At 28.6% G+C, this 66247-nt stretch overlaps 2 protein-coding genes across 2 annotated transcripts; one reads left to right on the top strand and one right to left on the bottom strand.

Moving 5' to 3' along the window:
- The first annotated feature begins 9523 nt into the window (after positions 1–9523).
- On the top strand, positions 9524–10239 carry LOC136974955 (uncharacterized). Its single transcript, XM_067269952.1, has one exon. The coding sequence runs from the start codon at positions 9524–9526 to the stop codon at positions 10184–10186; it is 663 nt and encodes a 220-aa protein (XP_067126053.1). The 3' UTR covers positions 10187–10239.
- A 12191-nt stretch (positions 10240–22430) lies between these two features.
- LOC136974926 (N-fatty-acyl-amino acid synthase/hydrolase PM20D1-like) lies at positions 22431–65930 on the bottom strand. The gene is made up of 11 exons (XM_067269924.1): positions 65522–65930; positions 55300–55532; positions 34963–35049; positions 33506–33639; positions 27253–27372; positions 25272–25347; positions 24655–24716; positions 24497–24575; positions 24239–24310; positions 23978–24143; positions 22431–23048 (listed from the first exon to the last, which is right to left on the bottom strand). The coding sequence occupies exons 1-11, from the start codon at positions 65787–65789 to the stop codon at positions 22819–22821; spliced, it is 1527 nt and encodes a 508-aa protein (XP_067126025.1). The 5' UTR covers positions 65790–65930; the 3' UTR covers positions 22431–22818.
- Positions 65931–66247: the final 317 nt, after the last annotated feature.

Genomic DNA, 66247 nt, shown 5'->3' with positions numbered 1-66247 from the left:
GAATTATTAAAATAGGTTAGGTTAGAATCAGAGACGACCGCCATCTTGGCACCAAGGGTTACATAAACCTCATTATTATTAACAAATTTGACAACAATTTACTGAATTTTTCGTAACGTAATTACAGTGGCTCGTGCGGGGCCCTGGCGAATTTGAATTAGGGGGCCCCCATGTATAGGAGAAAATATTTTTTACGAAAAATCGGTTCGGGTACCTCAGGCACCGCCTTTTTGCCCATAGGATAATGCGTTATGTGATTACGAATGACGTGTTATATTAAAAACTAACGTGTCTTTTGTTTCTTTATTATATTTTTGTATGACGAATTACGAAAAAGCTGATTTATTATTATTATTTTGTTTTTGACTACATACCTAGTTGGTTGCGGTCGAATTCGTTACTTCCGCGAGAACATCTCACGCATTAGTAAGATTCTCACGATATTTAACAAGTTTAATTAACCAATTACAATTTTCAGACCACATCGCCAACGTCTTGAAGGCAAAAATAAATACAAGAATAAATTACAAGTCGATTTAAAACAAATTTTTACAACCGAAAAAAAAAAAGTCGTTAAGAAAGAAACGAAAGAACGGGCTCGATTTTAATTAATTAACTATTATCGAGCTGATGTGTCCATAATTTGATACTGCAGAAACAGAAATATTTTTATTATAAATTCGTAGTGAGTTTTTGTAATTGTTTACAAGGCGAGTCAGTTTCGTATATAGGCCCATACTCCAAAATGGAATTTCAAGGATAATAGTCTGGGAAATGATTTTAAACCTTGTTTTATGCGATCGATTCGAGAAGAAGTTAAATAAATTATTTTCTAAGACGTTTTCGAAGTTCCAATAATTATAATTTTATATAAAATATGGCGTGTCTTTCGTAACAAATCGTTAGGAAGATAACTTTCACGAACTTGCTTTGATTTATTTTACATAAAAAATGAAATAAAAGTTGAACAGATAAAATAGAATAAGAAATACATTAACATCTAATTATACGAAGAAGTAAAGATGATAAAAATGCAACAAATGAGAAGTAAAAAGCTGGACTTCGTCGTCGTTTCTAGAAGATAAGATCTATTCTTGAAAACTTCCCCTCCTATACAGGCAATGTTAATTGCACCGTTGCGAATGGAGTTAGTCTACTAATTTATTTAGGTGTATAGTAAAATCTCTGTAAAGTTTATAAGTGTATAATTTGAGAGTTTAAAAAGCAAAAATTTAATTATACCGCTTACTAACTCCTGTATAATTACGTTTAGTGTAATTTATAAAATGGAGCTACTCGAAAAAAGTGTTAATGTGCTTAAATATTCAAATAAAATTGTTCGGTGTGAAGAACGTGCAAAATGTAGTCACGCTTTCATGCACTTTTCCAAAAGGGAGATCGTATAGGAAGTAAAAGGGTGGAGCTCATTTAACTCTTATATGGACCCTCTTTAGTGCATACGTGGGATGTTAACAAAACAAAATGAAACAAATAAGCGTGCAAAAAGCTTTATTGAATTTAGAGCAACTAAAATTGTGTGAATCCACAAAACTTTCCATTTTTATTGATGTCTAACACAGAATAAATAGTTATGTGTCCTGTTTCCATTACTACAAGTATTAAGTTAAATTTGTTTTGTTTTATAACAACTTAAAAAATGTTGGTTTCATCATGTATTTTACTTTTGAAAACTTACTAAAGCTGTATTTTAGATAGGTATACAAATGATTATTCGTGACCGGCAAATGCACGCCAGGTATTGATAGCAGAATGCCTTACATTCGTTACCCCAGTATCGTATAAAAAGGGTCTCGAAAGCTCGTTATATTCAGTATTGTCAGGTAGGCTATCTGTAGTTTGGAGGTCCTATAACACCAGACATATGTCTACGATGCATTCCAAGATAGTACAGACAAGTGGCTGAGTTTGGGGAGGTCGTATGATGTGCTTTTTCTTATTTTTAATTCTCTGCCCTGTGGGTACTGAAGGCATTTTTACAAGCTCCACAATAGAATCCCCGACGTATTCGGGAAAAATCGCCCGTTAAAAATGTCTGGGGGTTGGCTCGTCCGGATTCGACCTCGGGTTTCCCAGAGCAATAGGCTGATGTTTTGTCACCTCTGCCGTCCGGTTAGAGCGTCATTGTACTGAGGAAGCAGGGTAAACGTTCCGTTGAATTAACAGCCATCTTGAACAATTCGATTTCACTGTGAGGAGATGCTGGCAAGGAAGGAACAGGGAACATACGTACATGGAGAAGGATATGGTCGACCTATCATTAACATCTCGATACAAATTACATATAGTATATGTTATTTGAAAATGATTTTACTAATCGGATTGTAGGTTCCGAATTGTTTAATCGATACACACGACTTACGTCATCTATAAAAATAAAATGGAATAACTCTTAATGGTTAAACTGTTCTATTTAACATGAAAATGCATGGAAAATACTGTTGAGCTTATTGGGAAAACTATTTAGAACAAATTATTTTATAATAATTAATAGTTTAAAGTTTTTTTAAAAAATAAAATATCATAGCAGATGGCAGCATACGCAGTTTTAAATATTGCCGGGAAAGTTAAGCAACTCGTTGCTGGACTTTTTATTCTAGATCTGAAGCAAAAAAGACCATTATCTTTCCATTTTTAATTTGCAGATATCTTCCCTATTATCATAATGGAATATTAAACTAAAATTATCATTTTCTTTCCTCTATAGTTAAGAAATATTTGAATTTCATTCAGATATTTCTCCGAAAATGATTTCATTGTCTAATAAACAGGAATCGAGAGAAATGCCTGAAATTTTATTATTATTATTATCGTTTTGTTATCAATATCAAAAGCGAAGTTTACTTTGTTCCTTGATATTAACATCGGTATTAAAACGATTTAAATTCAACCGATCAACAAATGCAATTTACTATTATCTTTCGACTTTTATGACAACTGAATGTATTTAAAATTCTTTTTACAGCCATTATTTCCTAAGAATAGGTTCTGGTTCAGAGTTATCTTTCAAGGAACAATGTATTTCCTGCTTATCTATGTTTTTGTACTCGTTATATTAGAAAACATACGAAAATCTTGTTTAATCACAGTAGGAATGACACTGCGTGTTATTGAAATTATAGTACTTGTAATAATGAATAATACAGATGATATTGATAATATTCACTCACTGGTGTAAGAGGAATGTTAATTGTATATATCAAATCAAATCGCCGTATACTGTAATCTATTATATCCGGTTTAAAGCCGGGTGAGGCAGTGGCAAGAGTCTGTATCATCGGATTTTTCTTACAGGTGTGACGAAAGTTTCTAATAAAGCCGCGCCACTTTCATCGAGACATTAACCCTAATATCTTTCCCATAAGTTATATAACTCATACAAAAAGGTAGCAACAGGATCTACGTAAGACACCAATCAACTGTAAATTATCCTGATAGTAACTTGGGTTTACCAGTAAAACATGCGAGCCTGTGTCATCGATTTGATATTGCGGTTAAAGATTGAAGGGGGTGGGGATATAGAGGGATGTCACGTGTCATATTGGTGTGTGAAATGCTGTAAATATTGAAATTTGTAAAAATAAAAATAGCCTTTACCTCTCTGTATTTCAATATTATGAAATAATGTGATTATAATGCATATGGTATTAATGACTAAAAATGTATTATAAATTCCTGCCTAATGGAGCATGTGCCCCCTTCAACTTTTCCCTGAATATACCCTCTATTTATCTATTTTAGAATGTTTTCCACCACATTACACACTCAAGGCTAATCACGAGAATTTCTGCGGGGCTGCGGGGTAGAGCGGCTCCATTAGCCCTTTAGTCTTTTGGTTTTTGAATTAAAAAAAATGTCTACAAATGTTTCTTTATCAATAAAAAAGCACTTTTAAACGATTTTATTTTTGTTAGTAAAAATAAAGTTAATTTTATACGGATAGGAATCACCAAGGACCCGAGTTTTCTCCTGATCAAGGGTAAAACTCCAGCTCCTCCCTCTGGATGGCCTGAGGATAATTTATATTTTATATTAGTTACAGTTGAAAAGATGCTTGTATTTGGCCAAATTATGGCAGATTTGATCGGGCTACAGCCAAAACGTGTAACTCTCAGTTGGTCATTCTCTCTATATAACACAATACTGTTTCAATGTATATTTGTAAAATATATCTTCGGAAATTCAATAGCCAATTTTAAAAAACTCCAGCAACGAGTGCCGATCATATATCTAACACTTTTCAGGGGAAAATATTTGAATTTAAAATAACGTGGCAGACACACAGATGGATAACAATGGGAATTTATAGGTCTACATTTTCAAATTGCAGCCCAATTAACGACTACCCGAAGCTGTTCTAAAACCAAGAAAGTATCTGTAAACAGAAGATGTGGCATAAAGACGTATCATAATATCGACTCTAACTGAATGATTTGATTATAATTATTGATTTAGTTAAAACTTTTTTTATTTAAACTTATTAGTTACTTAATACAGCGATATTTTAAACATAAATCGGCATCTTTGGGGAAAATGACGCGAAATTTTTGTTAGTTTTCAATGTCTATGATCTTTTTTCTTGTAAAAATTGCCTTCATTATTCAACATATTATATATGCATCAACTTATGCAAATCTGGAACAAAGATTTGAATGTAATAAAGATTTTTTTTAAGAACAAACCAACAAGAATTGACTATAGTGTATATCTGCCTTATCCTTATTGTCTTTACATGTAGCACCATCTATTGGCAAAACGTTTCAAAAATGAACTGAACTAAATTCATACAAAAAATAATACGTGGGTAATCAATGGCTTCCATGTTTATTATATTTTTACAATATAATATGGATGGACAAATGCCATATAACGCCACTTGCTTATAATTATAAATTCCGGTAAATATAACGTAAAATACGTCGTGCACAAATACTGTATGAATAATAGAACTAATATATTAGAAATATATAGATTTAATTGTTCATGTATGAAAAATTATGTAGGTGAAACTGGGAAAATGTTGAAAGTTAGGTTTAATGAGCATACCGGTATTTATGAAATTAAAAATAATTTGCAATCATCAGTAGTAGCTAAACATTATATTAAATTTAATTGTAACATAAACAAGGGCTTATTAAAGATAATTAAAACTATTCCAGGAATAAAGAACATCTCTAGGCCGTTGAGATAATTATTAAATTAATGTTTTAGAGGCAAGAAGTTTTGCACGAAGCTTACGTTTTGCATGGTAAAAACGTAATCAAACAACCCAGCGCTACCCGACATTCGAAATAAAAACCATTTCTTCAGTTATTACCAAATTTTTACTTTTCCGGCTTTTATGTACTGTATAATAGACGGCTTGTTGTTAAATTCAGTGCTGCTGTCAGGTGTTTTAAGAACGCACACGGAGCGGCGCCATTTTGGAATTGCAATTCCAAAATGGCCGATCACGGCGTTGCTGTTACAATGTTTTACGAATTATTTACTTCAAAACATTCTAAAAATAATTCAGTTTTGCAATGCAAGTCTTTGTTTGGGAGATAAAATTGATGATTTAAATTTAATGCATGCAGCTTCTTTCTGTAACATAATGTAAATAAAACATTTTAAATATACAAGTTTTGTCAAAAAATTCTTGAAAGTTTGCAGGGAGGTTTGTGTATTAGGGGGTCGATACTATTAAATTTTGGTCTTTAATTTTTAAAAACAATTGTTTTTTTTTTGCAAACCTGTATGGTATCGATGTCGATTGTACTGTACAACTTGAATGTCCTGTATCTTTACCTCTTCACCAAATAAATCCAATCCCTTTAAATAGTGGCCGGGTGGCCGAGCGGTCAAGGTCAGCAGGCTGCCGCCCTGGGGACCCGGGATCGAATCCGGACGGGTCGAAAAATCCCCAGGAATTTTTGGGGGGGTGGTCCGTCCGGATATGTCGGTCCCCGTCCCTCCCCACCCGGCCGCCCCATTGTGGGCCTGGCCGAACCCACAATGGGCTTGCTATAAGAGGCCCTCTTAGTGCCCACAGGGCGGAAAGAGTTACAAAAAAAAATCCCTTTTAAATTAAACTATGTTGATATTTTAATTCTTTTACATATTATAATTTATTTAGATATTTAAAGTATTAATATATCATAAAAAGTTAAAATAACAAAAAAAAATACTATTTTTATTTTAGGTTGGCAACACTTAGAATTTTGAAAAAGTAAGAATGTAACTGACATTTTGGATATTGACGTAAAATAATCTTATCTCTCGCAGTCGATATCAAGATGGAAGTTGCCGACGATTTAAATGTTAATTTAACTAAATCGTTAAAGAGAAAAGGAGTTTTTTCATCAGATCGACAATCAAAAATGCCGAAGAGCAGTCACGGAAAGAATGCATTAATGATATTAAACGAATTAGAACGACGTACGAATAAGGCACTTTTACCCGAGAAATATTCACTCCGTCAATCGGTAGCAGACAGAATATGTATCGGTATTCATCAAAAGTTTCAAAAACTAATGCTTAACTGCGAAGATTACACAAGATGGAAAGTTCTAGCCGGAATTGTCATTACGTGTGATTCAGAAATGAATCTTTTCCTATTAAGAGTAATGGTGGAATTCAAGAAGTAGAGTTAATAAAACATAATTAAAAAAAAAACAGTTTATAACCATGGCCTGTTCCGATAAGATGGCTTCGTGGAACGTTTTAGGAATTCGAGGTTCGTTGCTGAATCATTTTATACAACCGATATACCTGGAAAGTGCTACTTTTGGAAGCGAGATTTATCCCGGACGTATATTCAGAGCTATGTAGGTTCGTTTTGAGAAGTCGCTCGATGTATTACCGGAACCTTACCGTTTAAACAAGCCTAAGATTTGCTGCGTGAAAAATCCCGAAAACGACGAGTTTGTAAAGCATCCCGAATTCGGTGTTGTCCCCCTTTTGTATTCGCGGCCCAATCAATCTGCCTCCAATTATCAATGGGCTGAAAGAATTTTAAAAGAAGCTCTCGAAAATGCGGGTTTAGGAAGTTACCTTTATATCAGCGTTGAAGTGTTCTCGAATGTCTTGGTACGGAAGTTAATATATGCCTAATTAACTCTAAATTTAAATTCATATCCAGCTTTATAATTACAGTAGTGAACCGAAAATCGGAATCAATTGGAGACTGGGGTTGTTCAGATCAGGAATTTGTTCCGATTACGGTTTATGTACGAAAAAATATATTAACCTGTCCGATGTTCAAATTTTTCTCCGTTGCGTGTCGCTTCGTGTTGAACTTTCATCGATTTTAAGCCTAACGAAAATTTTTATAATAATAATCGAGGCTATCGTATCGTTAAAAATTATTTGTGCATTTTGTACAAACAAAATAAATATATTGAAGAATATAAAAACATGAAAATTATACTTTAGAAGTAAATTTAGTATCAAAAACGTTCGATTCAGCACGACACAGTCCGACTGAAAATCGTGCCGATTACCGGCGTGCCGATTTACGAGTCTCTACTGTATATTGATATATATACAGGGTGGGCCAGCGAAAACGAAACGGCAGAGTGTTCGTGTTCGTCCAAGCAAAGCGCTCGGACAGGTCGATTTTACTCTCGAGGAGACATCTTTTGCAATAAAGTTTTTGCGATTCTGAATATTAACTAAACAAACATTTTTTTCGAAATAAATGTTTGTTTAGTTAATACAAAATAAATGAGTTTTTAAAATTTTTTGTTGTCTTTTGTATTCAGAATCGCAAAAACTTTATTGCAAAAGATGTCCCCTCGAGCAAAAGATCGACCTGTCCGAGCGCTTTGCTTGGACGAACACGAACACTCTGCCGTTTCGTTTTCGCTGGCCCACCCTGTATAATATATGAAAGGTGAAAGCATGTTTGTAATTATAATTCAGAAATATTGAATGCGATGTTCATTGTTTACTTTTATTATTATTATTCATTTCTTTTGTATGGAATTTGTATTTTGGAATTGAATTTACGAAATAAAGTCGTTCAAAGTATTTTACTTGTCACGTTACTTATAAATAGCTTCCGAATTAATACACCTATAAGAATTCTCGAAGCTACAGTAATAATTTACATTCTTTTACACTTTTCCATCCCGATTATCCGAGAAAATTCCTTATATTTTTCTTTGCTCTATACATCATTGCTAGTGTATTCGTACTGTATTTGAAGCCGCTGTAATAGCTCTTAACGCCCACAGAACGGACAGTTTTGTATATAATAGCTTAGAATTGTAAAAGACTAGCGTGAAAATGAATCCAGAATCGCCATTTCAGAACGTTAAATATAGAAATTTATTGAGAAGAAAAGTAAAGAGAAATCCATAAAAAAATCACTTTTTTGTCAAGATTAATTAATAATAGGTATTTTTTTTCATTACAAATATAAAATGTCGATAAAGTTTTAAAATAAATGCGATTTAGAGAGTAAACACCAATGTGAGAACAGATTGGTCCTTAATGTTGCAATCGGAAACTTTTTCCTCGTCTAGCAGTCGTTTTTGTCCAAAGAGCAATTTCTGATTTTCCGGAGGTATCTGTTCCAATTCGTGTATTTTCGCTTTAATACTTTTGATGTTGTCGTTAAACTCTACCTCGATCGGTACCAAGGCATTCAGGAGATTCTTGACGAATATTTTCATTCCTCCTCTCAATCTCAACAAGAGTTGAATGGTGCAATAATCGACGACGTTATAATCCGACAACAGCTTATTATTTCGTAGTTCTTTACAGTTATAAATCAATCGCTGTTCATCAGTAGGAATCCCTACGATTTCCATTATTTTAATTTTCAAGTCTTCGACCTTGTCGTTTTCGTCCATATTAAATACTTTGATTTTACCATTCAGTAACTTGACGAAGATTTGCATTTTTCTTCTTATTGACGTACGAATTTTAAAAGTTCGAAATGTTCCTCTTTTTTTTAAAATTAAAATACGATAAAACTTCGCGCTGTTAATAAAACGTAGTAAAATTTTCACAGCAAATTAATATATTGTTGTTGTTCTGGGAGTCTATCCACTTTCTGACGTGACAACTTAATTCTTTTTTCTTTTTATAGAATCATTGCAGAGAAATTTGCATATATTGTCAAGAGGTGATCAGCTATTGGATGCTTTTCGTGTGATAGCTAGGTGTACTAACTTAGAAAAAATTCGTGAAAGTATTTTCAGTATACCCATTATTCCGTTTGATATTTTTTTGGACCTTATTGTGAGCCTTCGTGCGAAGTGTGTGTTGTATTGTTTCATTTTGCATATTGGAAGATTCGATTTTGCCCAAAGGTGGCATTTGCTTTCTTCCTTTAAAAGTAAGTTCTTCTTGTTTTATTACGTCTCAAGGAGTAAAGAGGAAGACTTTTTCACCAACTGTTCCGGAGAGAACACCAAGTAGACGTAGAAGTAGTAGTTCCGGTCAGGACGAGGAGGTTTCTGAATTACTACAAAATCCGAGTTTTGATGTATCGGAAGGTGTTCGTTTATTACTGCGTATGCACGCTGCTGTTAATGGTAAGGTGGAGGATTTTATAAAGCGACTCGACCATCTTACGGAATGGCTTAAGAACGTGGACGAGGCTCTTGTTGATTTTGAGGTTAGATTAGTTAATATTGAGACCAGGATTGGTTCGGGTGGGTCGGAGACGATGAGCTCCTCCCTTATTGATAATATCAGTATGAAAGTGTCGAAAATGGAACGAGAGATGGATTATATGGACAATCGGCGGAGAATTAATAACTTAGTGATACACGGTTTGGAGGAGGGAGCCGGAGAATCGGCAATGGATACATTAGAGGCAGTGAAGTCTTTTGCTGTGAATAAGTTGAATTTGTCTCTGTTGCGATATGTCGATGCCAGACGAGTCGGTAAAAAATTTGGTGATAGGCCTAGAATAATAATTTGTCAGTTTAGTTCTCTTAGTGATAAATTATCCTATAAAAAAGCAGTTTTTGAGTCGCGTAACTTAAATGTATTTGTTAACGATGACTTTTCTCAACGATTAAGAGACATTAGGTATAAGTTGTGTGTGTTTGGAAGGCAGAAGAAATCAGAAGGTGCTCATAGAATTCGTTTAACCTATGATAAAATATTTATTGATGGAGTGAAATACGGATATGATGAGAATTTGGGTAAAATTATTATTGTTTCTTCATAGCAACCACTAATCCAGGCTACCTCTATAGTGGCGTGGAATTGCGCCGGTATCAAAAATAAGCCGAACTCATTTTGGAAGTATATATCGCAATTTGATATAATTTTTTTTATCTGAAACTTGGCATTCATCTAAAGGTAATAAAAGTAATTTTGAGGTTTTATCGGATTATAATTGTATCATTGGTGATGCTTTCCGAGATGGTAATAGGGGTAGATTCAAGGCTGGATGGCTGCTGTTTATAAAAGTATGTTTTTGTTATAAAGTAATTTATAGAGATGATTTTTTGGTTTTGATTAATATCATATTCCCTGCGGGTGAATTCTTGTTATGTTTTGTTTATATGCAAGAGCATAGTTGGCAGGAAATTTGAGATTTTAATTAATTTTCATCAATGAAGACTCTAACCTAATTATTTTGGGTGATCTTAATGCTCGGATGGGTGCGGAAAATGTTATCCCTGATATATCGGTGATGTTTTGGTATTGATTATGCTAAAAGAAGCAGAACATCTAAGGATGCTATCGTAAACAGCAGAGGTGAAAAGATGCTTCAGTTCTGTATAGATAAAAACCTAATAATAATAAATGGTAGAATGTCGGGTGATGAAGCCGGTGAATATACATTTGTGTCCAGTTTGGGATCATCGGTTATTGATTTTGGTCTAACAACTTCCTGTGGATGGGGTTGTGTTAAATCTTTTTTTGTTGATGATTGTTGTTTATCGGATCATTTTCCTATAGTACAGTAGAGCGTCGAAAAGTGGAACCAATTGGGGACTGGGGTCCTTCCAGTTAATGATTTGTTCCAGTTTCCGACTTTGTACGAAAAAATACATTAACCTGTCCGATGTTCAAATTTTTCTCCGTTGCATGTCGCTTCCTGTTGAATTTTCGTCGATTTTAAGCCTAACGAAAATTTTTATAATAATCATCGAGGCTATCGTATCGTTAAAAATTATTTCTGCATTTTGTACAAACAAAATAAATATATTAAAGAATATAAAAAACATGAAAAATTATACTTTAGAAGTAAATTTAGTATCAAAAACATTCGATTCAGCACGACACAGTCCGACTGAAAATCGTTCCACTTTCCGGCCATTCCACTTACCGACGTTCCACTTATCGACGCTCTACTGTATTATGTTTTGACAATCCTGTTCAACCTAAGGTGACTAATTAGGGCAGTTTTTACGAAAGAATCTTTTGGAATGATGAGACTATGAACAGATTTGTGCTTGATTTTGAGAAATATTTGTTAGATTGTGATTCTGTTTCTTTATCAAGATGTTAGTAAAGTAATTGTCGAAATAGCTAACTCCCATAATATGAACTTTAAACCAAAGGACTATATAAATATTAACAATTGGTTTGAGCTGGATTGTCGCCTAATGATCCGTAACAGAAATAGAGCTTGGCGAACGCCTAAGAAAAATGGTTTTGAATCGTATCGTAAATTATTTGTGTTATTTCGTGGTTTGGTTAAAAAAATTTTGTTTAGCTAAGAAAAAAGTTCTTGTATACGGTTCAGTATTCGGATATTTTCCGTAAAAATAACAAATGGTTTTGGAATTTGTGTAAAATTAGAAAGTATAATAGTAAAGTGTATATTTCTTTGGAGGAGTGGTTTACTTATTTTTATTCTTTATATGGTTCTTCACTTCCTTATAGTGTGGATTTGTCTGTCTTCAATGAGTGTTTAATTTGGTCTGATGAAATTTTGGATGTAGACATTATGGACTCTGAATTGAGCTATGTTTTAAGTAAAGTTAAAGTTGGTTCTGCGCCTGGGGTTGATGGTATACCTTCTGAATTTTGGAGGATGGATTCTGTTTTTCCGATACTGCTTAGAAGTTTTGATAGAATCTTGAGAACGGGGGTAGTCCCAAAAGATTGAGGCAGTGCTATTCTATGTCCGGTATATAAAAATTGCTCTAAATCCATCCCTAGTAATTATAGAGGAATTTCACTGCTGAACTGTGTGTCAAAGATTTTTTTGTAATATATTGTATCACAGGTTGGTTACTTGGTTAAATTTAAACAATATTTTATTTGAGAATCAGGCCGGTTTTCGTGAAAAATATTCTACGATAGATAATGTATTTATTCTGCATACCATTATTACTAAGACTTTAATGAGGAAAAGGCGAAAAGTTTATGCATTCTTTGTTGATTTGTCCTCAGCTTTTGATACTGTAGATAGGAATTTAATGTGGAAAAAAACTCTTGAAATATGGCATTAGTTTTAAATTTGTTTCTCTACTTACAGAATTATATAGTGAGTCTAATGTAAAGATTAAATGGGGTCGTCTCTGTTCTAGGTCTTTTTTCACTGCTACTGGGGTTAGACAGGGCTGTGTTTTAAGTCCTGCGTGTATATTTAAATGATTTAATTGAACAAATAACAGCGAACAGTGTAAAGACAAGTATTATATTACAATATATATGTTACAGTAAAAACCCGTTTTTAGTTAAAACTAGTTTTTACTGGATGTCATTGTTATAACTAGAATTTACTGCTAGTCAGAAATGAATTTGAGTTAAAACTAGTTTTAACTAGACAAAACGGATATTAACAAAATGGCTTAGTAAAAACTGTTTCGACCAAGTCATTCAGCTAACACGTTCCTATAGTGTATGAGTAATTTTGTATCGCTTTAACCCTTTTCCCCCGACATCTTGTTTTATGTTTATTTTGCGATCCTAAGGCAATATAGGTCAGTCAGGCGATATTATTTTAAAAGTTCACCAAAAATCAAATTATCATTATATCTATATGAAAAAAATCGCTTAAATTTATTAATATCTTTAGTTTTAAATACGATACGTTTCAATACATTTTATTAGAAAAATTTATAAGAAAAAAAATAATATATATCAGAACTGACACATAAACTTGGTAATTTGTAACATTTTGTGAATATTAACATTGTCTAGTTACATAGTTGTTTGCTGGCACTGAGCCAGAAAGACATATATCGAATTGTACAAAACAATATTCTAACACTTATGCATGTATGTTTATTCGTTGTGAAATTATCGCACATTACATCAAACATTTGTTTGAAATCAAAATTTTATACTGCTATCATCTAATATAATGAATTATTATATTTTATTCACTTCATATCGAGCGAGATTATATCTGTTGTTAATAAATTTTACAAAAATCGATATTTACCAAAGTAACGATAAATCGGTACCCTCGAAGTTTTGCTTAAAAAGCCAGGATACCGATCGATCGGTGTCTTCAGGGACAAAGGGTTAATTAATGTTAATAACACAGATGTGTGACCAATATTTTCAATAAATATTGTATTAAATAATACAAATGTTTTAATCTCAATCATCACTTTATTTTCCCCCAAACATATTTATGTAGCTAAAATTAGTTTTAACTATGTTAAAAGTTAAAACTAGTTTTATCTAAAATCAAAACATGTACAGCAGTAAATTCTAGTTTTAACTAGACAAAACGGGTTTTAACAATGACATCCAGAAAAAACGAGTTTCATCTAGTTAACCCGTTTTTAGTTAAAACGCGTTTTTTTACTGTAACACACACACATATATATATTATATTGTAATATATTTGTATTATACTTTGACTAATGTTCACATTATATATAAAGGGTGTCTCAGTTAAACGTTTCTGAACTTCTAAGAGGGTAGGGTGCAACCCAACAACTCGGAATCATATAGCAATGCAAGGTGACGTACACAGAAACGTCATAAAGAAGAAGACCGTAAGTGAATATTCGTTTTAATAATAAATGTACAAAAACAAAAGGGTCAAAGAAAGTTTTCGAAGTTTCTTCCACTGACTGCAATGCGGACTTCACGTCTACGGCGCTTGGAATTACGAACATTCTGGAATAATCCAGGCTCATCTCGAATTTCTCCGACAGCTACTGCGATTCTTGCAACCAGCTCCTCAGCATTGTCAACGGAGGTGTCATAAACCAGTGTTTTCATATGCCCCCAGAAATAAAAATCAAGACATGATAGGTCTGGTGACCGAGCAGGCCAACACACGGGACCACCATGTCCGATCCACTGTTGGCCAAATGTGACGCCATCTACCCCGTGAGTAAAGCATTTCCGACCCAAATTGCTATATGATTCAGAGTCGTCGGAATGCACCCTACCCCTGTTAGAAGTTTTGAAACTTGTAACTGAGACACGCTGTATATATAATGTGAACATTAATCAAAGTATAATACAAATTTATTGTACAATTATACAGAGAATACAATACTAATTAATTACAGCAATGTAGTGCGATGCATTTACAAGCATGCAATATATATAATAATTTTTCTCTTATTATTTCCTAACAAATAATTATTAGAAACCAGCATAAGATACTAAAAATGATGCTACACTATTAAATTTTAAAACATATCGAAAGATTTCACGTGACCTTTTTTTTAAAAAACAATCGAAAGTCGCAATTCTTAATAATAATAATCAGAATACAGATTATGGAGAAATATTTTACAGATCTAATATGATTATTTTATTTCCACAATCGATGCATTCATTTTTGAAATAATTTAGTGTATAAAATTAAACGTTACTATAGCATTTAACGTTGTAAATGTTTTATAGTTAGCTTCCCAGTCATTTGATTAATTATTTATAAAGAACACTTAAATACGATGTGTATTGTTTTCCTGTTTGACAATACACTTCGTTTCCTTTTTCAAAATTCCACTGACTTGAACGAATGAAGAAAATGTCGAATAGACGGCACTTATCACCTGTAAATAACGGTGCTTTATGAACAGATATGTGCTTATATATATACTGCAAATAATCCAAACATACCCTTATCAAGAAGTTCCGTTTAATATAGAAGAATCCGCCAATAGATATTCCGAGAGGAATCTTTCCAAATCTCTTCATAAAGTTGTTTATCTTTTAACAATAAATTCGTAAAATTAATGAATAATTTGAAAATGTTATTTATTCACAATAAACTATTCTAACAACCTGTTTGTTTCGACTAAAAAGGTTGTAGTAGGACGTCTAGTTTACATTTTTTTTGTACAAATTCACGTGAAACTGTAGTCTGTGTTAATTAATAAAAAGTATATTAGGTGAGAGCTATAATAAATTTTTAGTATGTACCTGTATTTAATTATTAACATGTTATATAAAAATAACTGAAATGAAAAATTAGTATTATCCGCAATTTTGAATTGAGATTCGAAATCTTATGATGTTCATTGAGTTACTACTTAAAATTATTGTGCTGACTAAAAGCAGTCAAACTCCTTTAAACGGTAGCGAATAAAGCTGTTTATGAAAAGTTCAATTACGCTTATTGAAGTAGTTAATATTCTGTTTGAAAATAACATGTTAAAAAAGACAGACATTAAATTAAACTAATTAAATTCCGTAAGAATTCACAGTTACGATTTATGATGGAGTTATTAAAGTTATTTACATACCTTAAATTTGAATGTCAATGGGAGATTTGCAGAAGAAACCTTTTCAATACTTATGAAATTATCGTACATCTGACAAAAGAATAATATAGATTATTCTATGAATTCATTGGAAGATTTGAAATTATTTGGTATAGCACTAAAGAGGGGCTTAACGATAAAATAAGCCCGAAATGCATATGTAATCTGTATCTTTAATAAAGGATATTCTGACCTGAAGGCTGTAAGATAGTTTACGGGAATTCTTGTAATTTTTTTCGGATTAAAGAGATAATTATATATATATATATATATTGTTATATATATATATATATATATATATTTGTAATTATGTATATGTTAGTTTATATATATTATCGACAAATGCTATGCATTTTTCAATTATAATACTTATTACGATCAAAACACAATACAGTTATGTACTCCTAAGATAATTGAATAAATATTCATATAAAAAGTATTCAAATTTATGCAAATATAAGTAAAAAATTTAAAATACTCAAATTAACAATTTGTTACAATGCTAACCTTAACACATTAATTTAGGGGAGTTTTAGGAATTGAATAAAGAATAATGATCACATACCGTAGATGTGAAGTGAGAGAGAGCCCAGCAAACGGAAATTAATCCAAACGCAAGAAGCAACGATATTACTGCATAGAAAAATTTAACCATTGCGTGTAATTTAACAAATATTGTTGCATACCAAATAAAAGAGGTTCCGTAGAGAAAACAAGTGTAAAAAAAAGGTAAAAAAATGTCCCATTCTTCGTTAATCTTTTTGAAATATTCCCAAAGTTCAACCTGATTTTTCAATATTTCTTGCAATGTCTCGTGTAGGAAATCTTTGTCACTACTTATTTCAGCTATTTCTTCTGACAACCTTTGGTATCTTTTGTGCAGTAAAAATATTATTATTGAACAGATAAAAACAAGAGATAGAATCTGACCCGCAGAATAAATGAACCAGAAAGCGTGAATAAAACACGCAAGAAATGCTTCTGTGTCTGTTCCATTTTGTTTATTTATTTCAACATAAAATGTAATTTCAGAAATTATAGTTATTGCGATAAATAAGAGAAATAACAAAGATAAGAAACTCAATGAATACACTTCTAGCTTTTGGCTTATTTTATGTTCTTCTCGACAACTGCTGACGACGCAATAAATATTAATTTTGCTTCTTTTGACAACACTGAACTGCCCAGCAATATATATTGCTAAAAATGCACTCACTGCAGATGCTTGCAAAGCATAATCTCCAAACATCTTGTTGATTCTGAAAATGTAGAGATCGTTGTTGTACAATCTTACCAGAGAAAAAAAAGCCAGGATCCATAATAATACTTCAAGAAATGAAGTATATAATTTGAATAATATTGATCGAATATAACCGTTTGCTTCATTTTCTTCTTTTAGGCATTGGCACGGACTCCAGAAATACAGTCCAAATATCTTCGCTGAATTAAATGTCGGTAATAATATGTATCCAATACAACGTTCTTTTTCTCGTAGTGACAACATTTCTTCTTTGAGTAAAACGAATTATTTTTCTCCACGAAATATTCTATTCAAGCAGAATATAACAACTGCAACACACTAAGATCTTTGTATGACGTTGCATTGCTATGGTGTAATATTGATTTTTGTTTGGAAATTTCAAAGAATTTATATTACATTTAAAACGAACTAATTGGCAACGCCTAACTTATTAGAACTTCCACGTACTTTAAATTCAATTTTTAATTTTATGACTTTATTACGCTTTTAAAAATGATTTAATATCATTTACGGAATTGAATCAAAATTCTTTCTACCAGAAACAATTTTAAGCGAGAGCTGTAATTATCTTTTGTTTACTTTCTTTACATGATTGAAGGAAATTATTTTAAATATTTGCAATAAATCGACATGAATTATTATATTATAGTAGGCTGCTATCGTAAAACATATATAATTTCAGCTCCATTTAATAAAACTTTTAAAGAATTTTAATTCAATCTCGATGTATGATTAATATGTTGTTAGTAAATAGCCACTGATATGCATTATTAAAATTGAAAACATTTGTTGTTTCGAACTGAAAATATAAATTGTCAAATTTATTTAAATCATTGCAAGAAATGTTTAACTCATCATTTCATATAGAAATTCAACTCAGAAAACAGAATTATTGATATCGTGACATATGTTGTATACTTTCATTGGTAAAACTAATTTTTTAACCAAGTCTACTTTGTCATTGTTGTTAATTAAATTACTTTTTCTTACTACAATAGAAGTATAGGAAGTAGAATAGTTGCGATGCCTTGTAAGATTTGAATATATCCGCACGTAATCGCCATAATAATTCATATAACTTGTATTTTCTTTTGTATCCTAGAATATTTCTTTTATATATATATAAAAAATTTTGTTGTTTGTTAAAACTTGCTTGTCGCTCACTCGGGAAAACGGACACCCTCTCGACGTTCCTGCGCGCACTCGCAACTCCACAGTTTGAACGACCCTCCTGTTCACCTTTATTTAAGAATCGCGAGTTAGCATAAAGTTAAATCGCATCCTAACTGGTGTCAATCCTGATGTCGGCCAGATCTCACAATCATGCGGACACTTCCTTGAAAGCCGTCCACAGACAATGAGTTCAGGCCTTACCGAGTAAGTTTTCAATAGAGATGGTCCCCCTTCGCCCCCGGCTTATCTCACATATTATTGCAGTTTTTAGAAATAGGTTTTTAAATTCCAGACTAGTGTTGCAACCAGTCTGGTATTCACCCGGATTGTCCGGATGATACAGGACTGGTTGCAACACTTCATAAACCTGACATTCGTGGTATTGACACAAGTAAAAACACATTAGAATTAGATCATACACCTGGTAACTCAAAAATGCTCTGCGCTATGTTCTGATGATAATTTTATTTTTACTAAAATATCTACCGGAATATCGTGAAAGGTTACCATACCCGAGTTAATTTCACATGAACTGAGAAAATTCTTTCTGAACAGTGCTGAATTATAGTGCTTTAATTACTATCCTTTAATATACAATATTAAATATAACATTTATAATGCCTATGATAAGACAAGATGGCTGAGCGGTAAAAACGTCAACTTATATCTTTTAGGTACTGGAAACAAATCCAGGCATTCGAAATACCTTAGGATAATTTCGGGTGATATCTAGAAGCTCTGTCAGGACATTTGCCTACAATTGGCAGCAATATTTTAGGCCTGGGGAGTCTATCCAGTTTCTGTCGTAACAACTTAATTCTGTTTTTTTATAGGTGGGTGTGATTTCTTTTATATAATGTTCTTTGTTGTTCGGATAGTTCTCCCCACAATTTTCTTTTATATATATATTTTTTTTGATATCGCTTTGTATAATATTTGTTTTTTTTATGTATATTTTAATTTTCTCTGTAATGACTTATGAATTGTATTTGTATATTAGTTTAGTTTGTAACGTATAAATGTTATGTATTGATTTTTGTATTCCCCGCATCATGGGTTCTTCCCAGTATGACTAAATAAATATTATTATTGTTAACAATACTAACGATCTTATTATTAAGTCTTGACCTCATAGCTTTCATTTCTATTATTAGCAAAAGTAATTTTATTCTCCTCTGCCAACGATTCGACTATTCAAATTAAATAAATGATGTATTAATTTTTCATATTAAAAAATGAAAATAAAAATAGCTCTATGTATGTTTTTCTTTGTTCACAATTACATTGGAGAGAATATGCTGCTACTTTCTCTTCCCCGGCTTTTATTTATACATAAAGGGAAGTAATAGAATCGTGTCAAATTTGACCCTCAGAGATTTTTTTCCAAATCTTCACGTTTTGAGACCCTCTGAATCCAAATGGAAGTAGTGTTATTTCGATTCAAAACTTTTGCCTCGAAAGCAGTTAATAGACGACTGGCACGACTCTGTTGTTAAAGGAAAAGTATGACGTACAGGGCCATTACCCTTAACGTGAATTACTATATATAAACAGAGTTTTCGAAAAATACTTTTCCATGACCGAACGCAGAAGTTGTCCATAGCCCGCGAACATATTTGGCACATCGCTTACGATGGAAATAGGCTATTTATGCGATATACGATATAGTTGTGGTCACCTACCTACGACTTATGCGCAATTTGAAAATTTTGGCATCACTGGCCTAACGTTTGGCTACCGAAAATACCTGTATTACATATATATACAGTATATTATTAATATATTATTAGATTTATTTCAAGTATGAACGAAATGAGATCTTTTTGTCGATTGCAAAAATTCATCAACCCTGGGCTCCGTTGGTGTCTGATGTCTTTTCCACTGTTTCCTTCCATTTCTCTCTATCCATTGCCAAATTTCTCAATTCCTGCACATTCTTCATTCGCTTTAAACCACTTCTTTACGTCATCAATTCATTTTCTATATGGTCTGCCTCTTTTGTTAGATCCTTCCATAATACCATAGACTAGTGTCTTAAATTTTCTGTTTTCATTCCCTGCTATAAATCACGTGTTAGGAATTCGCAAGTTCTATTTCTACTGAATTTCTTTAGTTTTTTTCGTATTCCATAAATACAGAAGTAAAATAATAAGAATTGTAATTATTTAAGAGTAGGCTAATGTTACTTTTTTTGAACAGTGTTAAATAATTTTTTATAAAACTAAAATGTTGTAAAATATACAATCTTTTCTCTACCGAATTTATATTAATATTTAAGGGCTAATGTAATAATTTCATTTGGTATATACAGTCGAACCTTCAATAACAAGCATTTCTAAACGGCGGCCATTATTCAGAGATTTGACTGTATTTAGAATTTCAGGTATATAATTGATTATTTAGTCAACCCACTTAATGTTTGTTATGGATATTGCTTGAAATATTTATTACAATTTGTTAAAATCATGCTTTTTATCATCTCGTGAAAAGTAAAAATATTAGTAATGTATGTCTGCTCTGTTTCATTGCTTTCCTTAAGATAATAACAATAATAAAAATATATGAAACTAATCTTTTTTTTCCTTATGTAAAATTTAAACCTTGTATGAAATTATCTATCTGAAACTGATTTACATGACTTATGGCTGCTTATTCAGACTTCATTTTATGTAGTTTTCAAATCTACCAAGTATATAATACAGGGTTAAAACTGAAAGTTAAAATAATCGTTTCATTGCTAAAATTATTACTTATTATGAAAATTAGTTGCTATTATTAAAAATCAAATATTTTAAATTAGTTTCATGATAAATAAATTAAAAACCATACTAAATACTTTGTTCTGCTCATATTAAATCATTGGAAATAGGAAACTATACCACCCAGTGGGCACTGCGTCTTTTTCTCGTACCTATTGTGGTTCAACTAGGCCAACAGTGGGGTGGTTGGGTGACGAGGTAAGATATGGGGTTCTACGTATCCAGGACTGACCGCAAGAAATTTCTGGGGAGTTGCTCGTCCCAATTCGGGTTCTTGGAGTTGTTAAGCTGATGCCTTAAACAATTCAGCCATAATTATAGCTTACTGTTTTAGAAAATGAAATACAAATTATTTTGTATTTCATTTTCTAATGATACACTTCTATGATAAAAGATACTCCTACTGCTTGTTTTATTAAGAAAATTCAATGATTCAATGAAAAGAAAAATCAATGAAGTGACTATATTCTTTAAATTTGGCTTTGTTTATCAATGTTGTATAAGAAACTCAAATAAATATTGCTAAAGACAAAAAATGATGTCATATTTTGTTCACTGTTACTTGGCTCTATATACATTCTTAAAGAATATTTAAATGAGATTTGTTATTTAAATAAAATTAATTTAATCCAAAACGTTTTTTTCAATAAGCTTTCATTATTTAAATCAAAATTGGGTGATATAATTATAAAACAATATGTAAATCCCACATTTATACAATTATCAGTTATACAGTTACTTATAATGTACTTATCCAAAAATAAAATTTATTTATAACTAAACATAAATAAGTATTTTTAATCACTAAATTTTAAAATTTATTACTACATGTAATATTGCAGAAAAATTCTTATCACAATAAGAAAATAAATTTGTTTAAATACAATTTATAAACGAATGATAGTCCAAGTGTGGATTATTGTATAATCCAATGCTGGAAACATTCCCTTTGTACACAATTTTGATGATTATTTTATATATATATGTATATAAATAATATATATATACACATATATATATTTACAATTTTTAGTGTCAATATGCTAATCTTCTATGAAAAATTCAGTATTTACAATTATATTATTATAATACAACCCTTAATAAATCAGCATTTATAATCAGTTAACAAAGGAGATTAACATTCTTCCCACTAAATGTGGGTAGCAAGCATTACACAACCAGAATTATATATATATAAATATATATACACAGTATGTTTACATGTACAGTTTCACTAACTGATAATTTTGTTGTGATTTCTAAATCATATGGTGCCAAACAATATTTCTTGAGGATTAGTTGCTGCTTGATGGACATATCTAAGCATTCGGTATTGAGGTATTGTGCTAATAGTGGGAAAAATATCCGAGAGGACGTGTAACTTAACTCCGATCAACTAAGTATTTTGACGTGTTTGTTTAATCTGTGGGAACTATGACATTTAGTATCAGGAGAAATTAGTCAGTTGTATCATTTGTCTATTCAAATTCTTTCTTTTTTTGTTGGCAACGTATTTATTAAAAATACATTATTAATACTTCCTATCGTAACAATATTTAAGGAGGCTAATAAAAAACATTTTGTATTTTTTCTTTCTTGCAAATATAATATAACAATTAGAAATTTTTAAACAAACAATTTGATCTTAAGCCAGATAATAAAACTTTTTAAAAAATACACGAAAAAAGAAAACTTACTCAATTTGTTCTCAAAAAAATTATTTCAAATTCTTATGCAAACAACTATTAAATTTACTTGATCTTAATAAACATACGTCAGAATTTGAGAACTGTATAAATGTGTGAAAAGTACTAAAAGTGCATACAAGTTATGCAGTCCTTCCAAATAATGCATTATTTTTTGTATTCATTGAAGGAAAAAAAATCATTATATATGTATATTTCAAATTATACAAATTCTGTGTTTTATATATAATATATATTTTTTTAAAAACATATCACACATTTTAAAGTTCTTGGTGGGTGTGTTGTTGAAAAGCCAATTTGTTCCCATTAGAATTAATAATCAAGTGATAGTAGAAATTTACCACTTGCTCGTAATTTTTTATTGAAATGCGCTCGTCGTTTCCGTGAAGGCGTGCAGTATCTTCTGTAATGATATTCACTGGAGAAAATCTATAGATGGCTCTTGTTAATGGTAAATACCATTTACTATCTGTATTAGCAACCATGATAGCTAGAAAACACAAGTACAATTTTAAAATGAATTTATATATATATATATATAAAGCAATTTTAGAAGAATTAATCTAGTTATTGATTTTAATAGAAATTTTCTTAATTAGTTAGTAAATGAACTATCAAAACTATTAGAAAAGTAAAGTAAATAATTAATTAATAGCAATTTTTGATTAAATTTCTAAATATAGAATCTAAAATTATTGTATTATGACACAATTAGAAAGTAAGAAATAGTAAATTTCAATCTCAATCAATATATTTAATAAACTGTATGATAAAAGAAGAAATTGTATATATATATAGGATGTTTCAAAAATATTAACACTGTTATGCTGAATTTGTATGCCAGGTTGTCCTTTGAATTGTTCTCCACCATGTGCAAATAGTCACAACCCTTCTGTAACATTCATAATTACAGCCCTACTACCTGTCACATAACACTTTTATCTGGAGATTGCTCACAGTTAATATTTTTTTGAAGCATCCTGTATATCGGGATAATAAATATTTGTTACTGCTACAGAAAATGCATAACTGAAAATTTAGTAGAAAAATAAATTACAAGTGTTTTCATAACCTAGCATTGTATTTATTTTTAAATATTCTATAAAGAATTATAGACAAGATGAAACAATGTGGAAACAGGAAGTAAGACTAATTGATTTCAAATTCTAACTGAAATAAAAATCATAAAAGACTAAGATATAAAATAAGAAAATGACAGAAGTTCAATATGAATGAGAATTAAAGTAATATAAAAGAAATTTTGTATTAAATATTAACTTTTTGCAAATGTTTACATTTATTATTACGTAATGATAATTGTTTTAAAAAATAATTCTAACAACACTGAATTAGATAAAGTCTAATAATTCACTGACTAGAAACTTTATAGAAAAAACTTCCACGAAATTATTTACTTACTGGGAACAACAGCACAATCGGGATATATTTGTCGAATGCTATATTTTAATGTTTGGTATGCAAAACTATCACTCGAAAATGGTGATATTGGATGTGGGGGGATAGATTCAAGCGTTTCAATTTCTAAATCATCATTATTTAGCAGATACCTATCATGATCAATAACCTGGAAATTCAATGCATAATTAATTTTTAAAAAAATTAAGGATAAATTTTTAAATATTCTATTAGTGTTTCAAAATCATTACTAAGATAACATACCTCTTCAATTGAATCAGCAGGATGCACACGATGATTTACAATAGCAGAAGCTTCACCAGGAACAACATTAGACTAATTAAAATTGAAGATATTAGTTTTTAAAATAAATAATTATCTGAATTAACTAGAATTATAGGTAAATTTTAATTACTAAATAAAAAGTGATGTATATCATCATTTCAAAAATAGATATACATATAAATTTTTAATGTAGACTGTACACAAACAGTTAAGTATGAAATAAAATCTGTTTCTTACTTTAATCCCTCCAGATATCATTGTTACGGCTGTTGTCGTTCTAACCAAACTATTGCTATGTGGTTGTAAACTAAAAATCCTATTTTTAAAAGATTTTCCAAAATAAATTAAAAAACTAATAATTATTAAATAATTTATGAAGATATATAAATTCTTACCATGATAAAAATGGCCTAAACAACCAGATATTTGCATAAACAAATTTAAATGGAAAAGATGCCTAGAAAATAATTATTTACGAGAAATTATTCTAGATAATATAAATGTACTTATTTCTATTTAAAATTTAATCACTTTAATTATTTGCAAACAGCACACTTAAATATTTCAACAGTTATATTTTTTAAATATATTATAATTTTAGTAAACGTTAAAGATTAATTTATAATCGTTCATTAAAAATTATTAAAAAGTAAAAAATAATGGTACGTTAATTATATCAATTCTTTTTTTCAAGACTATCGGCCAGACTTAAAATAAAGTCTTCTGCAGTGAGAGTATGTTAAGATAACTCCATTTTGCATTACTCATCCATTAATTTCATTATTCTCACCATGGAATAGTGATAAGGAATGAGGAATAAAATTTATCTTAACCCACTGATGCATTGTAAAATTTATTCATTTCATTTATAATGAGAAAAACTGATGTTAGTAATATAGCTCCAAAAAAGCCAACTGCTAGAGATCACAAGCATAATCAAAGAGATTACAATTGTTAAAGAAAAAAACCTAATTTTACATTATATTTACTACTATTATGTATTTAAACTTACATAAGGTGCAGCAGCTTCTAGCATATCCTTTTCAGGTCCTTTTCCAAACATACTAGGATGAGACGTTCCTACTAACCTGTAAAATCAAGAATTCCAAATTAATTACTTTAGAGGTAATGAAAAAAATTTGATACCTAAAAGCATAATTGGAAGTTACCAAATAATTCAAAAAAAACCTATAAATGATTTATTTTCAAAATAATTTATCATAATACAGTACTCTCAATAGGTCAAACTTCCTCAATTCAATTTTATTTTTGGTCCCAAGTTTCATAGACTCAATGAATGCTACATTTCTGTAAGTCGAAATAATTTTGAGATCAACTTCACAAATTTAACATATAGAGACTTTACTTTATGTCTAATTTTGTGCACTTTCTTTTGCATTTTCAATGGAATAGATAATATAGGCAGTCCGCTACTTACAAACTTTTGAAGTTACAAACAAAGCCGACAGATGGCGGGTTAACATGAGCGTGAGAGGTAGGTGAGAGGCTCTTAGTCGAGTTTGGACTGTAGTCGTGTATCAATTGTGTGTGGTGTCATTTGTTTACTATTAAAGTGCAGTTGGTTATTTTTTATGTACAATCAAGTTTATTTTTGAAGTTTTACATTAAAAACATTTACAGTACATACATATGTACATTTGTAGTTGTTTTAAATGAGTAATTTTAATAAATAATGTACATGTGATTGATTTGAATTTATACTTCCCTTTAACAATCTTAATTCAACATTATTTAAGTAGCCTAAACATTACATAATTGTAAAAACAACATTGTATTTGAGTTTTCGCGCCAAACATCGTCTTTCTGAGTTACGAAGTTTTTGACTTGCGAACGACCGCTACAAACGGATTAAGTTTGTAAGTAGAGGACTTACTGTACTATCATAATGTTGAAGATAGATATTATATAGAATTATGTTTCTGGCATTTAATGAGCTTATTCTTAAATGCAAATTGACAAATTCATTTCAGAGCTTGAAATAGTTATTTTATTTTTAGATTTTGAAAATTTAAAAATGCTGATTTCAAAATAGAACAGAGTTAAATACATAAAATACAAGACCAGATATGGAAACTTTAAGGACAGGAGGCCCAGATTAACTATTTATGAAGTTTCAATGCAAACTGAAAGTAATGTTATTGCAATTCAAAACTTTTCCCTTAAAAGCAGTTAATCGATGACAGACATGACTCTATTGTTAAAGGAAAAGTACAATATACAGAGGCAAGCTAATACTAATTTGAGGTAGAAAGCATATATTCTAAATTAAATAAATTAAAAATAGGATTAAAAATTGTAGCCCGGCATTGTGACCAGGTCATAATACATAATTTCTCATCTACATGTATTTTCTTACTTGAAACTAGCATTCATACGGTATAAAATGTAAAGTTTGAACTGCATGTTGATGTTTCCATTGCTGATAGTGACTAGTTAGTCAGTGTATTTATCATTTTCATTCTGAAGTAGATAGAAATGATAAATAAGATAAAACTAAAGATTTTGTTGATAGCAAAAGTTGTCCAGGAAAAAAGTAAAACTTAATAGAATGTCAAATTCTTTTCCAATTTTAAGTATTCTGTCTACTTATCTGGAAAACATGATAAATGATTGTGGAAAGTTTTAATGAATCAGGCAGAACAGAAAACAAAGTATAAATATAAGTATCCAGATAAATGCTTTATGAAGTGGTTTTTAAAGTGTTTTAGTTCTAGGCTATTGGTTGCAAACAATATGTCTGGAGGTTGACTTACACAATTGGTATAGATAGATCTAAACTAAAATTCTGAGCCGAAAATCTTGAAAGTTTAATTTATGTATCAGCATATATAGTAATATTTAATAAACAGAATAAAAGTTTTGCAACATAATGTAAAATATATCTCTAGTATAGTTTGTTAAAGCTATCCAACAGATCTGTATATCTGTATATATAAGTTTGTGATTTAGTTATAAGAATTAAATATATTTACCTTGAAATTGATTTAGCTAAAATTACTATAGTTGTTTCTTTAGGTGGTAATGAAGAATGTCCTGTCTGTCCACTAACGGAAATTTTTAAAGTTGCATATCCTTTTTCAGTCACACCAACCCTTAAAATTTATTGAATAAAATTTTTTATAACTATTAAATTTATGTTATACGTTAATACACAATATTCTCTTGCATAATAATACATTTTTATTATTAACAAACTTTGTTATAAGTAATTTAATGCTTTAAAACAATCAAAAGTTATAAACATCTCCACAGATATATTCTTGAATGATTCATAATTAATTTCAATCAAATATTAAATTTTATACAAATAATGATTTGAAACATATACATTTTCAACAATTTAAATGATGTAAAACTAAAATAACACTTTCAAAAATTACAATTAATCATACATCAATTGCGTAAATCTTGTAACATTTTAGATTAAAAATAAGCAAAATATGTAAAGTTTTTGACAATCTTGTAAAATACAAATCAAAATAGCTACTATATTTTTAAATACAATATAAAAAATGTTATTAGAAATATTAATGATATAACTAAAAACATTTAATATGTAAAAATTTACACATTATGGACATTACACTTTTATGTACAGAGTATTTTAGCTAAAAGTTTTCAAATTTGTGCCATACCTTTATCATTAAGATTTTCTCGAAACAATTTTTGAAGCTACTGTGCATCATTATGCGATTTCACGAGTTTCTCTTGACAACATTGTCATACTATAAAAATGAAGGCAACAATACTCATGATCAAATAGTGGAAAAACCTTATTGTTTAATATATAGCAGGGGTGGACAAACCTTGTCACTACAGGAATCATACACTGCCTATCAGAAATATACAAGAGCCTCAATCTCTACTGGAATGCATATTGAATATATTATATATACTATATATTTTATATATAGTTAAAATACTATAGTTATCACTGTAGTAAAAATCATTGTTACTTTACTGGTACTTAATGACTGATTAAGTAAAAAAAAATCATTAAACTTCTTCAATTTTATGGATGCACCCTAAGCTTTCAATTGCCTGTTCAAGGTTAAGTTGCAAGTTACCAAGTTACACTTACAATGCCCGTATATATATATATATATATACAGTGGTGATATTCGAAATAGTTAACAAGGGGTTCGCTAGCAGAAAATTTTTCCCTGACAATCACCGACAAACAAAATGGAAGTTTTGGCTAGAAATAAATACAATACCTTTTCTTTCAATATACCTAATAATCAGTGGCGTATTTGGAACGTAACGAGCCCTGGGCGAAGACCAGGTAACAATAGTATATTAGTGCTGTCGACCTTTTTTTTTTGGCAGAGAAATTTTTCACCCCGAATGGCACCGCTGATAATAGACAGATGTCATCATCTCTCAAAATACAATATCCTTTTTATTTCGCTGTCCATAGCCTGACACATGTTCCACAGCCATCTTGTATTATCTCGCGCACGTGAGATTGTGGGATCTCTCTTATGACTGGATCTAGTTTCAAGAACTCTCTTGAATTGATCGCGATTAAACCTCGTTTCGGTTGAGATTGAAACGGTCGAGAGAGATCGCACCAAGACATAGTCCCCGACCTTGCTCACAATCTAGATTGAAATGCTCGGTGCGAACGGGGTATAAGGCTCTTGTTTAGTAGTGTTACAGAGTATAATACGTATATTTTAATATATTTTTTAAAAGAAACAAAACCACTGAGAAATGTTCCATGTGTTTAACAAGGTTCGAGAAACTGAAAATTTTACCAATGGGTTCAGGCGAACCTGTGCGAACCCACTGAATATCACCAGTGGGTGTATAACACTAAGAATACATAAACCAAAATACATGATACAAAGTAAACATAAATTAGTATTTGGTTTTTAGTGAAAACTAAAATGTAAAACTAGAAATTATAAATAGTCTTATTTTCCATATTTTTTGAACATAATTGTAAAAAGCATCAAACAGTGGCTTCTAAACAAGCTTATCGAATGGATATGGCCACCTGAAACCAATCGTAAAGATTTCTAATTTCAGAATAAGTTTATCTTGATCGTAAATTGGACAATAATAGATCATATGGTCGATGGTGTCTAGGTTTTCTGTAGAGCAAAAGCAAGAGGCAGTTTCTGCCCAGTTATACATGCTCAGTAAGTAGTTGAGCAGTAGCAAACGTTAGACCTCTAAGTGGTGATGAAAACCTGCATTCAACACTAGGAAAATAAAGTCTTGTTACTACCAGTTTTACTTCCATTCAATCATTGTTGATTTCACTTTTGCATAGCAATAAATATAATTTTTAAGGCTGCTGCGTGAGAGAGGGACGTGAGTGTAGTCAGTGGTGATATTCGAAATATTTAACAAGGGGTTCGCTAGCAGAAAATTTTTCCCTGACAATCACCGACAAATGAAATGGAAGTTTTGAATAGAAATAAATACAACACCTTTTCTTGCAACCGTATATCTAACAATCAGTGGCGTACTTGGAACGTAACGAGCCATGGGTGAAGGGCAGATAACGATAATATTTTGGGGCTGTCGACCTTTTTTTAGGCAGGGGTAATCTTTACCACGAAATTGTACTTCTCAAAATGCACACGTCATCATCTCTCGAGATACATTATACTTTTTCTTTCGCTGTCCATAGCCCGACACGTGTTCGACAGCCATCTTGTATTATCTCGCGCGCGTGGCATTCTGGGATCTCTCTCATCACTGGATCTACTTTCAAGAACTCTCTTGAATTGATTGCGATTAAACCTCGATTGAAACGGTCGAGAGAGATCGCACCAAGACATACTCCCTGACCTTGCTCACAATCTAGATTGAAATGCTAGGTACGAAAGGGGTATAAGGCTCTAGAGTTTAGTAGTATTACAGAGTATAATACGCATATTTTAATATATTTTTTTAAAAAAAACAAACCACTGAGAAATGTTCCGTGTGTTTAACAAGGTTCGGAAAACTGAAAATTTTAACAACGGGTTCGGCCGAACCTGTGCGAACCCGCCGAATATCACCACTGTATATATATATATTGGGTTGTTCGAAAAGTAATTTCGGTTTTTTATTACTAGAGAAATTAGATGTATTTTTACCAGCCAATTTGATTTTAAACCATATTTTCATTATATAATTTGACAGTTGACATTTTAAGGCTTATTTGTAAGAAACTTTGTTTGATTCTGTACAATTGTTTTTTTTTTTTGGTGACCCATCAAATATGGAAAATCAAAAGCATCATTTTTGGTACATTTTGCTTTTTTATAACTAAAAAATCAAAATGCTGTTCAAACAAGAAAAAAGTTGTGGTACATGTTTGGAAAAGATGTGTTGAGAGAAAGACAGTGCCAAAACTGGTTTACAAAATTGCGTTCTGGCAATTTTAATAATCGAAGATACACCACATTCTGGATGGCCATTTGAAGCCAATGAAAACAAAATAAAGGTACTGATTGAAGCAATCTGCCGTATAACAACACGTGAAATCACTACGAGATTATATCTGTTAAATTGAACCGTTTATTATTACTTAAAACGAATTGGTTTCGTTTCAAAGCTCAATATATGGGTTCCACATGTTATTAAAGAGAGATGCTGTCTATGGTGGGATTTTAAAGAAATTTTTTTTTGAGCTTTTACCAGACAATTTAACAATTCATTAGAAAGTGTACTGCCATCCAGTAAACAAATTGAGTAATATCATCAAACAGAAAAGGCCAGAATTGATCAACAAACAAAGTGTAGTGTTTTACCATGATAATGCCAAATTTCACACAAGTTTGGTAACTCGTCAGAAACTGTTATAGCTTAGATGGGATGTGTTATCACACCAACCGTATTCGCTAGATCGGGCACACTCAGATTATTACTTGTTCCTATCTATACAAATTTTTTTAAACTGTAAAACATTTACTTGAAATGACAATGTCAAAAATCACTTGGATCGGTTTTTTGTAAACAACAATCAAAATTTTTATGAATGTGAAATCATGCTACTACCAGAAACAATGACAACAGATATTTGACCAAAATGGTCAATATATAATTCAATAAAATATTTATTTATTGTAAGAATATTGCGTTTATTTTTCTATGGAAAAAACGAAATTACTTTCCGAACAACCCAATATATTACACACAATGTAATAATCAGAAAAATTACAAAAATATTATATATTTATTAGTAGTATGTACAAAATATGTACCAGTATAAAAAGAAATTGTATAAATATATGAGGTCATAATAAGGGTTTAGAAGAGTTGAATGTGGCTTGCAAGCCATAGTTTGGCCACACATGCTATATACAAACGAGAAGTTATGTTGCCATTCAATGATATTTTAGAAAATATTACGAAAGGAAATGAACACCATCAGGAGCAACAATTTGTAAGATGTTAGCAAGTTTGATGCAACAGGTTCAGTTGTTAATAAAACTCATCAGAGACATAAAAGTGTCATTACACTTGAAACAGTAAATCTGATTTCAGACAAAAATTGTGTGGTCTGAAAAAGTCATTTTGCTGCTTATCTGATAAGAAGATTAATAACTCATTTTCAGCTGAATATGCATTCCCAGTTTGCATGTTTGCTAAAAGGAAAAAATAGTAAAGAATAGAAAACTAGAGAAGCTGCCAAATTTCTTTTTCCATTTTATGCTACAATTTCTTTATGTAAATGTTCAGAATTAATATGTATTCAATGCTTTGTATACATTCATACATGTTTCTGATAGTAGTTTTTTCTTTCAAATTAAAATTATAAATTAAAGTGAAAATTTCAACAACAATCAAAATTTAACAAAGAACCAATGATTCAATATTTCAATAGTAAAACCCCATCATTATGTTAGTGATTGATACAAAGCCCATGTTAATGCAAAGTAGATTTTTAGTCCCATGGATGAGGACAGGCATTTCAATGTTAACAAGTTCAGTTAATATAAAATTATTAGTAAATACAGGGTGGGCCAGCGAAAACGAAACGGCAGAGTGTTCGTGTTCGTCCACGCAAATCGCTCGGACAGGTCGATTTTACTCTCGAGGGGACATCTTTTTAAATAAAGTTTTTGCGATTCTGAATACAACAGACAACAATAAATTTTAAAAACTCATTTATTTTGTATTAACTAAACGAACATTTATTTCGAAAAAAATGTTTGTTTAGTTAATATTCAGAATCGCAAAATCTTTATTGCATAAGATGTCCCCTCGAGAGTAAAATCGACCTGTCCGAGCGATTTGCTTGGACGAACACGAACACTCTGCCGTTTCGTTTTCGCTGGCCCACCCTGTATATAATTCAAACTGTATTATGGTCTTCTGTATTAAATGACATAATGTAATTGTAATTGATGTAATGGTCTGTAATGGTCTTCTGAATTCAATTACAATTACATTATGTCATTTAATACAGAGCATACTGCTTCCAGCTTTCCTGAAATCATAAGCAAAGTGGCAATATACAAGTCAGCAATGTTGTCCTTAGCAATGCAGGTATATACCATATCAACAACGTTCATTCTAACTTGAAAAATTACACCTTCTCTTATAGTCAACACTTTGAATACAGTGAAAATGTAATTACTTAAGACAGATGTCAAGTTGATTGGAAATTAAAAGTGAATAGGGATCAAGAGATTTTCAATTAAAACTTTGTAGTTTAATTGAAATTAAAAATTATAACTAACGAAACAACTGAATTTCAATATTAAGTATTGTAATTAGTTTGTAAATTTTACAATTAAAAACAACTGTTTCCATTAAAATCCATGCGAATACAAAGTTATTTTAGGTTTGTGGTTTTATGTATATCCAGCTCAAGATTAAATTTGACAGCTAGATTAACCGGTTACATCCAGTAGCTTTAACAGTTGTTCTACCAACTCTAATCGATATTGAAAAATGAGGATTAATTCTTTCTTCAAGCCATTGTATTTCAATAAAGTAACTTAAATATTTGGAGTAGCATATAGGTTTGTTTGTTTATTTTTAAACATATTCAAACAAGATAATACAGTAAAATAACTGGGATAAATTTTAGGTTTTGCTGTTTGATGGTATAAACATTGATTTTTTGTAAAGTTTGTTTAATACAGACTTCAGTTCCTTGAACTCTTTGTATTAATGAAATTTGATTTTATTTACAAATTCAAAAATTTCTGAATACAATTTATAACTATACATACTTATATAAAAATTCAATTTTAGATTGATATAAATTCTTACATAGCTACAGGAACGTTTAATCCAGGAATAGTATTATTAAAAACCATCATTCCTTCGTCTAGTAGATATTCCAGTGTAACGTTTCGAGCTTGTAACAATGCACTGATATGAGAAGCTCCATCAAAGCCGGATGCCTACATAAGAATATTTATATTTGCAATAAATAAAAAGTTGTCATTATTTTAAAATATAAATAAACAATTTTTTTAATTATCATTCTGTATTTTATTTTACTAAAACAATTTTAACATAAAAATGAAAATATGTAGCAAAATAATTGTCATGATACTAGAATAATATATTTAAAACAATGCCCTTTCAATTTTTAGTTTATATTTTTTTCAACCTAAACAATATTTAGATGAAGACAAATTTCTAAATTATTAAAACAGTATACAACAACAATAACAACAAATTATTATAAACTGACAAAATGAGTCAATTTTCTTATTAATAACAAGGTATCTCACATAATATCCAGCAAAAATAATACTCATTTTAATTGACAAAGCACACAATCTTTAATGTAAACTGAAACTCAATTACCTGAACTCTGCTCATCATTTAATGTTTATGAAAGATAATCTGGTTTATAGCCAGAAACTATTTCTTGATAAATTAAAGATGTTTATATCATATATGGCAATTGGCCACACCGGTCTTGTTTTTCAATAGATGGATAAAAATTTATGTTAGATTAATGCCAAGTATATATGTAGCTTCAAATGAGAAGCAGGTACAAAAATGTAAAGAATACAAAGTTCATAACAGTGGAAGGACCAAGGAAACTATTTTGGTGCTTTTGATTGAAACGACACCAAACAAATAGATTATTGATTAGAATAATGATGCTTTATTAACCATTTTAATATTATACAATGTACTTTAACAAATTATTAACTATTTAAAAGTGATAACATTATGAATCTATAAAAATTCCATTATAACTTCTCTACATAAAATACGAATAAAAATTTAGTGTAAATAGAATTTGATTATGTGAATTAAGCATTGAAGAGATAGATTTTTTATGTATACAATCAAATAAAGATCTGAATAGCAAGTTGAAACAAAATACTTAATAATAAATAATTCTGGTTTTCTGAAATAGTAAATTAAAAATAAAATTGTTTAGGACTTTCCATTCTTCCACATAGGTTTAATTGGTTATGGCAACGTGACTCAAGGACAATCTGACAAGGGGATACCTCCCGGGTAAACTTTCTAAGGGAAACTGGCCACTATTTAGGTGTTACAAACATGAAGAAACTCCAGAAAACTCCATGCGACCAGCTCATTGGTGAGGTGCAAACCCACAACCAACTACCAGTGTTTAGTGATTTTTATTCACTTAGCCATTGGTGGGCTACTTCCATAATATAAAAATTTACTTAAGAGAACTTTAATATATTTAATTAAAATATTAATTGTCTTAAAAAAATCATCATTATGCTTACCTCTTCATCATGACCAAATGCTAAGTAAAACGACCGAGTAGGTCTGAAGCCTTTTTCAAGCAAATATTCCAATGCTTCTAAAATTCCCTGTAATTATTATAAAATGCAATTAACAAAAAAGTGAAACAATTTTAAATTCTATTAAAAGAAATGGCTCCCAGATTACTTTTTAAAAATTTAGCTTCCATTAGTGTTGTTAACTTGAAAATTTATATTCATTTTATATTTTAATTTATAAAACTGAACTTTACATCAAATATCAAATTATTGTAAAATAATTTTAATACTAATATAATAAAATTATAATCATTGAATTATTTTTGAAATTAATCTTTGATTTTTATCCTAAAATCTTGCATATAATTGCTACACATGCAAAACAATCAGGATAACTGCCAACTGCATAATTTTTACTAAGAGAGACAAACAGAGATTTTCTTACTAAGAGATAAAACACATCTACAAAAGACGACAAATTTTAAAGCAACTAGATATAATTTCGGAGCCAATGAAGTATCAAGTTTGTCTTTTTCTTTACTTCAACATTCACCATTTCTAATATTTAGCTTTAAGAAATGAATAGAGTATCTACAAATATAATCTTCTAATCATGATTTCTATCAATATTAACTAACTGATTATTAGAATAAGAAGTAGAGAAAAGGGTTATTTTCTTAAAAATTTATATTCTAATAATCTCCATTTAATTTTAATTAAATTAGTTTAGTTATAAAGATAACAGAGGAAACTATATACGTCAAAGCAAAGAGGGAAAGAAACCAATCAAAGAAATGACGACTGTTATATTTTTGAGAGAAAAACTAAGCCTATATTAATTACAAATCATTGCACAAACTATCTTTTTTTTTCTTTATTGAAGTAATAAACCATCATAATAATGAACGAAATTCTGTACCAAGATCCTGGCACTAAAATTCACTGAAGATAGTTTATCTTTCCAATTGGACAACAAATCCAATCTAACACCTACTAGAGTTTTTCATTACTATCTCCAGCAAGCAGGACACATCTATAATGGGCCAAATATACCTCCTTTATATAGAGGGGAAGCAAGTTTCTGGTTCGGGTAGGCTGGGATATATGTATCCACTGTCTGTTCTCATCATCTTGATTCACTGTTCATAGTAGTTGTTCCAAAGGTCACTGAAACAACAAAATGCTTATTTTCAATTTATTGCCCAATATATCAGGGTCGGAAAATTAACCACTCTTATTAGGATTATCTTCTAGCAATTTGGGACTTAAATATTTTCACATTTACTCATTGAAAATTTTATTTTATTTTTTTTGCTGTTAAAATAGTTTAACTTCAAATATTTTATTTTAAATCAAATAAAATACCATTATATATAATAATTATTAATACAAGTTCGTTTGCTGTTAAATTATTAATGATAATAAAGTACTTAAAAATATATATTAAATACCATCATTTTCTTATTTTTAAAAACTACTCTTCATACTCTAACACAAAAATAAGGAATATTTTATATGAAGAAATACAATATCTATATATCAAAATTTGCCATCAAAATTCATTTAAATTAAAAGAATTTATTGTTTGAAAAATATTAAAATTTCGTGTTTTCCATATTGTCGTGATTGATATTTCGTGTTCTTAATTTCCATATTGTGAAATCTAGAAATTAAGAACCTAAATTTCTGAATCATTTCACTCCAGTTATACAACAGCTTAATCAACAACATTCCATACCCAGGAAATTGTTGACCCTTGACTGGCAACGATGTCTCCTAACTGTCAACAAGCCATTATTCCCTCAGAGCAGATAGATCAACTTGCACAATAGTTTACAGTTAGCGTCCGAACTAGTCGTTTATTTAAATCCCGGGAACACCTATGGCCCTAATCGCAATCCGTTGTCGATCACGTGACCGGTTTTCTCAACAAAAACCTATAAAAGACGCTTCTTTTTCCCCCTAAAGGGCTCTCCGATCGTCTCTCCATTACAAAGCACACTGCGCCGTTGACCGAACCCGAAGTTTCTATGTTTTTAAGTGCCACTGACCAGTCTCGAATTTCTAAGATTCTACGCGCCACCGGCCAATTAATTGACTCTCCGTCATCCCGAAGATTTCTATCACTTCGGAATGAATATTTACCTAAGGGACATTCACTGGACTCCATCTATTACGGAATTTATAGAGGTATGAACAAATATTTGTAAACTCTCTCTCTCCGGCCCCCCCTTTTTTGTGTATGAGGATAGAAATGTAGTTTTGTTCGTTTCGATTTTAATAAATCTCGTTTTGTTATAAAATGGTGTCTTCCTTGACTGTTGCTTTTATCGTCGACCCCATCCTTCCTCCTCATCCACTCGTGTAAAACGTAACGCGCTGTCAACGTAACAGCCATCCTTGACAAGTGAGTCGCCGAAAAGGAAAGTATTACTTCCTCTTACCTCCCCGGGATCTCACAATATTTAAATACATAAAACAATAAAAATTTACAAATGATATTATCATTAAGCTTATTTGAATTATCCAGCTTTCTTCGGGAGTCAGTATATATAGGAAAATTACAAAAATTGTCAAATTAACAATAAATAACCTATAAGCACATGAATTATCATCTTCTAAAAAGCTGGAATGTTTGGACAAAATCATACAAACATACGAAAGGTGTTTGTATGATTTTATAAGCACAACAAAAGCTGCTAAATCAAATTATGAAATATGTATATTTACGATTTTGTCATATCTCAAAAATAATAAATATGTGAATCTATCACTAGAGGAAGACATGATCATTCGTTTCATAATAACTAACAATTAAATTGGTCTGTTTTTTGTTCGTGATTTAGAGCAGGATTCGAATGTAACTGTTGTAAAGCTCTTGTTCCATTAATAAAGCAAAAAAACATAACTTAGATGACTTTGCATCTAATCTGAACAATCTATAATAAGTTGTAAATTTTTAAGCACTTTAGAACTATCATATAATTATGTTATGGTACACACTCGCTAATCCAATGCTTAAACCTCTCAATTATCCGCAATACAATGTGTTTGTCTCTTATTCATATAAAAGTTTCTAACCTATAAAAGTTTTTAAGTTAAACTTAAGAAAATTAATGCAAATTTATTTTGTTACAAGTATATATAAAAATCAGAAACCAGATTTACATGTATAATAAAATTTAATGATACTTAATAATAAATTACATAAAACTTAAAGTTACAAAGAAAACCCTCATTGCTTATAGTTTTAATGTATAAATTAACAATAAAATTTTTATTTCCTTCTCAATATTCCATCTGTTTAAGACATATCTATTAATGACATCTCTTAAAAAAAACGATTAAGAAAAAAATTGTGTGATGTAGCAATTGTAAACTTTTACCTAATAATAAATTGTGTAATTTCTTTTTCACAGATAGTAAATTCATATCTCTATTTTGGAATAGATTAGGCTTGTCTAGGAAAATACTGTTATGGTTAGATCGAGACATGGAAAATACAGTAGAGTCTGCCGAATGTTTCACTCGGGTATCTTATGCCTGCATGTAAATGCTATTTATTTTGACCCTTTTATTAGTGAAAATAGACTGAAAATTCCTAGTTTTTGATCACCATCTAAACTGCTTTGAAATGAGGGTATGAACATCTAGCAATGTTATTATATACTAGTCCTTACAAGTTTATTCTTTGTTTGATGGGAAAACTCACTAACTTTGCACATACTTGACTGTGCAATACTGTAAATCCACACACTATAAATATATAATGCAAGCATTAATACTTGAAATTTGCAATTTTACTTTTTCAACATAAATGTTTTGCTCTTTTTTTGTCCTCCTTGATGATGGTGTCTGTGCATGCAGTGTATATCCTGCACATCTGCTTACAGTGGCCGAGTCTGCTTATTTAATCGCTTTTAAAACTGGTTTTATTGATAATAATAATGGAACAATATTAAGCAAAGTAAGTAAATAACACTACAATTAGTGGACAATTCTGACTTCTTTTTTTTTTTATTTAATAACCTTAAAAGGAAACATTAAAACAAAAAATTTATTAACTATAATAATTATTAATTAATAATAATTCAGACAGAGCTGTTTACTTGCTATTTTGTTTCGGGACCATTTTTAACAACAGATAGCATATAATGGAAGCAAGAAATGCCAGCAATTGAAACTACTGTAATGCAAGCAAATTTTAAATATTAAAATTTAATGTTTCAAACACTAGTTAAGAGTGATAACAACTGATAATGATTATACATTATCAGCTACATGTTAATACCAACAGCACTAAAAACAGCCTTTTGCTTATTTATATGAAAATAATGATAATTTAACCAAACTGATTATAATAAGTAGTTTAAAAGTATGCTTTAACTTATGTTTTGGTTGTGCTAATTATAAAAATAATAAAAATTGATAACAGTATTCATAAATAAAATAAGTGAATTCTAATGTTATGCAGCCTCAATTATTATTGAAAGTTTACAAAACAGTTGTCTTAATAAGAAGCTTTTTTATTAATTGTAATTTCATAATTATACCATTACTAGATGAATATTTACTGACAAATTTCACACACTGAGCCAGAAAAGAGCCTTGAAATAAAGGTTGACTCAATATGACTTCAATTTTTTAGAGTGTTTTACATTTAAACTCAAAAGAAGTTTATTTCTATTTATTTGAAATATCTATTATCTTTCCCTAGCAACCCTGAAACAATTCATTAACAATATCAGATAAACTATGCACAACAGATTACTGCTATACATAATTTGTCTATTTATACTTAGAGACTTTATTCCCTTAATCCTAACTTTCAGAATTTCTCTCTCTCTCTCTCTCTTTTTTTAATAATAAACTTCACTCCAAATGTCTACAGAATGATTTATTAAGCACTTTTAAATTTTCTTAAATCAGAATGTAGACATCTAATCACACAAACTCTTCAGCATCCAGTAAAACATAGAAGGTGAAACAAATCACAAACATATATAGAATATAGACAGACATGGGCGTAGCCAGGATGGGGCATGGGTGGGCACGGCCCCCAGTTAACCTGGTGCCCCCCCAGAAAATTACAGCCTCTACTAGGTCTCTCCCATAACAAAATCTTGGCTACACCAATGTAGACAGACTATTAAAAACTTTTTAGTAATACAGTAGAGCATCGATTATCCGACTTAATTGGGGACGGGTTGGTCGGGTAACCGAAAAGTATGAAAAAATATATTATTAGTATAGTGTATTAGGCCTGGTTTAAATACTAGCCTCCGTTTCATGGTCGAGCCAGTGCTGCAAGCTAAAACATGCAAAAATTTAACAAAAATAATATTAAAGTAGCCAAGACATAACCAAATATTGTAGCGCCACATCACTAGCGGACATTTGAATTTGCCGACTAGAACACGATCGGTTAACCGATAAGTCGGTTAATCGGGGGTCAGATAATCGATGCTCTACTGTACTTTAATTCTATAAACTTTTCTGATAAAAGGTCAGAAAAGTTTATTAAAAACTTGTTGAAGAAAGATTTTAAACGTTTAAAATTTAAATTATTAAAAACATTCAGAAATTAGAAGAAACTACAAAACTGCCTTCATATCTTGTCCTTGTCGACACCTCTTGAACACAAGCCTTTATGGGCAGAGTTGACCTTTTATTTGAGGCTATTCATCCACCTCGATATGCAAAAATGTTTAAAAATTCCCAGGTGATAGTAATATAAATTTAGTGGAATTGTGCCTTTGCCTGGAAATTTTTAAACATTTTGGCATATCGAGGTGGACGAGTCTCAAATAAAAGGTAACTCTGCTCAAAGGCTTGTGTTCCAGAAGTATTGACAAGGACAAGATATGTAGACAGATTTTTTGGTTTCTTCTAATTTGTGAATATTTATTGTCTTAAATTATTGTCTGGACTTTCAGAGTAAGTTGTTAGATTATACGAATGAAACATTTATATAGGGCATATATAATTTGTTAAAACTAAAAGTTATGCATGTAAAGTTATTACAATTACTATCTTAATTTCGTGATATTTTTCAAAAGCTAGTTAAGCACATTTAACTACATTTAAAAACGTTTTAATATTATATTTATAAAACTTTCTGTTTAGATGAAATTATTTATATGAAATGAATTAGAATTTATAAATATTGTATTCTTCATATAAAATTCATAATTTCAGAAATACTTTCTTTTATTAAATTAAATATTTAAAAAATACCTATATGAAAATTAACACAATAGATATTACATTAGCACCTTGTTATACTGCACATGTTGAGGGGCAAACCAAATGAATGATATACCAAATGGCACAGTTAACTGGTGTATCTATTCATCTATTTTGTCTATTTTTAATCTCCATCCTGTCTTACTTTTTAGTGCGTTAATTTTGTGTTTGGTTTGAAGGTCAATGATTGAAATAATGTAATATTTTTTTGCTGGTATAAATTCTTTTAATTATTGGATAAAATAGTTTTATATTTGGAAGAAAAAAGTGCAATATATCCAAATAAGTGCTATAACAAGAGGCTATTGTAACATATATTACACACAGATATATACTGACATAAAATTATTGAACTTCACATCTTAGTTATATATATGGGTACAGAAATTATTTCTAAAAATTGTAATTGTGATTTATTTAATATACAAAACTTATTTGTAGAAATGTTTACTATTGATTCTAACTAGAATAATTAGTATTTAAATTGTGAAGTTGATTCAAATTACTTTTTAATAAGCAAACATTTTCAGCTTACTTAAACTTTCTTCAAATTATGAGTAGAATAAATAATGAAAACATTTTAATATTAAAAAAATTTAAATAAAACTGAATATTAAAAATAATTAAACATAACAAATTACAAAAGTATTACCTAATTAGAAGTATACAGAATAAAATTAATTTCAATTACTATAAATCTAGACACACTTTTTTAATAATCAAATTACCGTATTTTCAGGCGTATAAGATGACCCCCGACTTTTGAAAAGATTTTCCTGGGTTAAAAAGTCGTCTTATATGCCAGAAAATACAGTACATATATCCGCGGTCTTGTTTTACACGTCATCGAACAAAACATCCTGCTAAGTTAAACTTTTGTAAACTCTGAAAATCTATCTTCACCTTCCCTTAGCCCAAGTTAGTGGGGTTTATGGTATTTTTTTATTTTATATTTACAATAAATATTAATTAATTCTATTCTTTACACTTTTAATCATGTAAAGTATTTTGTAATTTCTTATACAGAATGTCCCACATTATATTGGACTTCCTTAAACAATAAAACATTGGTTATGCAAATCTCCATAATGTTATATGAATAAAACAAAGTTTTTAAATAGTTTTCTTGTCTAATTTGATTTTTTCTCATTTTCCCCTTTCTACCCAATGTGGAGTTTATTATAATTTATTCAATTGGTTAGTGGGACTAGTTTTATGTGAAACACCCTGTATTTACTTATTTTCTAAATTTTCTTTTCAATTTACAATTTAAATTGCAGATTTTCTTGATTCGACTTTATTCTTATTCTAAATTTCAATTACTTTTTAAATAGAAGTTAGCATTATTATATTGAAAGGCAGCTTAAATAAGCTAAAAACATTTGTTTATTGAAAAATATCTGGCATTTAAAAATAATGTATAAGATAGACGATATATAAATACAATATCGGAAGAAACAAACTAAATCAGTTTTCAAAAATGTATTTCGAGACTTTACCATCCAAAAGGAATGTAAGTCATAATGAAAACACGCCAAATACACCCAAAACCAGTAAAACTATGTAATAATTAAAGGTTTTCATCTATTACCCATGAACGTTATCAGGTATATCTTAACAAATACCAAACCTTTATATTTAAATGTGTTCTACTGCTTAGTTGTTCTATTTGACAGGTATATACATTAGCATATACCTGTTAATGTTTGTGGGTAATGGGTAAAAATATTTGTATTATTAAATAGTTTTAGTGGTTTTAGGTATATTTAGTGTTTTCATCACATACAACTAGTTTTTGGAAGAAATGAAAGTGCAAGTCATAATTTAACAAACAACTGAATGCATATAAATCCACCTGATAAGTATGTAAAATAAGAGTGAATTTATCTTTATCAATCATATTTTAAAAAAGATTCTAATGTTTCCTACGCTTTTATTTTTATTAAAACTTAAAAAATTTGCACTTTTCATTTCTTTGCATCCATCTACCTTAAAGTTATAATTGATTTTAATTATATATTTTTAAAACTATAAAAATTAGCTAAATTAAAAGGAACTTCTAATTACAGGGATTAGCATCATATATTCATTGGAAATGCAAATTCCAAGAATATACTTTGGATATAACCCTTTAGATTGGCACTGTAGTAGAAAGTTCAATATATTTGCAGCACACTGATCATTCTTCATTATTGCAATGTACTAATGGATTGCAACTGCCACTGATAAATTATTCCATAAATCTGTCATCATCCAGAGCAGAATTCCTAACCTTTTTAGACTATGAACACGTAGAGTCTGGTGAAACTTACGGTCTCTAATGTTTTTTAAGTGCTTGGATATCCTGATAAAAGTATATAAAATTACAAAGAAAATTATTTTGAAATACATTTACCAAATTACTAAAAATATAAATTTGTGATACAACAATATATGCACTTCTAATAGTAATTTTGAAGTAGTGATAAATCTAAATGCTATTTCAAGATATTTACAACAACTGTAACATGATATGAAAATATCAGCTTTATATTGATGACAAAAACACAGGTATTGCTAATACTACTGTGGTTTAATGCTTACATTTGTAAGTAAAGGAAATGCTAAATTTCAGTTAGAAGTAAGTGAAAATAAAGATAATATTCTCATCAAAGTTCATAGGCCACTAAAAATCTATCCCAAATCCTTTGGGAGTTCATAGATCCCAGGTTAAGCCAATGGCCTCTGACCTAGACAACAATAAAAATTCTGATTGCATATATTCAGAAATATCAAATGAATCCTATAAGTCTTAATTTCAAGACTGGAATCTAAAAAAGAAAAAAATTCCATTCTTTTTATTGGAAATATTTTGCTCATTATATAACTGAGGGAACGATTTCTTATTCTGTATTACAAGGATAATGTTATTATAAGCAGATAATACTTTTTCGTAAACATATAAAAATATTACATTCATTTTTGACTAATTCTTTTTAATTAATATTTTGTAAATAATTATTAGATTTTAATTAAAATATTAAATCAGTTTCTTCTCAATTTGAGAAGTTCAAATTTAATGATCTTTTGCTTGCTTCAATTTAGCAATTAAATATGAGGATTAACGCTCAAAGCACTTCTAGAAAAACAATGAATACAAAGAAAATTATTCTTTCTTTTAACAATATTTTACACAGTTATTTTATAACTAAAACAACAATAAATGATTAAGTATACAAAATTATCAGTTTTTATAAAATTCATATAAAATTTCTACTTAATTCATAATAACAATTTAGTCTTAATACACTTATTTCCATTTGTTTAGAACAATAATATATCACAGTGAAAATTATTTCTTCATCTAGACTAGTTAATTTTAAATAATTTATAATCAATAAAAATTTGATTGTTGTATAAAAAAGTTAGGTATTTCACTTGTTCAGTTTCATAATTGAGTTTTTGTCATTCCCATTTCTCCTAAAATTATTTTTTTCGCTAGAGGAATATCATGCAGGAGATGATAATAGAATTGAGCTTGATCACTGATGCAAGGATGTTTATCGTTACTGCATTTTTCTAACAAAAATCCTAAAATCTCCTGCATCTCGGCAGGTCTGTGCAAAAACATTCTAATTGTTGTAGTCAGAAGAGTCATTTTGACAATAGCATCTTCCTCTTCTTCAACTGTTTCCATCATGGATTCCAAAATGTAAGGAGTGTGCGTTGTAGTCTGTCCATAGTAGCCTAATAATTGCAGTATGGCACATTTCCCTGAAGTTTCATTGATCTGTTTATAATATTTTGAAATAGCAGCCAATAAGAGAGATTTAATTTCTTCATCTTGATGTAAATTTAATAAAGAGAATGCATTCAATATTTCAACTGTAAGAGATTCACACTGTAAATCTATTAATGCGATAAGTGTCTTTAAATTTTGTGAATTTGTAGGAAACAAATTTGCAATTTGTACTATACTCTTTATAGCAGCTTTGTATATTCCAGGAGAGTTATTTGTACAATAAGTAATTAATTCTTCAGATACATCAGGTATGTTGATCGAAGTTGTTAGAAGTGGTAAAATGCAGAGTTTTTTTACTTTTACAATCATAGAATCAGAGAAATGACAAAAAAACAATTTATAATTTGAACAAAATAACTCTTTGCTATAAACAATATACTGTTCTACCAGAATTAGAGTTGAATAAACTAATTCATTATTAGATGATACCAAATTGGATTGGATTTTAGGAAACACACAATTCAAAGCTTCTTTCAATAAGTGAGGAAAATTATTATTACATAGTGAGAGAAATATTTGAAGTGTTTGTATTACAATAAGTGAATTATTGTGTGTTAAATAGTCATCTAAAGAATTCAAAATTTCAAATAGTTCTTCTTCTTTTTGAGGAACATATTTTTGTATGAAATGAAGTACTGTTGATATACCCCATTCATGAAATGATAAAATTCTAGAAAGTAGATAGTGAACAATATTGTAGTTAATAACTACTCCTCCTTCAGAACTAAGAATTTCATCCAGAGATGTCAGACAATTAACTACAACTCCAGGATCAGGATCACGGATCATTTCGTACAGATTAGCAATAAGTTCCGAACTAAAATTATCCGATGAATTTTTAATATACTGACAACAAGACATAACTGCTACTCTTCTCACGTACGAACTGGAATCTTTTAGTGCTGATAATAATAGTATTTCTTCTTGCTCTGTTAAGTTTGGAACTCTGAATAATGTCTTTAAAGCAACACCTCTAAATAACGGATTTGCATCTTTCAAATCTTTAATTAGAGTATTTGTCACTAACAAATTTAAACCATTGACTCTATCTGAATACTTTTTTGACAAATATATCTGAAGAAGCCAATAATTTGGTAATGTTTCCAGCAATGGGACTTAAATCCACATCCTTTGTCATTAGTTGGAGAATCTTTAATGCTGCTGTCCTGGTTGATATGCTTTCTGATACAGAACATCTTGTTATTAAGGAAGACAATTCTTTTAATTCTCGATTCATTTTTAATTTCATAAATAATCAAGCTATGCATAGAAAATTATTACATTATATGTAAGAGCAACAACACCAAACCCTCAACACTCCATCCATCTTTACGTCTATCTACGCCCCCTGCCGGTAAAAATATCAAGAAACAATATTTTGTAAATAATCTGATTGTTGATAAAATTTAATAATTAGCTAAGTCGTCTACAGTCACAACCTGAAAATCAAATATTACACTACATTTATATTGTCAGTTCCCGGACGAGGTCTGAAATCCTGTAAATTGCAGAATTCTTGTGTTTAAATTATAACAATAGATTATATAAAAGAGAGAGAGGAAAAACTCTTGATCTAAACGATGCGACACAAAATGTAAACAACGAGTCTCGGAACAGACTCCAACATGTGTTAAACGATCTGTCAACATCAACCTCTGACACAAGTGCTCATAAATAGGTAGAATTCTGACTCGAGTGCTCATAAATAGTCAATCTAGAAAAACAATTTCGGAAAGGGGGGAAAGATTTAATGGATAGAAAAACATCACATATGATTGTAAAAGTTCCTAGATGACTGAAATCGCAAATAACGGACTAAATTATGAGTTCGAGTCTTGTGGTTTTATCAACAATCTCTGAGCACAATAGACAAAAGGGTGCCGGATGGACACCCCGAATCGGATCTTTCCTGTGACTTGGCCAGTCCCAGTTTTCGTGTGAAAACAAAGGAGAGACCAATCAGAAAGCAGAGACGGGAATGAGGGGCCAATCAAATATAGGAATAGTGAGAGAAAACTAAAAAATAGGAATTTCAAGGTCAAAAAAGTCTCCTCTGGATTGAGCCAAAAGACGTGCTCTGTACATTGTGTTGTGCTACTGCCGATCACCTAGAATGCCACAGCACCATCTCACCGATCATCTGCATCATCCAGCAATCCTATCTCATCTGTCCTGGGGCTGCAACCAAGTTCGAAGTTCTCTCCACATGGAAGGACTATAAAGAAGCAGAACGGTCAATTGTTGATGTAAGCATAAATGTTAGCAAATAAACAGTTTTCCTTTTTGTAAAACACTTGTCATCAATTGCCTCCTTCGCCACACCCACATGCAAACTTCCCTTAGGTTCATCCTGACGTGGGATTAACTGATCCCCACCTAAAAGACGGCAACCTTATATTGGTGCCAAGGAGTGGGCTTTCAAGTTCCTTATCTCCACTGGTTGGCGACCTTACAATGTCTATGTGAACTCAAAACTGTATCCCTCTTAACAATCAACGACAGACTCAGCAGTGAGAAAGTTAACAAATCTTCATAACCACCTTATGCTTGCTGAGAAATATTTATTTATATCATTACAAATGTTTTCAACCCAAATTCTATAGGTCATCTTCAAGTATAATACTAAATCTGAGCATTTTATAAAATGGAACACATTTAATTTAAACATATAAATTTAAAATATAGAATACAAAAACATAAAATGTAATAAATAAAAGATAAATAAGTAACAAACAAATTAAATAAATAATAACACTGATAGCAATTAACATAATAACAACAAATAAAAGAATGTATTCTAGATAGAGAGGTAGATGCAAACCATGAATTTCTACATTGCAATTTCTTTTTTTTAAGTTGGATGTATTCTAGGTTATTAAGTTGGATGTATTTCATCTATTTCTTTTAATGTATTCTAGATAGAGAGGTAGATGCAAACCATGAATTTCTACATTGCAATTTCTTTTTTTTAAGTTGGATTTTCATATTGAAGATAACCCTTCTATATCCCTGGTATAAACTACTTCACTTTTATAAATTTCATTTTTTTCTCCCTGCTTATACAAATATGTATGAAACAAATGTGGTGCTCAAAACACTAAATTCCTAAATTCACTAATAAGCAAATTCAATACATATTTCTATCGAACAACTGAATGCATATAAATCCACTTTCTTTCAAAACATGTAACTGAAGTTCCTTTTAAATATTAATCATCATCATCAATACAAAATACATATCTACAGTGAACAATCACTAACTGTATGAATTTTTATTACAGTTCAACAATAAATAAATCAAGATTTTTGAATATAATAAAATTCAAAAAATAATTATTTTATATCTTGTAATAGTAAAAGATTACTTAGAGAACTTTCCACTATAAAAGTTATTTTTCTAGTAATATTAAAAATAAACTAAAAAGATAATAAAACAAAGAATTTTTTATTTAATTGAAATTACTAATGTTATTCTGAAGTCTTTTGATCAAGTTATTTGACCTTCTTTACAAGTTGAATAAAATTAATGGTTAATGTTACCTATGGTTCCAAGATGGCGGCTTGTCTGATTCCAGCAAGGAAACAGTGGAGAACGTTCTAACCTAACCTATTCTAATAATTTTGTTGGTAATAATTATGGTAATTTATTAGAATAGGTTAGGTTAGAACGTGTGTCCCCACTGTTTCCCTTCTTCTATTTGCTGGAATCAGAGATGAGCCGCCATCTTGGAACCATAGGTAACATTAACCAAATTAACTTTCATGTAACAATACATTGTTGTTTTTAAACAGATTCTACAGACAGTCTACATTTTTAATGATTATGACATTCTGAATTTTAAAATTTCAAAAATCTTTTATTCTACTTAATAGTAATTAACAATATTCATTTATAAAGTATTAAACATATTACACAATTAAATTTTCAGACATATTATATAAATTTCTAAAATCATCTAAAACATTAGAGATTTACATTTAGAAAATTCCATAAAATATCTTATTAAAAAATATGCTACATCAGAAAACAGATATATTATTGAAAACATTTTTACTTACATTCAAAAATAGATGACTTTTAACATTAAATAAATAATGATAAGCAACTTTAAAAACGCAAAATCTGGCCAACTGAAACTTAATTCTAACTTAGTCTTAAAATATATTAATACAATGAGAGATTGAATTTCAGGTTAGAAATCTTAATTCTGAAAAAATGTTCATTAAATTAATAATTTAACATTTACTATGTTTAGATTACTACAATAAATTCTACTTTTTGATATAATATTTTCCAATGTTCTGGTTGAACTGATAGGATTCAAAACATTCAAATAGACGAAGTATTCGTCATCAGTGTATAATTAAATTTAAACTGACTACAAATTAAATTTACCAAATCTGACATTTTACACTGTCTTATTAACCAAATAGTAAGTTGTGTATATAAAAGAAAATGTGTACATAATATAAAATGACAAGAACTCAAGCTAACTATCAGCTGCAAATACTGTAATTTCCTGCATATTATCAACAGCAGCATATAACCCACATTGGTATTACACTCTTCAGAAAATCTGCTAAAAAAATAAAATAAAAAAGTCAAATAATAAGCACCACTGTTACTATCGTCGGAATACGTCACTTAATTAGTATGTAATTTAGAAAGCACGACCGAAAACAGGTTTTATAAATATTATAAGATGTATTGATGAACTCGGTGCTAGTATTTTAGGGATGGATTCCAGGATCAAAAGTAAGTTTAAAATCCTCTATAAAGTTTTCTCAAAATCTACTTCATTTGATTATCACCTGCTAAAAACTCATATTGGAAACTAATTTTAAACCTCCCACCAAAAAGATACTGCTGTTTGTTTCCCCTTGTGTGTTACCAAGCATATACGAACTGATGTTTTTTATTTTAAATGTTGAAAATTATTTTTCTGAATACATAGCTGGTAACTACATACTAAATAAAACTGGATTTAATTATGTACTTTACCAGAAATATCTAGTGCAATATATTTGCTAGCTGGTATACATGAGACACTGGTTCATTGTATGCAATTATGCATCCACATCTGTTTAATTTTGCATCCACAATTTTTGTTTAATTTTGTTAAAAGTAAATTTACATTTAAAAAAAACTGTTATTTTCCAACTATTTTTTTAATATAGCAGGGCCTATTTGGGCAACGTTTACTTATCTTAAGTCAGTTGACAGAAGCATTAAATAACAAAATTATTTTTAAAAATTGACAACTAATTTTAGTACTTTGGCAGGGAATTTGAAGAGTACCTTTTATGCCAGGCCATATCTTGAAAACAAAAAAGATTTTATGTTTATTTTTGACCCTAAAATCTATCCCTAAAATATTGGCACTTTGTTCAGTTATGTCCTGTAATGATAATAATAATAATAATAATGATAATAAATGCTACAATAAATCTAAAAAAATTAAACAGAAAAGGATCTTAATGTGGATAATATCTGTATTATATAAGTAGGAGCATCTAATAGTAGACATATTGACACACAGAAAATAGAAGAGAACTGAAAGGCATACATATATATCTGTGATGGTTTCCTAAAAAATCATGATAGCAGGATAAATGTGCGACAAAGGCTTTATATAATTTTTAATGGACTCATAATACAAACACTACACATTCAATAACCAAAAACCAACAAACTAACTCACAAAAATCCAGTGAACATTTTCTTCCATCTTAAATGGACATCATCATGCTATGTTGTTTGATCTTGAAACTGCTTGAGATGGAACATGTGTATTCAAAAATGTGGCTACCTGCTGATTAGTGGAATAGTAATCTTGATGTTCTTGTGGACACCATGGATAAGTCATGGAGTGGTGGTGCTATAGGAATATTCTCCATGACCTCATAATAAGTACAGACAGGAAAAGCTGTTGGACAAGCTCATAACTGCAATTTAAAAGTGACAGATAACCCAACCCCTTTCAAACAGATTTAAATACACCTAACTTATGGGTTATTCACAAGAAATTACAGTAAATTCTTAGTAGAACGATGCCATGGAAAACTAAATTACATACTAGTTTTTGTATTACGCTCATATAATGTTTCAAAACAACTTTATTAACATTAACAAATATGCAGCTTATGTTTGTAAATTACCTGTACAGAATAATATATTCTTTATGAAGTATATTTTATTTCAGGAAGTACAATTGAGAACATTATATAAAATCAATTGAAAAATAAATATTAAAATTACTAAACTTTAGTACTAATATTAAAACTACTAAATTTTGATAATTTCAGAATATAGTTGTAATGTTTATCTTCAAACTACATAGATTAAATATCATACATTACAAAGTGCTAGTTCATTGTATCGTTATAATTTTTGAACTGAAATATGCCAACGTGAACAGATAAAAAAAAGCAACTTCTTATGATATTAACTACTAGAAATCTCAGTTTTTAATTTAATTTCAACAGAATTTTCAGAAAATATTTCTACATTGTTCCCATTCATAATTACACTTTACTTCATGCATATGTATGTACTTCTACTGTAGTTCACATTTGTCCTATATCAACTGATTGAAAATAAAGATGTTAAGTGAAGTAACACTGATAAAATATTTCAAAAAAATATACTCGCTTATCATTCAACTTTGTTACATTTTAATCTTTTTCAAATATTGTTTTTTCTATTAAAATAATTTAGCACTTTGATAGAGACTTCAATAATTTTCCTATAAAACTACCACAAGAATCATAGCATAATAGAAAATTTTATGGAAATACAGAATTAAAAATATTTTTCTTCAGTATTATAATTAATTAATAGACTCATATATATATATCTTAATGTTATATAAAAAAATATAGATAAAAAATTATCCATTTTAAAAATAAAATCAGTTCAATAAATAATCTGTCCTCATTTTTAATTACAGTTGTCAATACACATGGTTTTCATTATATATTTGTGTGAAAAACTGGTTATATGTGCCAAATTAGTATCTTGTAGTTACTATACATGGTGAAAAATGGTTAATTTCTTAATTTGAAAATTATTTTAACTTAATAAAATTTAATTTAGGTGTAATAAAATACTTAATTAAAATCTATTTTATAATATACAAATAAAACAAGCAAAGTAAGCTTTTAAAATTTCTAACATTTGATCAAAAACAGAGTGGATAAGTTACTATATTTTAACAGATTTTTACACTTACAAATTAGATATTTGAAGAAAAAATTTTTTTATTAGTTAATAACAAACATAGTAAATGATTTAAATTATTGTATTTTGCAAGAGAAAATACAATAATTTAAATATAGAACATACAAATTAATGTAGATATTAAGTTATATTTATTTTCTTAAATACATGAGCTAAATTCTGATTATCATCTCTGATAAAGAAGAGAGTATTCATATTAGGAGTTACATAGTGAAATTGATTTAGGATTAGATGTTACTATTGTTCTCTAATGGTTAGTTTTTCTCTCTGAATACACTTGAGAAAATTCTCTTCTTTCGGGGATCAGCAAAAAGATGTTCTCTGCTTTAATTTCATTTGATGATTCTCAGCAGAGAAGCTGAGAATCATCAATATTCCAAATAATCAGCAGCCATATGCAGTTGTTTACAAAAACAACATTTCCAGAAAGGATTATCAAACTGGGTATCATTCACTTGACTTGAAAAATAACTCATTGTTATTTTAATTTCTCTACGTAAAACGTTCAATAAATATTTAAGTGTTCAAATAAGAAATGATACAAAAAAACAGAATCATCAAACCAATATTCTGTTTGTCACAGAAGTTTGATACATTTCAACCAAACACATTTTCATTTGATACATTCAAATAATAATTACTCTAGATCTGATAAACAGTTATATATACAGAGATGTCACATTGTCTACGTACAATTTATACTTGGTATTTTCAAAGTTAGCAAGACCATTCCTTAAAATTTATAATATGCATATAGATAACCCAAATTCATGATTAACTCAATTATGTCATCTATGATAAAGAAAAAAATTGTTATGCATTATCATATCATTGAATCTTTAAGATATAACAATTGTCATGCTGACTGAACTAATCTCTTTTTTCTCAGAGATAAATAATGAGTGTTCATAATACAGTATTATATTTTTAAAACTATTTTAACAATAACAAATGCCATTAACTCATACCGAAGATGAGTTTGGATTTTTTCTCATATCAAATGCTATTGATATCATTCAAAATGAATCAAATATATTTATTTTACATGAAAACTGATCAACTGATTATTTGTTTACATCTAACAAAATACTCGATCATTTTTTATTCATATATTTTGATATTCAAAATTAATCAATACCTAATAAAACTATTTAATAATTACAAAACATGTATTACTTGACTTCATTTATTAGCTAATTTAGATAATTTAGTTACAATAATTTTAAAATAAAAAATACAGCTAAGGCTAATATTAAACATCAATATTAAATTTGTAAATTAACTAAATTTATTAAAAAAAGGGTATCAATTATATTCACATTACCTTCACATATTTTATACAACAAATATTAAAATTAATTACAATTTGTTGAAATAAAAAACAATTTAAAAAAATACAAAACTGCATTTATCATTTCGCGAAACTAATGAAAGCATTAAAATAAATAAATAAAATATAAGCATGTTAAAATCAACTCATATCAATTTTATAACCGATTATATTGTATTTTTTAATACAAATTTCATATTGATGTTATCGAGTTGATACAAAGTAGAAAATTTTTTTTATTTTTCTGCTTCTATCAATACTTTAATATTAACTTTTTAACACTTAATTACAAAATTATGACTACGCGCGTTATATTTACATACAAGTATATAAATTTTAGATTAAAGTAAAATTAAAAATTTTTACCTTATATAAATTAATAACAATTCAAAAGAAATTTAATGTGAAAAATTTTTAATTTTATATTTTATTATAAATAAAATAACTAAAATAAATTTTTACAAATAGGGGCATGATGATTCATATATTACGTTATATAAAACTTAATTTTCTTCTTTTTCAAATGTATTGAATAAAATCAATAAAACTGGAATTTTCCGACCCTGGATTTACAAGTGCATGAAAATTTGGTTACACAGTATACCTGATTTAAATTTGAAATTATCTAGGAAGATATCAAATAAAATTTCTAATATAATTACCAAAATAATTTCTGTTTATTTTTTAAAAAATCAGAGAGTTCTGTAAATTCAAGAAATTGACAATCGAACAATCTTTCCAAGTTTTTCAATCAATGAAAATTCTAAAAATTATTCACCATCAATTTTAATTTCTATAATTTTTTTTTTATAAATGCACAAAAATAATTTTAGGAAAAATAACTATATTACTATATTAATAAATTTACTTGAAAAAGTAAAGATATTGTTATAATCTAGAAGCAGAGTTCAAACAAAAACGTATTTGCATAAATATATTGACTCTTAATTAAAAAAAAATTTGATTTTCTGAAAATATCAATTCCAAATTTCCAATAATTCTTTTTAATGATATATTAGAATTTCGTTAATTCAGGCAACAAAAAGAAGTGCCGAGCAGATGTCGAGCAAACGTGATAAATATCAATATATAATTTTATAGTAATTTTTATTCTGCGTCTTTTAAACTTAGATCTGCATTGCGATATGAAAAAAAAAATTGAAATATACAGTGACATAAGAAACTTATTTTTATTCCTAGTAATTTTAGTTTTCAGGCTAACGGTTCTCTGTATCGAAACCAGTATACTGGGATTTTTCATCTATCGATATTGTGTGCGTAAAATTTTTTCCAGACGAAAACAATTTTGAAATTAATTTGTTTTATTAAATTTAATACACTGATGAATGAAACAGATTGCACCAGATTAAGAGAAATTGAACTACAACAACTGATTGTACTGTAAACTTTATTGCTTAAATGCTAAATATCCTAGTAATTTAATAACAATTATAATTTGAAGATTTGAAAAAATTTCTAGTTATCTTGTTAATAGATTAAAAGAAATTGTCAATTCAATAATTTCAAAATTATTCATGACAATGAAATTTCCAATGAAACATTTATATAATTAAATTCTCGTGTTTATTCCGGCAACATAATTTAATTCAATTTTAGAAGATCGGTTAATATTTTTACACATTTTTTTTTTCCAGAATTTTATTTTACAATAAGGAAGTTATATGATAAAAACATTTTAAACAGCAGATTACCTTACTTCATTTATAGAAAATTAAAGCCTACCATTACTATATGTTTTGCATCAATTGTTCCTCTTCCATATACAAAACCATCTTTTTTTATTCCACCAAATGGAAAAACCGTCCATTGTGTTTCATCAACAGGCACAACATCGAGATGTCCACTTAGAAGGTAAGGCTTTAACGACGAATCATTTCCTTGGACAGTGTATAACAAACTGATGTTATTAATAACTTCTCTAGTAATAAATGATGATGAATGTATAGCTGGAAAAACTGTAAATAAAATTAAATAAGAAAACTTTAAAATAAATAAATAAATATATATAAACTGAGGAAAAGTTCTAGAAGGTTTGTACATAAATTATTATGTATCAAAAGTAAAAAAATATATCATCTTAAAATTACTATATATAAAAAAAATAATAATAATTATTAATATGTAACAAATTTTAATTTTTAAAATTTAATACACTATAAAGAATATAAATTTATATAATTAGAAATGATTAATTGAAATTCAACATCTAAAAATTTTAAGTATTATAAATAACTGAAAATATTTATAACCTTAATATAAGTAATTTCAAAAATATAAAAGCATATGAAGGAAATAATCTATTATTAAAATTAATTCATGACAAAGTTAAGAAGTAAAATTAAGATGCAATCATTAATTTCAGATATTTTTGAAAAAAATATATTTAAATTTATTAAAGTAGCTATTAATTTCCACTTTGTGCATTTCCAAACACGTAAAGAGAGAGTTTTTTCATGAAAAATATATCCAGTTTTTTAAAAAACTTCTTGAATATTTTATGTTCAATATTTGTATGTTTGTACTAGAGAGAAAACTCTTGATGAATATCAAGATTATTGATATAAATTTACTATCTAAAATTAAACATATCGTAATAATCTCGAAATTCATCAAGAGTTCTCTATATATTTAATTCAGCAGTAACTTAATGATTAACCCATTAAAATTACTGAATGAGATTAATCTAGATCATTGTGAAAATTTTACATCATCTGAAGCATTCAGTAAACTTATATATGTCTTGTTTCATTAATAACTCAAATGCAATTAGTAAAACATACAAATAACTGTCTTTTTTGTATTTGTATATAATACATATAAATATGTGAAAAAATCCATATATATATTTAATAATTAAATATATTCATTGCAACTATAAAAATACGTCAGGAGAATCAGAAGAACAATTTTGTATAAAACTTAGCTTATGTTAATTAAACATTCAAAGGATAAAACAGATTATAAAAGTTATTTACAGTTTTATAAATTATGTTGTTATTGAATTTTTATCAAATTTAAAACAGTTTTCTATTTATTTTAAATCAATATATATATATATATTCTTTGATATATTAGCTTCACTAGGAAATCATAAAACTATATAAGAATCCATTCTAACATTATTAAAAAAAATCTTTTTTTATGTTATGTCTTTATTTTGTTCAAGTAAATTAATATTTCAAAAAAGTTAAAATTTGTGCTTAATATATTTTTCAGAAATAATTTTAGATCATTTCTAGCAGACTGAAAAATTATATTATCTCTAATAATTTTTTTCTTCCTTAAAGAAGAATTAAAATACTCGTTATTGATACCATCAATAGATTACAAGTTTATAGAGGAGTTATTATTAAAAATGAATAAAGCAGTAAGTAAATAAAATAAAATTTAATTTAAGATCCGTATAATAAAAATAATTATTCATTTTTATATCCTTTTATGTCGTGCAGGCAAATATTTAAGAAAATAATTTAAAAGGGTGTCATGTAAAAAGAATTATTTTGTTTTAAAAAAAAATATGCAAATCATTTTTTAACTAACATTTATTTATTTTTTAATATTTAATCTAACTGTTTATAATAAATTCAATAAGTTTAAACATTTTTGTAGACAAGGATTATTTTATTTTTTATAACTGATATCTTTTCTCGATATTTTAACTAGAAATATTTCTGTATTTAAAAAAGAAATGAGTTAATTTAAAGGATCATTATTCAAATTTAGTATGCAATTTATGTGCAATCCAAAATTAATTATATATATATATGATGTAATCAGAATTAAAATATATATACCAAATAAGTAGAGTTTTGTTACGTTAACTACTTTTACGTGATCAATATTCCTAATTATGAAAAATACAAAAGACTTTTCAGTAAATATTAGCTATATTCTTCATGAATAAAGATTCGTTGTAAAGCTTAGCCAGTTTTTTATTCTTTTTTCAGTAACATAGTTATAGGATGAATATTAATATATTTTATTTTCATTCATATGTTATTTAAATAATATATTTTTCAGTATTAAAATGATAATTTATAAAAATTTAATATTTATTTTAGGTGATATGATAAAAAAAAAATTAAACAACAAATGGATGTAATAAATATTCTTTATTCTCAAAATAATATATTCAGAGATATTTGTATATTTATTAAAATATTAAAAAATAAAAATTTTAAATTTCAGAAAATCTTTATAGAAAAATTAACCAAAAAACTATAATAAAAATGTTAATTACCTCAAATTTAAACTTATATATATTTCTCAAACAAAATAAATTCTGACCAACCTTGAAACTCTGTTCCTCCTTAAACTTTTAAATTCAAAATTTTATTCCCATCCTTTATACTAATGAAAATTTTATAAAGTTTTAATTTAAGTACTTTAATATTTAAAACACAATACTTATCATATAGTACCTGTTTTTAAATCTACAGCTAGCGTTTTTAAACAAATTAATTTTTATTATATTTAAAAAAACAAAAAAAATCATAAGTTTATAAACAAAGATTTTATACTGAGATTAAAAATTGATTATAATAGAGTTAAAACAACTCTTAAATTATATATTATGATTTGTTATAAATTTTATAGTATAAATAGTATATTATAATAATTCATTTACATTTAAAAATCAAATCACATTAATTTTAAAATATAACATTTATTGCTGATTGCAAAAAGGTTAACATATAACAGTTAAATTACCAAATTTTTAATAGCAGCAAATAAAAATACAAAATAATGAACAGTAGTAGAGGTATACGCAAGCGTTTTGCTTTTCACTGAACAAGAACGAAAATTATGAAAATTCTAACAAATTTCTTTGCTTGAAAACCCTTTATTTTTATCAAAAAACCTTTTTGCAACTAAATATCCAATACAATAATAAAAACTTAAAATATAGTAATTGTATTTAAAGTAAATAAAAAAATAAAAAAAAAATACAAAATTTGGTAATAAATTATGTAATTTATTTAATAAAATAATACCACTTTCCATGTACAACTTGCATCAATATATTAAAATTTATACATTCATTCAATTACATTTTTGTTTAATTAATACCACTTTTTTCAAACATAATTTATTTAATGTTTTTTTCCTCATCTTGATGATAAATATGGAGTTATCAATTATAAAATGATTCTTAAAGCATGTTTTGAAAGAAAAGAATTGGCTTGGAGTGAGACTTGCAACTTCTGCTTACCATGCAGATGCATAGCCAATTATGCTACTCAGACATCTGTCCAATCTTTACTTCCAGAACTATTAATTAATTAACAGTTATTGAAGTGAAGATTGGACAAAGATCGGGTAGCATAATTGGCAACACATCTGCATGGTAAAGCAGATTTAATTAAAAGAAAAGGAAATAAAAATTGCAGTATTATCTGTTTCCAGTTAGTAGAGAGAGAAAATATATAACTATAATTTATTCTTCATTATAATACTATTTCTCTTGTTGATACATAATTTATACTATGACGTTCGCATTTAAAAATTTATTACGTAATATAATGATTTCTTGTGTTCTTCACAAATAAAAATACAGTATTCTAAAATCGTCGTCATCTGCACTTCTTAATTCTTTCATATATTTAATAAATTAGTATTAAATATTTTAAAATTATGCTAAAGTTTTTCATATTAAATTAGTTTTTTTTATATTTTCTTAAATCACAACTATTTTGCTAATTTAATTGAGACTATATTCATATTTAATTATTTAAACCTTTAGCCTACGTTACACAATTATTAATACTTCTTTTAAAATAAAAATTCATTAAAAAAATATGCTACCAATCTAAGTCTTTTTTAGTCACTTGTCATCTTTCTAACCATTTTCTGAATATAGAATTTGGAAACAATTATTTTTATTGTAATTTATTCTACATTTTTTTTATCCGTTTAAATATTTGTAATTGACAAAATTATATGAACAGAATAATAAGTGATACAGAAGAATTTAAAGATAAAAGAATTATTTAAATTTAATTAAAAACAATATTAAAAAAAATTAAATCATTATAGAATGAAAAAAGCAACGAATATTAAAGCAGTGAAATAAAAAATACTCCTGAAAAATCGGGGGTCTCAAATACATGGATTATTATTATTATTAATCGTTTTACATTTAAACTAACTAGTTGTGACATAAGGTTGTGAAGACGGAATTTGTAATAAATCAATATACCATGGGTGATAAGTACTTTGGTATAGTGAATTTTGATCTTTGTTTATTGCCTGGGAAATTGCGGAGTTTATTAAAAGTGAATATCCAAATTTCCAATCATTAACGTTATCTTTAAATAATGACTCCGATACACCAAAACTATTTAGGATTTGACTTAATTTGTAATGCCATAGATGTTTAAAATTCTGATTTTTACTTTGATTAATATTTTGTTGGTGTAAATATATTATAGTATTATCATTTTTAAATTTGATTCTATAGTAAGATTTTATTAAACGTTTCAATAAGAACGGGAAGAACCAAATTCGGTTTACTTCATGCCGCAAAGCATATTCTGGAATAGTTCTTTCCAGATGAAATAATCTGCGTAAATAATAGACGTAAAGATATTCCACAAATACATGGAATATCAAAACCTTGCGGGTTTCTTAAATTGGATTCGTTTTCCTGTCAGAGGACATTGTTCTGATGACTTAGGATGTGACTTGCATTTCTGTACCTTCTGTACCTAGATAAAATACTAATTGGTACTTATCGATCATATCTTCAAAGAAAATTTTTTTTTTCTGCATTCTGTGAAATAATGCAGGTTCTAATTCATATTTATTCTTTAGACAGTCATATTTCTAATGATTATACAAAGATTACCAACTATTATGTTACAGAAACCTCTATGTTTTTACAACACTGATAAAGTATTAAACTACTTTATATTACTTACCTAAAAATGTGAAATTCTATATATTCATATATATATAGAGTAGAGCATCGATTATCCGACTTAATTGGGGACTGGGGTTGGTCGGATAACTGAACAGTCGGATAACCGAAAAGTATGATAAAATACATTATTAGTATAGTGTATTAGGCCTGGTTAAATACTAGCCTCCCTTTCACAGTCGAGCCAGTGCTGCCAGCTAAAACATGCAAAAATTTAACAAAAATAATATTAAAGTAGCCAAGACATAACCAAATATTGTAGCGCCACATCATTAGCGGACGTTTGAATTTGCCGACTAGAACGTGGTCGGTTAATCGGGGGTCGGATAATCGATGCTCTACTGTATTATAAAAAAAGTCTAATAAGTAGAAATATATTTTAAGAAATTAATAGTTTAAATATTAATTTTTTAAAAACTATTAAAATATTTGAAATGTTTTATGTTTAAAGTTACAATGTTAAATATAAAGTGAGACTGATCTCAATGTATTTTATATTAATCATATATCTTAAAATAAATCATTATTTTTATGATAAAATAATTTAAAATGTCAAATTGTAAAACACTTTTATTTGAATTGAATTGATTAATTTCATTTTTATTTAAATGAAAAGCTTAAAAAACATCAATAATATTTTATTCAAATAGTCAATCCTGAAACCACATTAGACTAATCAGTTGTTATATGAAATCAGTAAAAATTCAGCTAATATGACTTATTTTAATTTAAAAATTGCAATACTGTTTTATTTAATATAAATTAAGTAATAACTTACTTAAAAACAAATACATTTTTTTAAAATTAGAATTGCCATTTAGTAAAATGTTTTACCGTGAGAAAGGCTAAATATATTCAAAAATACTTCAAATTTAATTTTATTTTTCATAAATAAATACAAATATATGAATTATGATCTCTATTAGGGAATTTAGCATATTTAAAAACACCAAAATAGACAACAAGATAAATAATTAAAATGATTCTCTATTATGATGTTTATTTATTTTGCATTCTAACAAATACATAAAATCAAAATATTTTTTATACATTTTGAAATAGTAAATATTTTTGACTAGAGTATGAAACAGTATTATACACCTATTTTTTTGGTAATGATGATGATGGTATAAAAATTATTATTACAAAACTATAATTCAATCAAAATGAAATGCTAATATTTTTCATGTCATTAGTGGCAACAATACACAAAAGTATTAGTGCAAAAATAGTGATATTCAATTATTGAATTTCAAATCAATTTGGAAATGAACAAAAGAATATCAAAAAATTCCATGATTTGTTTTAGTGTTTATTATCAATTGAAAATTTACTTTCGACCGATTTCCTAATATTTTAAAAAATATTAGGAAATCAATTACCTTTATAACATATACATTTTTAAATGATGTAACAATTGTATGTGTAGATGATTTTTCTTTTTTTTTTTTTCTTTTCAAAAATCAGATACAATGCTGTTGAATCAATCTTATTAATGAATGAGAATATTTATTTGAATCAAATATATTAAAAATTAACATTAAACAGAATAAAATAGCATATATTTGCTTTGCTAAAATAAACAAAATAAAATGTTAAAATATGATTTTCTGTATACATTCAATTTCAGTTAATAGATTTATTAATAGAATCAACCCAAGAATAATAAAAAAAATTAAATTATATATTTTTATAACTTCAAATATAATGATTATCAATCCAATCAAACAACTGATATTGCAAATTATCAGCCGCAATACTTCTTTTTAATAAATACAGCTACGCTTATTAGCTATTTCAGATTTGTGAAGTAAAAAATACGAAAACGCTTAAAGAAAATGTCTATCTCTAAGCAAAAATTACTCATTATCTTATTACTAAGATATAGCCCAATAAGAACTAAGACTGTTTGATATTAACCAAGAATAAGGTTATTCAATGTTTATATTTTTAGTGACTAAAAAGTAGTATAGGAAGTTCTTATCAAGTTATACTTGTTATCAAGATTAAAAACTAACCTTGATAACCGGAACAAATGTCTATTTAGCTAATACTTTCAATTTTCCCAAAAATCGCTTCAGTCCATTCAATTATAAATAACTGTACAACAAATAAAAATTTTACATGTTGTTAATTACATCAAATAAAAATCTGTAATTGCATTGCATACACCTAAAGATTATCTTTTTAAAAATCAAAAATACTAGTTAATTAAACATATTTAAATTAGCTATCAAAGTTAATGTTTAGTTACTATAATAAAGATAATTATAATCAAATTTCTCAAACTAATAAATTATTACAGAGATTTACTTCTCTCCTTTCATTATACAGTGGACCTTCGTTATAGCGCGGGCGATATTTGTGACACGATAAGCTCAAACACGTTTATACAGGTCCATGTGGCATTAGTGAGTAGCGCATTTTATTGTTACTGCGTATTGAGTAATTGTGTATGTATTGAGTTCCTGCACGTATTTTGAATAATGTTTAATTATTGTATGCATGATGAGTAAAAGAAAAGCTTACAGTGTGAAAGAATAGCTTGATGTTATTGCTAAAGTAAAGAGGTGAACCGCATTACACCGCGCCGCTCCGTATAGCGCGGTTCACCTTATAACGCGGGTGTTGTTTCCCACCCGACATGTGCGTTATATCAGGGGTCCACTGTACTAAATTTTACACATTAATTATTACAGGATTATTCATCTAAATACAAATAATTTTTTAAATTTTAGTTTAATAATAGTTTTACATTATTGTATTTAAAATATTCTATATAAAGTTTGAAAATATTTATATAAACTATTTTATAATTCTTTATTTTAGAATAACAATTATGAAAACTTTTGTAATTACATTTAATTATATTTAAATTACAATTAAGTAAAATTACACAACTTGGATGGGTTAATGTTACCTTAGGTGCCAAGATGGCAGCTCGCCTCTGATTTCAGCAAGGAAACAGTGGGACGCACATTCTAACCTAACATAACCTATTCTAATAATTTGGTTGCTAATAATTATGGTAATTTATTAGAATAGGTTAGGTTAGGTTAGAACGTGCGTCCCACTGTTTCCTTGCTGGAATCAGAGACGAGCCGCCATCTTGGTACGTAAGGTAACATTAACCCTTGGATGTAATACTCTAATGTAAATCACAGCGCAAAAAAGATATATATTTTTTTTTAATTAACTTCTGCTTTGTCATTATATACCGTAATCTTATTTTTAATCTTTAAATAATTTGTTTTTTCTAACTTTCCTTATGTTACACAGCAAAATGTATACTAAAAGAATATAACTATGTGTAATAGGAATCTATAAATATAAATCCTTATTTAAAGTTCTCAAGATAAATTTGTTTACCAGCTCAAATGTTTATGCATTACGCAAATATTGCATAAACATTTAAGACTTACAGAAAGAGCATGAAAAATTTTAAGAATCATTACAAGTCTTTAAATAAGACTAAAATTATGTAATTTATTATTATTGAGAAGTTAATAATAATTTAAAAATAGGAATTAAGATGTTTAAGACATGCTATTTTAAGTTATCTTAAGTTGGTACGTACAGTATATAGCTAAGCTATTTCTCTAAAAGGAACTTACATCAATAAATCAATATTTATGATTTAACATGATTATAGCTTTTTTTCCATTTATTATACAGAATCACTTTTTTAAATTGAATTTTATTCAAATTTTAAGAATGAAAAACTGAATTATCGAATTTATAAATGAAAATACACAGGGAATAAAGTTTCAACTAACTGAAAAATGAAATGCTATTTTTTAAAATTAAATTTAAATATATACTAGTTACAATTTATTAATTTCAACACAAACTAAAATGTTTCAATCATCTGAACTAACTGAGCTTTCTTTAATCATATTGATTTGAAGTACAAAAATAAGTCAATTTCAAATTATAGTTCTCTTAGAAATGTCTCTAAGATCTGATAAAAAGAAATCAATAGTAAACCGGCTCAAGATCAATAAAGCAAACTCAAAGTCATTTCGACAAAACGACTTTGAGCTTATTTTGATATCTCTTAACAATTTCATTTACGCATTATATTTATAAAGCAACGATTCTTTTAAACGTTAAAGAATCAAAATTTATAACCACTAAGAAATAAAAAAGCAGACTATTTTGCAACCTTCAGCCTAGCTTTAAAATCAATAAAATTTCCACAAAACAAAAAAATAGGGGGGCAATTATTTATGGACGTCGTCACAATGCCGGGGCACAATCCTTCGTCCCGACGCTCTCGATTTTAGTAGCATCTCGCCCCCATACATCAAACTTTTCCTGTTAATGACGGAGTCACGCCAGTCATCTATCTAACTCACAAGTCAGTTTAGGACGAAATCTCCGAACCGAAATAATGTGTACATAATCAATCCCAAGATTTCTATGCCTCGTCTCGATTTTCGTCTATCTAACTCTATTCTCGAGATTAAGAAAGAACGCAATTTTAAAAAATTGCAGCCAGACGATCTGCAATAGAACCAAAACACATATACATATAATAATAGAAAGAAAAGAAAAAAAAAGGAATTTAATTTCTCTAAAAATACAAATCTCGTAATAAAATCGATTCAACAGCATTTACAAATCGAGCACAGAAACAAGCAAAAGACATTCGGTCTAACGGAGTCGGATAAGAAAAAAACAAAAATTTAAGAAAGAAAAAAAAAACAAAATATCTTATCATTAGCAAATTTTCAAATTGAAATTTACATTATCAAGTTACAAATTTGATGATGATTTGAAGATATGTTGTTAATATTGGAAAGTTGCTGTGTATGCAAACATAGGTTGCTTAGTTACCAGACATCGACCAATACCTGCAAGTTAAAACAAACAATTCTCAATGGCACACACAAACAAACTAACTTAGAAATTTGTAAACAAAACAACAACAACAAAAGAAAAATAAAATAACATGTAAAAATTTCATTGTTTTTTTTTATGTAAAATTTCATTATATATGGATAAATCGATCTTCCAGCTTACTTTTTTTGAGATGATCACCGAATCTTGCAAGTTCTTCGCTATTGTAACTATGTATATCAGTGGTTACCGTTTCGAATTGTATAGCTTGTGATAGGTGGCCAGAGAGATTCCTCTTCTCGTCCGAGATGTAACCATCTTCTTGTGTATTACAGGATAAAGGTGGAGGTGGTCGATGGACTAGAAAAGTTCTTATCAGAGCGACTGCAGTTAGTAACAGAATAGGACATATAATTACTTTAGTAAACATCTTGAAAACCATAATAGCCATGACCGCAATGATTCGTACTTAACGTTAACCATGAACTACCTTATACTAAAAACTATTATAACGTCTGCGACCATTAAACTAATGATAATTTACTGGTGTGTATAAAGCATCGAAATTTTGCAGCAAAATCAACTGCGGACTTATAACGCCCCCTGGATTGCCGGTGTCTGATATATTTAAAAAAATTAAATTAATTAATTAATTAAGTCAAGAAGTTCATTATTTTATTTAAATTAATTTAATAGTAATTAATAATATATTAAACGAATTAATCGTTATAATATTTTAATTTGATTTAATTTATCGAATATCGTTTGGCGTAGAAGTGGTGACGTCAGTGACGATTTTTCCATGGCGTTTTTCCGAGAAGATTGAATCTCGGATCGATTCAAAAGCTTATTTTTAACTCTTTGGCTGAGTTTTTGATTTCTTTAGTGGGAGTGGCAGATATATGAGAA

Source organism: Centruroides vittatus, unplaced genomic scaffold (genome assembly GCF_030686945.1).
Source record: "Centruroides vittatus isolate TY-2023 unplaced genomic scaffold, ASM3068694v2 contig_359, whole genome shotgun sequence".
Classification (NCBI taxonomy): Eukaryota; Metazoa; Arthropoda; class Arachnida; order Scorpiones; family Buthidae; genus Centruroides; species Centruroides vittatus.
This window is presented reverse-complemented; position numbering and strand designations above follow the sequence as displayed.

What these genes read in the sequence shown, in the direction of transcription:
- LOC136974926 (XM_067269924.1), bottom strand. Translation starts at nt 65,789, where the DNA reads ATGGCTATTATGGTTTTCAAGATGTTTACTAAAGTAATTATATGTCCT. An exon ending in CATTTGGTCATGATGAAGAG is followed by an intron (nt 33,640 to 34,962) that starts GTAAGCATAATG and finishes ATTCTTATGTAG; the next exon opens with GCATCCGGCTTTGATGGAGC. An exon ending in TTTAGGCCATTTTTATCATG is followed by an intron (nt 24,576 to 24,654) that starts GTAAGAATTTAT and finishes TTTTAAAAATAG; the next exon opens with GATTTTTAGTTTACAACCAC.
- LOC136974955 (XM_067269952.1), top strand. Translation starts at nt 9,524, where the DNA reads ATGCACGCTGCTGTTAATGGTAAGGTGGAGGATTTTATAAAGCGACTC.